The sequence below is a fragment of the Entelurus aequoreus genome, linkage group LG15 (genome assembly GCF_033978785.1).
Source record: "Entelurus aequoreus isolate RoL-2023_Sb linkage group LG15, RoL_Eaeq_v1.1, whole genome shotgun sequence".
In the NCBI taxonomy this organism is placed as follows: Eukaryota; Metazoa; Chordata; class Actinopteri; order Syngnathiformes; family Syngnathidae; genus Entelurus; species Entelurus aequoreus.
In genome coordinates this window covers 54,474,347-54,546,435 of record NC_084745.1, presented here as the reverse complement: position 1 = coordinate 54,546,435, position 72,089 = coordinate 54,474,347, and the positions used below count along the sequence as shown (strand labels likewise).

Sequence of the window (72,089 nt, the reverse complement as noted above, 5' to 3'; positions counted from 1 at the left end):
TTTCTTTGTCCCAGGCGACCAAATCACGGCCTGTGAGACACTTTTGTTCCAAAGTTATATATGTTTTTATTTTTTTAATGTTTTTATTCTTTGTTTATTTTGAACTTTGGCTTACATCTCGACTTTGCAGTTACACAGTTCAACATTTCAGGAAAAAAAGCAGGAAGAGCATAGTTTTATTTATTTACATTTCTAGATGACTTGATATTAGGGATGTATATCAGTAGGGTTTTATCAACACCAAACTGAAACACATTCAAGATTGATAAACGCGGCCGTGAGTAAAGTGTGTTCACTTCAAACTATTGAGGAGGAAATATTATTTAATTGAAAACCTCTTGTACACATTTTGCAAACAACAAAGATAAATGTAGTCAAAATGTTACTATGTTTATTATCTACCTTTTAAAGCAGGGGTGTCCAAACTTTTAAATGTTTTTTTTATGGTGCATTAACTTTAAAAAAAAATAATATCCACAAATTGTGTTATATGTCTGTTGGCATTTTGTGTCGGTTCAATTTTATTTTGTATTTTTTTGCACCATGACTAGGGAAGGTTGTTTGCATTGGGTCATGTAACTAAATGCTGTGCTTGGTTTCGTCCAAAGCATAGTGAGTGGTCATAGACATAAATTACTCATCTTGTCCTCAAGATGGCGACAAAGCAGCATATTCTTAAAAAACAAAAAATTTCATCTCTCTGCGGCCAGATTCCTTAATAAACTCATGACGTCTTAAAGGCTAAATCAGGGGTCACCAACGCGGTGCCCGCGGGCACGAGGTAGCCCGTAAGGACCAGATGAGTAGCCCGCTGGCCTGTTCTAAAAATATCTCAAATAGCAGCACTTACCAGTGAGCTGCCTCTATTTTTTAAATTTTATTTATTTAATAGCAAGCTGGTCTCGCTTTGCCCGACATTTTTAATTCTAAGAGAGACAAAACTCAAATAGAATTTGAAAATCCAAGAAAATATTTTAAAGACTTGGCCTTCACTTGTTTAAATAAATTCAATATTTTTTTTACTTTGCTTCTTATAACTTTCAGAAAGACAATTTTAGAGAAAAAATACAACCTTAAAAATGATTTTAGGATTTTTAAACACATATACCTTTTTACCTTTTAAATTCCTTCCTCTTCTTTCCTGACAATTTAAATCGATGTTCAAGTAAATTTATTTTTTTTATTGTAAAGAATAATAAATACATTTTAATTTAATTCTTCATTTTAGCTTCTGTTTTTTCGACGAAGAATATTTGTGAAATATTTCTTCAAACTTATTATGATTAAAATTCAAAAAAACTATTCTGGCAAATCTAGAAAATCTGTAGAATCAAATTTAAATCTTACTTCAAAGTCTTTTGAATTTCTTTTAAAATTTTTGTTCTGGAAAATCTAGAAGAAATAATAATTTGTCTTTGTTAGAAATATAGCTTGGTCCAATTTGTTATATATTCTAACAAAGTGTAGATTGGATTTTAACCTATTTAAAACATGTCATCAAAATTCTAAAATTACTCTTAATCAGGAAAATCTACTAATGATGTTCCATAAATTCTTTTTTTAAGTTTTTCTCTTCTTTTTTTCGGTTGAATTTTGAATTTTAAAGAGTCGAAATTGAAGATAAACTATGTTTCAAAATGTAATTGTCATTTTTTTCATGTTTTCTCCTCTTTTAAACCGTTCAATTAAGTCTGAATATCATTAATTATTAATAATAACATAGAGTTAAAGGTAAATTGAGCAAATTGGCTATTTCTGGCAATTTATTGAAGTGTGTATCAAACTGGTAGCCCTTCGCATTAATCACTACCCAAGAAGTAGCTCTTGCTTTCAAAAAGGTTGCTGACCCCTGGGCTAAATTGAAGACAATGGCGGCCGGGGTTTGGACCCCCGTGCTTTAAAGCAAGGTGAGGTCTCACACAGTTCCAATTTAGTTACTAAGACAAAAAAAATCTTGTTGTTTACCTCAAGAATGCCAACACTTGATTGGCTTCTTACCTTTCTCCCTCTGCAACCAAATGGCTGTTCATATTTTGAGTGATTGATGACGCGCTTTATTCCGGCTACAGGAAGGTGGTTTCATACGTCACTTCCTGTTTAAATGGCTTACAAAATAAGAAATAACGCGCTGACTAAATGAGGAAACATTTGTGGTTATAAATTGAGAGACTTCTAGCGTTTAAAGGCACAGTGTCCCCTAAATGTGTCCTAACGCTCCTTTGCTGGCTTTCAGACTGTCCTGCTGGGCCCGACATCATCCCCATAGTGGCGGGCGTGGTCGCCGGCATCGTCCTGATTGGTTTAGCCCTGCTGCTCATCTGGAAGCTGCTGACCATCATCCACGATCGCAGAGAGTTTGCTAAATTTGAGAAGGAGAAGATGAACGCCAAATGGGATACGGTGAGATATTAGCAGGAGAGTTTGGATATTTCATAGCCAGTGTTTGGGGATGGCCACTCGGGTGTTTCCTGCAAAGGACCAAACCGGAATTTTTGCTTTTGAGGGCAGGAAAAAAGTAGTAACGTGCAGTACCGGAGTCCACCAGAGAGGCAGCAGCTGCCTAAAGTGGTCTCCTGAAGAAGAAGTGCTTCAGCAGCCTGCTATGAGCTGTAAACATGAATATTAGGAGAATTAACATGAATATTAGGAGAATTAAATGAATATTAGGAGAATTAACATGAATATTAGGAGAATTAAATGAATATTAGGAGAATTAACATGAATTATAGGAGAATTAAATGAATATTAGGAGAATTAACATAAATATAAGGAGAATTAACATGAATATAAGGAGAATTAACATGAATTATAGGAGAATTAAATGAATATTAGGAGAATTAACATGAATATAAGGAGAATTAACATGAATATAAGGAGAATTAAATGAATAGTAGGAGAATTAACATGAATATAAGGAGAATTAACATGAATATAAGGATAATTAAATTAATATTAGGAGAATTAAATTAATATTAGGAGAATTAACATGAATATAAGGAGAATTAAATGAATAGTAGGAGAATTAACTTGAATATTAGGAGAATTAACATGAATATTAGGAGAATTAAATGAATATTAGGAGAATTAACATGAATATTAGGAGAATTAACATGAATATTAGGAGAATTAAAATATTAGGAGAATTAAATGAATATTAGGAGAATTAACATGAATATTAGGAGAATTAAATGAATATTAGGAGAATTAACATGAATATTAGGATAATTAAATGAATATTAGGAGAATTAACATAATTATCAGGATAATTAAAATGAATATTAGGAGAATTAAATTAATACTAGCAGAATTAACATGAATATTAGGAGAATTAGATGAATATTAAGAGAATTAACATGAATATTAGGAGAATTAAATAAATATTAGGAGAATTAACATGAATATGGAGAATTAACATGAATATTAGGATAATTAAATTAATATTAGGAGAATTAACATGAATATTAGGAGAATTAACATGAATATTAGGAGAATTAAATGAATATTAGGAGATTTAACATGAATATTAGGAGAATTAAATGAATATTAGGAGAATTAACATGAATATAAGGTGAATTAACATGAATATAAGGAGAATTAAATTAATATTAGGAGAATTAACATGAATATAAGGAGATTTAAATAAATAGTAGGAGAATTAACATGAATATTAGGAGAATTAACATGAATATTAGGAGAATTAAATGAATATTAGGAGAATTAACATGAATATTAGGATAATTAAATGAATATTAGGAGAATTAACATGAATATTAGGAGAATTAACATGAATATTATGAGAATTAACATGAATATTAGGATAATTAAATGAATATTAGGAGAATTAACATGAATGTTAGGAGAATTAACATGAATATTAGGAGAATTAAATGAATATAAGGAGAATTAACATGAATATAAGGAGAATTAAATTAATATTAGGAGAATTAACATGAATATAAGGAGAATTAACATGAATATTAGGAGAATTAAATGAATATTAGGAGAATTAAATGAATATTAGGAGAATTAACATGAATATTAGGATAATTAACATGAATATTAGGAGAATTAACATGAATATTAGGATAATTAACATTAATATTAGCAGAATTAACATGAATATTAGGAGAATTAACATGAATATTAGGAGAATTAACATGAATATTAGGAGAATTAAATGAATATTAGGAGAATTAACATGAATATTAGGAGAATTAACATGAATATTAGGAGAATTAAATGAATATTAGGAGAATTAACATGAATATAAGGAGAATTAAATTCATATTAGGAGAATTAACATGAATATAAGGAGAATTAACATGAATATTAGGAAAATTAACATGAATATTAGGAGAATTAAATGAATATTAGGAGAATTAAATGAATATTAGGAGAATTAACATGAATATTAGAAGAATTAACATGAATATTAGGAGAATTAACATGAATATTAGGAGAATTAATTGCTGTAATTGTCCTTAACCGTAATGATATCGGTTAAGGACGTTTTTATTGAAGCATATTATTTTATAAATGGAATCCAGTGATTATTCTCTGCTTTAAGGTGGCCGACATTTTAAACACGAGACGCCGTATCATTAAAAACTTTTTTTTTTTTTTTTTTTTGCAAATGCTAAAAAATGTCCATCCCTCACCCTGACTAGATGACATTTCAGATCTTCTTCACACCTACACCGGACCCTGCTCATACCAATGCATGCATCACAATCACAAATACTTTATTAATCCCCCACGGGAAATTAACATTTTCAGCACAATCCCATTCAAGATCAGACAAACATTACAAGGGAGACAGAACAGGATCAAACATTACAGGGAGACAGAACAGGATCAAACATTACAGGGAGACAGAACAGGATCAAACATTACAGGGAGCCAGAACAGGATCAAACATTACAGGGAGCCAGAACAGGATCAAACATTACAGGGAGACAGAACAGGATCAAACATTACAGGGAGACAGAACAGGATCAAACATTACAAGGGAGACAGAACAGGATCAAACATTACAGGGAGCCAGAACAGGATCAAACATTACAGGGAGACAGAACAGGATCAAACATTACAGGGAGCCAGAACAGGATCAAACATTAAAGGGAGACAGAACAGGATCAAACATTACAGGGAAACAGAACAGGATCAAACATTACAGGGAGACAGAACAGGATCAAACATTACAGGGAGACAGAACAGGATCAAACATTACAGGGAGCCAGAACAGGATCAAACATTACAGGGTGACAGAACAGGATCAAACATTACAGGGAGACAGAACAGGATCAAACATTACAGGGAGACAGAACAGGATCAAACATTACAGGGGGACAGAACAGGATCAAACATTACAGGGAGAGAGAACAGGATCAAACATTACAGGGAGACAGAACAGGATCAAACATTACAGGGAGACAGAACAGGATCAAACATTACAAGGGAGCCAGAACAGGATCAAACATTACAGGGAGACAGAACAGGATCAAACATTACAGGGAGACAGAACAGGATCAAACATTACAGGGGAGACAGAACAGGATCAAACATTACAGGGAGCCAGAACAGGATCAAACATTACAGGGAGACAGAACAGGATCAAACATTACAGGGAGACAGAACAGGATCAAACATTACAGGGAGACAGAACAGGATCGCTGAGAGGTGTGCCAACTTCCGGCGCCCCCTTACAAAAAAGGTGAGATACAGGTAAACAATGGGGGTGAGAAAAAATAAATAATAAAAACAGGTGCCGAGTGCAATGGCGAACTTTAAACGTGTGAGGATCGTGTATCGTGTGTCCTAAATGAGATTTGCAGAGGCCTTAATATGAGAGCGCCGTTCCCTATTTTCCTTGTGGGGAGTCACAGCTGAAGAAACAGATCCATGATGTTGCTTTTGAACCGGGCTCAAAATGAAACGGAAAAAGTGGGAGGCCGCATGGACTTTTTAGGTAATGTTATGCACTGTGAGCAGGCGGGGTGTGTCCTCAGCTCCTCTCCTCCTCCTGCTCCTGCTCAGTCCTCAGTAACATGACCACAGTCTGCAGTCTGCCTCCCCCTAGTGGTGGCAACACCTCATTCTTCCTCCATCTAGTGGTGGATATGACTTATTCCCACTCGGCTGATTCCTAACCCCTTTTTTTTGGTTCTGGTTATCTTTTGTCATCTTTATTCTTTCCTCCCTCGCAGACTTGTTTTTGTTCTCTTACCCTTTCTGTCCTTTTCTGTGCTCATTCTCTACCTGTAGCAAGACAACCCCATATACAAGAGTCCTATCAATAAGTTCCAGAATCCAAACTATGGACGTAGACCAGATGCCCTTTAAGTTTGTATTCCTTTTCATCTCCACCAGGTTTTCCCCGCATGGCTTGTTGGTGTGTGTGTGTGTGTGTGTGTGTGTGTGTGTGTGTGTGTGTGTGTGTGTGTGTGAGTGTGTGTGTGTGTGTGTGTGTGTTTGCACACTCGCTTTCTTCTTCTTGCCCTTTACTTGTGTGGGCGATAAGAGGAACACATTATCCCGGTTTTATTGGATGCTTTGTTTGTTTTCCAACAATGCAGCATACATGAAGGTGTAGAGCAGGGGTCACCAACGTGGTGCCCGCGGGCACCAGGTCGCCCGTAAGGACCAGATGAGTCGCCCGCTGGCCTGTTCTAAAAATAGCTCAAATAGCAGCACTTACCAGTGAGCTGCCTCTATTTTTTAAATTGTATTTATGTACTAGCAAGCTGGTCTCGCTTTGCTCGACATTTTTAATTCTAAGAGAGACAAAACTCAAATAGAATTTGAAAATCCAAGAAAATATTTTAAAGACTTGGTCTTCACTTTTTTAAATTCATTAATTTTTTTACTTTGCTTCTTATAACTTTCAGAAAGACAATTTTAGAGAAAAAATACAACCTTAAAAATGATTTTAGGATTTTTAAACACATATACCTTTTTACCTTTTAAATTCCTTCCTCTTCTTTCCTGACAATTCAAATCAATGTTCAAGTGAATTTTATTTTTTTTATTGTAAAGAATAATAAATACATTTTAATTTAATTCTTCATTTTAGCTTCTGTTTTTTCAACGAAGAATATTTGTGAAATATTTCTTCAAACTTATTATGATTAAAATTCAAAAAAATTATTCTGGCAAATCTAGAAAATCTGTAGAATCAAATTTAAATCTTATTTCAAAGTCTTTTGAATTTCTTTTAAAATTTTTGTTCTGGAAATTCTAGAAGAAATAATGATTTGTCTTTGTTAGAAATATAGCTTGGTCCAATTTGTTATATATTCTAACAAAGTGTAGATTGGATTTTAACCTATTTAAAACATGTCATCAAAATTCTAAAATTAATCTTAATCAGGAAAAATTACTAATGATGTTCCATAAATTCTTTTTAAATTTTTTTCCAAAAGATTCGAATTAGCTTGTTTTTCTCTTCTTTTTTTCGGTTGAATTTTGAATTTTAAAGAGTCGAAATTGAAGATAAACTATGTTTCAAAATTTAATTTGCATTTTTTTCGTGTTTTCTCTTCTTTTATAAAGAAGCTAGCTAGTTAAAATGGGATATTGTGATTTCACAAGAAGTGATCATTTGAAAATGTTCAATTTAAAAAATGTGCACTTAGAGAAAATATAAAAATAAAGTGTTGCATATTGATATTTATCTGTTTCTATATATATTTATTGTGAGAAATCATTAAGATGATCAGTGTTTCCACAAAGATAAATATCATTAATTATTAATAATAACATAGCGTTAAAGGTAAATTGAGCAAATTGGCTATTTCTGGCAATTTATTTAAGTGTGTATCAAACTGGTAGCCCTTCGCATTAATCACTACCCAAGAAGTAGCTCTTGCTTTCAAAAAGGTTGGTGACCCCTGATGTAGAGGAATAGTGGAGTAAACGCATGAGTGTGCTGTGATAAAACACAGGATTAGGTTTGTTTCAGACTACTATCACAAAGCTGCTGTCCGGTAAGTCGGTTTTGGATTAAAGATGGCGTCACGTATTTCGACTTCAGTGTTAACATCAAAGGCATGTCGTGATTGTGTGTCATCACTTTGAATGTATCTTTAGATTTACACCGGTAGGTCAAGTTTCCATGTCTCAGTACTTTTTGCACCACTTACAGGAACACTTTGATCCCTAAGTTGACCAATAAATGTCTTGGTTTTCTTCATGGTGCTGTTCACTAGTGACTGGAAACTCAAACTATTTTACTCACTTGAGTTCTATTGAGTTAAGTTCAAGTTAAAGACTGTCACACACACACTAAGTGTGGTGAAATATGTCCTCTGCATTTGACCCATCCCCTTGATCACCCCCTGGGAGGTGAGGGGAGCAGTGAGCAGCAGCAGTGGCCTCCCCCGGGAATCATTTTTGGTAATTTAACCCCCAATTCCAACCCTTGATGCTGAGTGCCAAGCAGGGAGGTAATGGCTCCCATTTTTATAGTCTTTGGTATGACTCGGCCGGGGTTTGAACTCACGACCTACCCATCTCAGGGCGGACACTGAGTAGTTGCTCACTGGAGTAAAAGTCATCGCAAAGCGTATCACTTAGTGCACCTGTGAGTCAGTGAAAGTCAAGTCTTCATTAAAGTACACATGAGTCAGTAAAGTCGAGTCTTCATCAAGTACCCATGAGTCAGTGAAAGTCGAGTCTTCATCAAGTACCCATGAGTCAGTGAAAGTAGAGTCTTCATCAAGTACCCATGAGTCAGTGAAAGTAGAGTCTTCATCAAGTACCCATGAGTCAGTGAAAGTAGAGTCTTCATCAAGTACCCATGAGTCAGTGAAAGTAGAGTCTTCATCAAGTACCCATGAGTCAGTGAAAGTAGAGTCTTCATCAAGTACCCATGAGTCAGTGAAAGTAGAGTCTTCATCAAATACCCATGAGTCAGTGAAAGTAGAGTCTTCATCAAGTACGAATGAGTCAGTGAAAGTAGAGTCCTCATCGAGTACTCATGAGTCAGTGAAATTAGAGTCTTCATCAAGTACCCATGAGTCAGTGAAAGTAGAGTCTTCATCAAGTACCCATGAGTCAGTGAAATTAGAGTCTTCATCAAGTACCCATGAGTCAGTGAAAGTAGAGTCCTCATCGAGTACTCATGAGTCAGTGAAATTAGAGTCTTCATCAAGTACCCATGAGTCAGTGAAATTAGAGTCTTCATCAAGTACCCATGAGTCAGTGAAAGTAGAGTATTCATCAAGTACCCATGAGTCAGTGAAAGCAGAGTCTTCATCAAGTAGCCATGAGTCAGTGAAAGTAGAGTCTTCATCAAGTACCCATGAGTCAGTGAAAGTAGAGTCTTCATCAAGTACCCATGAGTCAGTGAAAGTAGAGTCTTCATCAAGTACCCATGAGTCAGTGAAAGTTGAATCTTCATCGAGCACCCATGATTCAGTGAAAGTAGAGTCTTCATCAAGTAGCCATGAGTCAGTGAAAGTAGAGTCTTCATCAAGTAGCCATGAGTCAGTGAAAGTAGAGTCTTCATCAAGTACCCATGAGTCAGTGAAACTAGAGTCTTCATAGAGTACCTGTGAGTCAGTGAAAGTTGAATCTTAATAGAGTACCCATGAGTTAGTGAAAGTTGAATCTTTAAGTACCCATGAGTCAGTGAAAGTTGAATCTCCATAGAGTACCTATGAGTCAGTGAAAGTTGAATCTTCATAGACTACCTATGAGTCAGTAAAAGTTGAATCTTCATAGACTACCTATGAGTCAGTGAAAGTTGAATCTCCATAGCGTACCTATGAGTCAGTGAAAGTTGAGTTCTCATTGAGTACCCGTGAGTCAGTGAGACTTGAGCCTTCCTGAGTGTCACAGAGCAGTGTGTCCTCCAGGTCTGGTCAGAGAACAGGAAGTACTGAAACAGGAAGTACTGAAACAGGAAGTACTGAAACAGGAAGTACTGAAACATTGAACATGTGTGTACAAAAGTTTGGACAAGTACACATTTGGATCACTTTTAAAGTTTCTAGTGTTTGGTCCTAACTTCCACACCAGAGTCCCTAACTAGTGTGCCAAACTTCATGTTGTTATCTCCTAAGTGTCATGTTATATCTCCTAAGTGTCATGTTATCTCCTAAAGGCCTACTGAAACCCACTACTACCGACCACGCAGTCTGATAGTTTATATATCAATGATGAAATCTTAACATTATAACACATGCCAATACGGCCGGGTTAACTTATAAAGTGACATTTTAAATTTGCCGCTAAACTTCCGGTTCGAAACGCCTCTGAGGATGACGTATGCGCGTGACGTAGCCCGACGAACACGGGTATGCCTTCCACATTGAAGCCGATACGAAAAGGCTCTGTTTTCATTTCATAATTCCACAGTATTCTGGACATCTGTGTTCGTGAATCTGTTTCAATCATGTTCATTGCATTATGGAGAAGGAAGCCAAGCAAGCAAAGAAGAAAGTTGTCGGTGCGAAATGGACGTATTTTTCGAACGTAGTCAGCCACAACAGTACACAGCCGGCGCTTCTTTGTTTACATTCCCGAAAGATGCAGTCAAGATGGAAGAACTCGGATAACAGAGACTCTAACCAGGAGGACTTTTGATTTGGATACACAGACGCCTGTAGAGAACTGGGACAACACAGACTCTTACCAGGATTACTTTGATTTGGATGACAAAGACGCAGACGTGCTACTGTGAGTATGCAGCTTTGGCTTTTTTTTGCGTATGTACGTAACTTTTTTAAAATATATAAGCTTTATGAACCTTGGGTTAGGTGAACGGTCTTTTGGGCTGAGTGATTGTGTGTGTTGATCATGTGTTTGAATTGTATTGGCGTGTTCTATGGAGCTAGGAGCTAGCAGAGGAGCTAGGAGCTAGCATAACACGTACCGTACCGTAAGTGCGCGTCACGTACGTAACTTTTTAAAAATATATAAGCTTTATGAACCTTGGGTTAGGTGAACGGTCTTTTGGGCTGAGTGATTGTGTGTGTTGATCGGGTGTTTGAATTGTATTGGCGTGTTCTATGGAGCTAGGAGCTAGCAGAGGAGCTAGGAGCTAGCATAACAAACACGCAGGTGTTATTATGCAGGATTAATTTGTGGCATATTAAATATAAGCCTGGTTGTGTTGTGGCTAATAGAGTATATATATGTCTTGTGTTTATTTACTGTTGTAGTCATTCCCAGCTGAATACCAGGTACCGTGAGTATGCAGCCTTGGCTGCTAAACATTCGATAACTTGACCGTATGTGCGCGTCACGTACGTAACTTTTTAAAAATATATAAGCTTTATGAACCTTGGGTTAGGTAAACGGTCTTTTGGGCTGAGTGATTGTGTGTGTTGATCAGGTGTTTGAATTGTATTGGCGTGTTCTATGGAGCTAGGAGCTAGCAGAGGAGCTAGGAGCTAGCATAACAAACACGCAGGTGTTTTTATGCAGGATTAATTTGTGGCATATTAAATATAAGCCTGGTTGTGTTGTGGCTAATAGAGTATATATATGTCTTGTGTTTATTTACTGTTGTAGTCATTCCCAGCTGAATATCAGGTCACCCCCGGCTCTCACAGCATCTTCCCTATCTGAATAGCTTCAACTCCCCACTAGTCCTTCACTTGCACTTTACTCATCCACAAATCTTTCATCCTCGCTCAAATTAATGGGGAAATTGTCGCTTTCTCGGTCCGAATCTCTCTCACTTCATGCGGCCATCATTGTAAACAATAGGGAACTTTGCGTATATGTTCAACTGACTACGTCACGCTACTTCCGGTAGGTGCAAGCCTTTTTTTTATCAGATACCAAAAGTTGCAATCTTTATCGTCGTTGTTCTATACTAAATCCTTTCAGCAAAAATATGGCAATATCGCGAAATGATCAAGTATGACACATAGAATAGATCTGCTATCCCCGTTTAAATAAAAAAAATTCATTTCAGTAGGCCTTTAACTAAGTGTCATGTTATCATGTTATCTCCTAAGTGTCATGTTATCTCCTAAGTGTCATGTTATCATGTTATCTCCTAAGTGTTATCTCCTAAGTGTCATGTTATCTCCTAAGTGTCATGTTATCATGTTATCTCCTAAGTGTTATCTCCTAAGTGTCATGTTATCTCCTAAGTGTCATGTTATCTCCTAAGTGTTATCTCCTAAGTGTCATGTTGTATCTCCTAAGTGTCATGTTATCTCCTAAGTGTCATGTTATCATGTTATCTCCTAAGTGTTATCTCCTAAGTGTCATGTTATCTCCTAAGTGTCATGTTATCATGTTATCTCCTAAGTGTTATCTCCTAAGTGTCATGTTATCTCCTAAGTGTCATGTTATCTCCTAAGTGTCATGTTATCATGTTATCTCCTAAGTGTTATCTCCTAAGTGTCATGTTATCTCCTAAGTGTCATGTTATCATGTTATCTCCTAAGTGTCATGTTATCTCCTAAGTGTTATCTCCTAAGTGTCATGTTATCTCCTAAGTGTCATGTTATCTCCTAAGTGTCATGTTATCATGTTATCTCCTAAGTGTTATCTCCTAAGTGTCATGTTATCTCCTAAGTGTCACGTTGTTATCTCCTAGGTGTCATGTTGTTATCTCCTAAGTGTCATGTTATCTCCTAAGTGTCATGTTATCTCCTAAGTGTCATGTTATCTCCTAAGTGTCATGTTATCATGTTATCTCCTAAGTGTTATCTCCTAAGTGTCATGTTATCTCCTAAGTGTCATGTTATCATGTTATCTCCTAAGTGTTATCTCCTAAGTGTCATGTTGTATCTCCTAAGTGTCATGTTATCTCCTAAGTGTCATGTTATCATGTTATCTCCTAAGTGTTATCTCCTAAGTGTCATGTTATCTCCTAAGTGTCATGTTATCATATTATCTCCTAAGTGTTATCTCCTAAGTGTCATGTTATCATGTTATCTCCTAAGTGTTATCTCCTAAGTGTTATGTTGTATCTCCTAAGTGTCATGTTATCTCCTAAGTGTCATGTTATCTCCTAAGTGTCATGTTATCATGTTATCTCCTAAGTGTTATCTCCTAAGTGTCATGTTATCTCCTAAGTGTCATGTTATCTCCTAAGTGTCATGTTATCATGTTATCTCCTAAGTGTTATCTCCTAAGTGTCATGTTATCTCCTAAGTGTCATGTTATCATGTTATCTCCTAAGTGTTATCTCCTAAGTGTCATGTTATCTCCTAAGTGTCATGTTATCATGTTATCTCCTAAGTGTTATCTCCTAAGTGTCATGTTATCTCCTAAGTGTCATGTTATCTCCTAAGTGTCATGTTGTTATCTCCTAAGTGTCATGTTGTTATCTCCTAAGTGTCATGTTATCTCCTAAGTGTCATGTTATCTCCTAAGTGTCATGTTATCTCCTAAGTGTCATGTTGTTATCTCCTAAGTGTCATGTTATCTCCTAAGTGTCATGTTGTTATCTCCTAAGTGTCATGTTATCTCCTAAGTGTCATGTTATCTCCTAAGTGTCATGTTGTTATCTCCTAAGTGTCATGTTATCTCCTAAGTGTCATGTTATCTCCTAAGTGTCATGTTGTTATCTCCTAAGTGTCATGTTATCTCCTAAGTGTCATGTTATCTCCTAAGTGTCATGTTATCTCCTAAGTGTCATGTTATCTCCTAAGTGTCGCTGTGTTTCCTTCAGGGTGAGAATCCCATCTACAAAAGTGCCGTCACCACCGTGGTCAACCCCAAGTATGAAGGCAAATGCTGAGGAGACGGTTGTCACGACAACGCTCCATTTGACCAGCGCTGCCTCCACTAACACGCGTATTTATGTGCTTCTCTCTTATTGTGGATGTACAGTACATGTATATACTTTGAACAGTCACATGTGTGCAAGAAAAGAAGACCCTTTCTCACCACGCTATCACCAACATACACGGGAATATTCAGCTTGGTAAAGGTTTGTCGTGTGCACTTGCTGTCCGTCTACGGTGTGTTGGACCTGAGGAGTGGTCTATGTAGGGTGGTCTATGTAGAGTGGTCTATGTAGAGTGGTCTATGTAGGGTGGTCTATGTAGAGTGGTCTATGTAGAGTGTTCTATGTAGAGTGGTCTATGTAGAGTGGTCTATGTAGAGTGGTCTATGTAGGGTGGTCTATGTAGAGTGGTCTATGTAGGGTGGTCTATGTAGAGTGGTCTATGTAGGGTGGTCTATGTAGAGTGGTCTATGTAGAGTGGTCTATGTAGAGTGGTCTATGTAGAGTGGTCTATGTAGGGTGGTCTATGTAGAGTGGTCTATGTAGAGTGGTCTATGTAGGGTGGTCTATGTAGAGTGGTCTATGTAGAGTGGTCTATGTAGGGTGGTCTATGTAGAGTGGTCTATGTAGAGTGGTCTATGTAGGGTGGTCTATGTAGAGTGGTCTATGTAGAGTGGTCTATGTAGGGTGGTCTATGTAGAGTGGTCTATGTAGAGTGGTCTATGTACATATCTTATCTTGCCTAGACAATGCAATGTTTGTTCAAAAGTAGCTTTTATTGCACTCTTTGTTTTGGAAGGAGTTGAGATGTTCTGAACATTGACACACCATCACCGAGGGACTTTATACCACTCGTCTAATTATAACATGAACAATACAGTCTTTTTTCTTCATACAAATTACTTTTTGGACTTTATTACTCATAATTCTCAGGTCCTTTTCCTGTGTTTTTTTTTTGTTTTGTTGCCCAATTTAAAGTTTACCCAGTTTAGTTAGCATTTAGCATCCTTCACCATGGAGCACGTACACACACGCCTTTACAGTATTGTTTGCTAAGTGCCTTTTATTGCATCACCATGTTCTCTCCCAATGCTGTAATGACTTATTTATTAAATAAACTGCCAAAATGGTGTGCCTGGTCGTGTCTGACGTTTACACCAATATCTCCTGGAATCCATTAAGAGTAACCATTTTACAGTGCATTGTTTTTAAATAATCTACTCGGCCTCCATTTATCATTTTGATCGATCATTATGATCAACAATAAAATGAATTATATTATTATTATTATTATTATTAGGGATGAAAGTCTGACAACTCTCGATTCCATTCCATTTTTTTGGGGTGACAATTCAAATTACAATAGATGAGTCAGTAAAGTCGAGTCTTCATCAAGTACCCATGAGTCAGTAAAGTCGAGTCTTCATCAAGTACCCATGAGTCAGTGAAAGTAGAGTATTCATCAAGTACCCATGAGTCAGTGAAAGTAGAGTCTTCATCAAGTACCCATGAGTCAGTGAAAGTAGTCTTCATCAAGTACCCATGAGTCAGTGAAAGTAGAGTCTTCATCAAGTACCCATGAGTCAGTGAAAGTAGAGTCTTCATCAAGTACCCATGAGTCAGTGAAAGTAGAGTCTTCATCAAGTACCCATGAGTCAGTGAAAGTAGAGTCTTCATCAAGTACCCATGAGTCAGTGAAAGTAGAGTCTTCATCAAGTACCCATGAGTCAGTGAAAATAGTCTTCATTGAGGAACCCATGAGTCAGTAAAGTCGAGTCTTCATCAAGTACCCATGAGTCAGTGAAAGTAGAGTCTTCATCAAGTACCCATGAGTCAGTGAAAGTAGAGTCTTCATCAAGTACCCATGAGTCAGTGAAAGTAGAGTCTTCATCAAGTACCCATGAGTCAGTAAAGTCGAGTCTTCATCAAGTACCCATGAGTCAGTGAAAATAGTCTTCATTGAGGAACCCATGAGTCAGTAAAGTCGAGTCTTCATCAAGTACCCATGAGTCAGTGAAAATAGTCTTCATTGAGGAACCCATGAGTCAGTAAAGTCGAGTCTTCATCAAGTACCCATGAGTCAGTGAAAGTAGAGTCTTCATCAAGTACCCATGAGTCAGTGAAAGTAGAGTCTTCATCAAGTACCCATGAGTCAGTGAAAGTAGTCTTCATCAAGTACCCATGAGTCAGTGAAAGTAGTCTTCATCAAGTACCCATGAGTCAGTGAAAGTAGAGTCTTCTTAAAGTACCCATGAGTCAGTGAAAGTAGAGTCTTCATCAAGTACCCATGAGTCAGTGAAAGTAGTCTTCATCAAGTACCAATGAGTCAGTGAAAGTAGTCTTCATCAAGTACCCATGAGTCAGTGAAAGTAGAGTCTAAATCAAGTACCCATGAGTCAGTGAAAGTAGTCTTCATCAAGTACCCATGAGTCAGTGAAAGTAGTCTTCATCAAGTACCCATGAGTCAGTGAAAGTAGGGTCTTCATCAAGTACCCATGAGTCAGTGAAAGTAGAGTCTTCATCAAGTACCCATGAGTCAGTGAAAGTAGAGTCTTCATCAAGTACCCATGAGTCTATGAAAGTAGAGTCTTCATCAAGTACCCATGAGTCAGTGAAAGTAGAGTATTCATCAAGTACCCATGAGTCAGTGAAAGTAGAGTCTTCATCAAGTACCCATGAGTCAGTGAAAGTAGAGTCTTCATCAAGTACCCATGAGTCAGTGAAAGTAGAGTCTTCATCAAGTACCCGTGAGTCAGTGAAAGTAGAGTCTTCATCAAGTACCCATGAGTCAGTGAAAGTAGAGTCTTCATCAAGTACCCATGAGTCAGTGAAAGTAGAGTCTTCATCAAGTACCCATGAGTCAGTGGAAGTAGAGTCTTCATCAAGTGCCCATGAGTCAGTGAAAGTAGTCTTCATCAAGTACCCATGAGTCAGTGAAAGTAGAGTCTTCATCAAGTACCCATGAGTCAGTGAAAGTAGTCTTCATCAAGTACCAATGAGTCAGTGAAAGTAGTCTTCATCAAGTACCCATGAGTCAGTGAAAGTAGAGTCTTCATCAAGTACCCATGAGTCAGTGAAAGTAGTCTTCATCAAGTACCCATGAGTCAGTGAAAGTAGTCTTCATCAAGTACCCATGAGTCAGTGAAAGTAGGGTCTTCATCAAGTACCCATGAGTCAGTGAAAGTAGAGTCTTCATCAAGTACCCATGAGTCAGTGAAAGTAGAGTCTTTATCAAGTACCCATGAGTCAGTGAAAGTAGAGTCTTCATCAAGTACCCATGAGTCAGTGAAAGTAGAGTCTTCATCAAGTACCCATGAGTCAGTGAAAGTAGTCTTCATCAAGTACCCATGAGTCAGTGAAAGTAGTCTTCATCAAGTACCCATGAGTCAGTGAAAGTAGAGTCTTCTTAAAGTACCCATGAGTCAGTGAAAGTAGAGTCTTCATCAAGTACCCATGAGTCAGTGAAAGTAGTCTTCATCAAGTACCAATGAGTCAGTGAAAGTAGTCTTCATCAAGTACCCATGAGTCAGTGAAAGTAGAGTCTTCATCAAGTACCCATGAGTCAGTGAAAGTAGTCTTCATCAAGTACCCATGAGTCAGTGAAAGTAGTCTTCATCAAGTACCCATGAGTCAGTGAAAGTAGGGTCTTCATCAAGTACCCATGAGTCAGTGAAAGTAGAGTCTTCATCAAGTACCCATGAGTCAGTGAAAGTAGAGTCTTCATCAAGTACCCATGAGTCTATGAAAGTAGAGTCTTCATCAAGTACCCATGAGTCAGTGAAAGTAGAGTATTCATCAAGTACCCATGAGTCAGTGAAAGTAGAGTCTTCATCAAGTACCCATGAGTCAGTGAAAGTAGAGTCTTCATCAAGTACCCATGAGTCAGTGAAAGTAGAGTCTTCATCAAGTACCCATGAGTCAGTGAAAGTAGAGTCTTCATCAAGTACCCATGAGTCAGTGGAAGTAGAGTCTTCATCAAGTACCCATGAGTCAGTGAAAGTAGAGTCTTCATCAAGTACTTATGAGTCAGTGAAAGTAGAGTCTTCATCAAGTACCCATGAGTCAGTGAAAGTAGAGTCTTCATCAAGTACCCATGAGTCAGTGAATGTAGAGTCTTCATCAAGTACTTATGAGTCAGTGAAAGTAGAGTCTTCATCAAGTACCCATGAGTCAGTGAAAGTAGAGTCTTCTTAAAGTACCCATGAGTCAGTGGAAGTAGAGTCTTCATCAAGTGCCCATGAGTCAGTGAATGTAGAGTCTTCATCAAGTAAATTCGGAGTCAGTTCACAATCGGTGTAAATATGAATCGCGATTCGGATGTTAATATATTTTTTCAGCACCCATAATTGTGGTGTTGTATTACTGTTTTTAACAATAAAAATAATACTACTCTTAATAGTTGTAATATCAATAATTGTAAAAATATGAACCTTTGTAGTAGTAAAGAATATAATAAAAGTACAGTAAAATAATATATATTGCAGTGTTATATATCATATAATAAATAAATAAAATTTGAGTAGTAGTAATAATCATAAAAAATAAGAGCCACAGTAGTAGTACAAATAAATGGGCAGAGTCATTCAAATTATTGCTATTGTTGGTTTTATAGCAGTAATATTAAAAAATATAAATCATAAAAAGATCATTAATTAATTTTAATTAAATTGAGCTGGACGAAGTGGCTGGGGAGAGGGAAGTCTGGGCTTCCCTGCTTAAGCTGCTGCCCCCGCGACCCGACCTCGGATAAGCGGAAGAAGATGGATGGATGGATAAACAATTCCCGTATATGTACAACACAGATATGCAAAGAAACCGAAACATTATTACAATCTTTAAGTTTTAAATTATTGCTTCTGTTTTTTGGTGTGGTTTATTATTTGAGGGTAAGAAAATACAGACTTAAATACTTTGGCTTTAGTCGACAAATTACGTCGAAAAAAATTTGAATTATTATATCACTATAACAACAGCCGAGTGTGTGTTGACAAACTATTAGTATTAAATGAAAGTAAATATGTCGTTTTATACTACGAATAGTGCGAAAATATCACACAACCCATCCAAATATGTTCGGAGGTACGAGTCACAAACCGGAAGTTGGACTTCGTTCCACCGGAAACGGTTGGAAACTGGGCTCCTCTCCAGAAAGATGCTAAAGTCTCCCCAGCCAGAGCTGTGAGCAGGAAGGTTATGTGTTAGTTGTCCTACAAGGACACGTCGCCGAGTGGACGCCATGGAAGAAGACATCTTGACCACGCTGAAGATATTAATCATCGGAGAGAGCGGGGTGGGGAAGTCCAGGTAAGAAATGGATGCTAACGCTAGCTGGCAAGTCATGTTGTGTCGTTAAAACATTTAGCGTAATAAAGTACATTTTATACTTGGAGGCAATGTTATACTTATTTATGATATGATATGACATTACTTTGAATTATTGTAATTCAGTACGAAAATGACGCCGTTTATCATGCTAGCTAGCTAAGTGGCTAACTAGCTTAGAGTATCGATGATATCATCGCCGAACAATCGAATAATTCAACGCCTCGTTGGAACATTATTTCAATGTTAGATGAGTCGTACGTAGATAATAGTAACAAAATATGTTTGTTGTTCTGATAGAGCCAAACAGCGACGTATTTCTCCCGAGTAAACATTGGCGCAGAAGACTCTCGATTAGGGACACCTGTATGACAAAAGACTCTCGATTAGGGACACCTGTACGGCAGAAGACTCTTGATTAGGGACACCTGTACGGCAGAAGACTCTTGGTTAGGGACACCTGTATGGCAGACAACACTCGATTAGGGACACCAGTACGGCAGAAGACTCTTGGTTAGGGACACCTGTACGGCAGAAGAATCTTGATTTGGGACACCTGTATGGCGGACAACACTCGATTAGGGACACCTGTACGGCAGAAGACTCTTGATTACGGACACCTGTACGGCAGAAGACTCTTGGTTAGGGACACCTGTACGGCAGAAGACTCTTGGTTAGGGACACCTGTACGGCAGAAGACTCTTGATTAGGGACACCTGTATGGCGGACAACACTCGATTAGGGACACCTGTACAGCAGAAGACTTGATTAGGGACACGTGTACGGCAGAAGACTCTCGATTAGGGACACCTGTACGGCAGAAGACTCTTGATTAGGGACACCTGTACGGCAGAAGACTCTTGGTTAGGGACACCTGTATGGCGGACAACACTCGATTAGGGACACCTGTATGGCGGACAACACTCGATTAGGGACACCTGTACGGCAGAAGACTCTTGGTTAGGGACACCTGTATGGCGGACAACACTCGATTAGGGACACCTGTATGGCAGAAGACTCTTGGTTAGGGACACCTGTACGGCAGAAGACTCTTGATTAGGGACACCTGTACGGCAGAAGACTCTTGATTAGGGACACGTGTACGGCAGAAGACTATTGATTAGGGACACGTGTACGGCAGAAGACTATTGATTAGGGACACGTGTACGACAGAAGACTATTGATTAGGGACACGTGCACGACAAGACTATTGATTAGGGACACCTGTACGGCAGAAGACTATTGATTAGGGACACCTGTACGGCAGAAGACTATTGATTAGGGACAAGTGTAGGGCAGAAGACTCTTGATTAGGGACACCTGTACGGCAGAAAACTCTTGATTATGGACACGTGTACGGCAGAAGACTATTGATTAGGGACACCTGTACAGCAGAAGACTCTCGATTAGGGACACCTGTACGGCAGAAGACTATTGATTAGGGACACCTGTACAGCAGAAGACTCTCGATTAGGGACACCTGTACGGCAGAAGACTATTGATTAAGTACACATGTACGGCAGAAAACTCTTGATTAGGGACACCTGTACAGCAGAAGACTCTCGATTAGGGACACCTGTAGGGCAGAAGACTATTGATTAGGGACACGTGTACGGCAGAAGACTATTGATTAGGGACACGTGTACGGCAGAAGACTATTGATTAGGGACACGTGTTTGACAGAAGACTATTGATTAGGGAAACCTGTACGGCAGAAGACTATTGATTAGGGACACCCGTACCGCAGAATAATATTGATTAGGGACACCTGTACGGCAGAAGACACTCGATTATGGACACATAAACTCAAGAACTAATTTCCTGGACACAGGATGGCTATAAGGGCAAAAACTAAAGGATTTAAATTGGCGCCAAAAGTAAAAAATAATTTCAATATTGATTGATATCGTTACACCCGCATCCTGCATTGGTATGACCAGGTAGCTTCTTGGTATCGGATCGATAGACACATTTGCAGTATCATCCAAAACTAATGTTAAGTATCCAAACAACAGAAGAGTAAGTGCTTATTACATTTCAACGGAAGTGTAGATAGTAACATCGTACAACAGAAAGTAACCAGCTATTAACAGTACATTAGCAAGTTGATGAATAATAGCTTTGAGAAAATAATTCAACCACCACAAATGTGGGTAGGTAACGAGCAGACTCAAGTATAATGTTCAAATACTGTCGATGTTCATTTTAGTCTGTGAGTCAGTGCCAACGAAGAGCTTATTCAGGTGGTGACTGCATGCACGATTCTTGATAGCCAGTCTGAGCCATCAAGCAACATATTGCAGACTGTGTGCCTTCATGAGTCATAGCAAGGTACCGGATGATGACCAAGCAGCAGCTTCCAGGAATGGAATAGTGTAACATAATAATAATAATATGTGGCATGAGTGCATATTGATTGGGTTTCACCTTAGAAAAACAAGGCTTTTCAACACCATCCAGTCTACTTCCATACATTTATGAGGGCGGGTCCTCTAAGTGTTTGAATATTTTATTGTATTTAACCAGGAACAAAACCCATTGAGATTAAAAACTTCTTTTTCAAGGGAGTCCTGGCCAAGAGGCAGCATAAAATGACATTCACATTACACATTAAAATGACCATCAAGTAAAACAGTTACAGATAACTGAGGCTCCTTCAAATGCTCCCAGTTTAGATTTAAAAAGCATTGAAGGATGAAAATTCAGTCTGTTAGTAACATGTTCCAAGCATAAGGAGCTGCATAGACAAAAGCTTTTGCCCCTAGCTCTGTGTGAGCAACAGCTGATTGTTGGATCTCACTGCATAAGAGTTGGTACTTCTCTGTGACATCAATGTACACATGTAATCATGCAATAGTCCCAGAAGTACAAATAGAAGTGTACCAATGACACTGTCTCCTAGTGGACAGAGAAAGCCATCCCACCCGAGTGTACAAGTCCCAGTGGTGTGTAAATAAATAATAAATGATAAATGGGTTATACTTGTATAGCGCTTTTCTACCTTCAAGGTACTCAAAGCGCTTTGACACTATTTCCACATTCACCCATTCACACACACATTCACACACTGATGGAGGGAGCTGCCATGCAAGGCGCTACCAGCACCCATCAGGAGCAAGGGTGAAGTGTCTTGCCCAAGGACACAACGGACGTGACTAGGATGGTAGAAGGTGGTACAGTTTGTGATACACCTCAAAGAAGCATGGTAAATAACAGTGCACCATCTGAAGACAGCAATTCATTTACAAAAGATCACCATCATCTAGCACAGATAAAAATGTGGCAGAGACAAGGCGCTTTTTTGCACCAAAAGAAAAAAAAACATATCTTTTTACGGAAGAAAAACCCCAATTTAAGTTTCTTTCTTCACCATTTGATCAATAAAAAGTTAAAAAGTGAGAGAGTCATCAATTAAAACATCAAGTTATTAATATTCATGCACCGCTTCTATGACATTAAAACAAAAAATGATTGTTATTCTGTATATAAACATTAAAACCTTATTATACCTACATTATAACCTGCTCAGTGGCCTAGTGGTTAGAGTGCCCGCCCTGAGAAGGGTAGGTCGTGAGTTCAAACCCCGGCCGAGTCATACCAAAGACTATAAAAATGGGAGCCATTACCTCCCTGCTTGGCACTCAGCATCAAGGGTTGGAATTGGGGTTTAAATCACCAAAAAGTATTCCCGGGCGCAGCCACCGCTGCTGCCTACTGCTCCCCTCACATCCCAGGGGGTGATCAAGGGTGATGGGTCAAATGCAGAGAATAATTTTGTGTGACAATCATGGGTACTTTAACTTTACTTAGTGCCAAACAGCGCCCTCTGGTGTCCGTTTTCCCCCAAAACGGAATTACGCATTGGCCACAATAAGTTTTATAACCTTGTTTTATTCTATCAACAATTAAACATCAATTTTTATCACTTGTGTTTTAGGCTGTGAAAGCATAAATCGTTTTTTTGACCATCATTTAAATGCAAACATGACCGTGTATTTCTCTTCATTTATTCTCACCCAGTTGCATGGATTAGGGCTGCAATCAATTCAATTGATTCATTTGATTAGGAAAAAAGCTTTGATTTATATTCTGTTGTGTCAATTGTTTATTTAATGTGTGTAACTATCCATCCACCCATCCATTTTGTACCGCTTGTCCCTCTCAGCGTCGTGGGGGAGTGTCACTAATGAACATTTATAAAATCCAGAACACATGATGCAATATCCAGAACTTTGGTGACTGCAATAGAGCGCAGATAGAGCAATGGTGTGATCTGTGTGACGGCAGAGAATTACTCCATTACTGCTAAAATAATGGTTAGCTTTAGCCCTAGCATAGATACAATATGTATCTTTCAACCTCGGTTAAGGTATCTTCCATGTAGATCTTTTAGATCACTCTAAGATAGTCTTAATCAATTTATATTATTAGTACTACTTTTGTCTTACGGTATTCCATTCTCTCTGTGGTAAAATCATTTTCTCCTTTTCAGCGTGGCCTTAACACTCCAGTATAGATATTTTTCATTGCATAAATAATCTCTACTTATGTGGTGAAGTAAGACTAGCATCCTTAAAACGGTGCTTGAACCCTGCATTGTAATCAATGAGCACTTTGTAAATGAATACTATATTTATGTGTTCTAATCTTTGTTCAGCCAATGCCAGCACTAAATGTTCCCATTGCGTTGATAGCAATCCCACTTCTGTTATTCATACCTTTTTTGTTTTTCAATACATTGGCACTGTGTCCGCTGTTTGTACATTCTAACCACCATGTCTTCATTCTGGCATTGCCACTAGTTATCTTGCGGTGATGGCTGGAATTTAAACATCAGTAAATGCCAACATACACCCAGACCCAGGTTTGTTTAGATTTCCCCAAAAAAAGTCATTATCTTGTTGGCCAAATGTAGCTTGCCAAGCCTGTGAGTGCATCATAGAGGCCAGGGGCAGCGTTTCCAAAGAGCAATTTTCTAGTATTATACTAAAGGCTTTTTGGATGGCATATATTGATGTTCTTTAACTGCCCTCTTGAGAAGCTTTTCAAATCATCACAGAGATTTTTTTTACACTGTAATGGCTTCCTTTTACCTGGAGGAAGGAAAACGAGTGAGGCAAAATGCATTTCTAGTTTGGCTCACTACGTCACCATCTTGTTGGAAAAAAGTTAGGTCAAAGTTCAAACAGGAAAATTCCCGAACAAAATGAAAATGGCAAAAGTTGCACCGATTTGTAAGACTGGAGACAAACACCAGTTTCAAAACTACAATCGTGGTCAAAAGTGTACATACACTTGTAAAGAACATCATGTCATGGCTGTCTTGAGTTTACAATCATTTCTACAACTCTTATTTTTTTGTGAGAGTGATTGGAGCACATACCGTATTTTTCGGACTATAAGTCGCAGTTTTTTTCATAGTTTGGCCGGGGGTGCGACTTATACTCAGGAGCGACTTATGTGTGAAATGATTAACACATTAGCGTAAAATATCAAATAATATTATTTATCTCATTCACGTAAGAGACTAGACCAGGGGTCGGCAACCCGCGGCTCCGGAGCCGCATGCGGCTCTTTGACCACTCTGATGCGGCTCAGCTGCATACTTGCCAACCCCCCGATTTTCCCAGGAGACATATGGATCTCAGTGCCTCTCCTAGATAACTCCCAGGGCAAATATAATCCTATTTTCACTCTAATTACTAATAATTAAGGGCGTGCCCTAATTGCACTGCAGTAATTGTCCTCTATAGCATTTACAAACAGCGTGCCAGCCCGGCCACATGTTGTATGTAGCTTTTACTTGCACACGTCGGAGACAGCAAAGCATACTTAGTCATCGGCCACACAGCTTACACTGACGGTAGCCGTATAAAACAACTTTAACACTGTTACGTTACAAATAAACACATTTCTGGAGAACACCCCCCCCCCCCCCCCCTCCGTGCGTCAGCTGAGCGGAAGAGTTAGGGCTGCATGGGATTCTGGGTATTTGTTGTGTTGTGTTTATGTTGTGTTACAGTGCAGATGTTCTCCAGAAATGTGTTTGTCATTCTTTTTTGGTGTGGGTTCAAAGTGTGGCGCATATTTGTAACGTAACAGTGTTAAAGTTGTTTTATACGGCTACCGTCAGTGTAAGCTGTGTGGCTGATGACCTAGTACGCCTTGCTGTCACTTACGTGAGCAAGCTGAAGCAGCATTCTACATGTGGTCGAGCAGGTACACTGTTTGGGCAGGCTGTAGAGGGCGCCAAAAAGCAGTGCCATCACGCCCTGATATTCGGGAGTCTCCCGGAAATAATGAGAGGGATGGTAAGTATGACGCTATCAAGCGCCATTCATCCAAAACTCGTGGGCCGCACTAACATTAAATTTCCATAATAAAGTGCGTGTGTCAGAGACCCCTGGTTAACATAGCACAAAGCAATTTAAGCTTTGTATGCTGTGTTTTTCATTTTAAATTTAAATTTTTTTTTTGTGGCTCCCATTATTTTCTTTAATTTGTGAAACTTGCCAAATTGGCTCTTTGAGTGGTAAAGGTTGCCGACCCCTGGACTAGACGTATACGATTTCATGGGATTTAGCGATTAGGAGTGACAGATTGTTTGGTAAACGTATAGCATGTTCTATATGTTATAGTTATTTGAATGACTCTTACCATAATATGTTACGTTTACATACCAGGCACGTTCTCAGTTGGTTATTTATGCCTCATATAACGTACACTTATTCAGCCTGTTGTTCACTATTCTTTATTTATTTTAAATTGCCTTTCAAATGTCTATTCTTGGTGTTGGCTTTTATCAAATACATTTCCCCAAAAAATGCGACTTATACTACAGTGCGACTTATATATGTTTTTTCCTTCTTTATTATGCCTTTTCAGCAGGTGCGACTTATACTCTGAAAAATACGGTACTTGTTGGTCACAAAAACATTCATGAAGTTTGCTTCTTTTATGAATTTATTATGGGTCTACTGAACATGTGAGGGTCAAAAGTATACATACAGCAATGTTAATATTTGCTTACATGTCCCTTGGCAAGTTTCACTGCAATAAGGCACTTTTGGTAGCCATCCACAAGCTTCTGACTGAAATTTTGACCACTCCTCTTGACAAAATTGGTGCAGTTCAGCTAAATGTGTTGCTTTTCTGACATGGACTTGTTTCTTCAGCGTTGTCCACACCTTTAAGTCAGGACTTTGGGAAGGCCATTCTAAAACCTTCATTTTAGCCTGATTTAGCCATTCCTTTACCACTTTTGAGGTGTGTTTGGGGTCATTGTCCTGTTGGAACACCCATCTGCGCCCAAGACCCAACCTCCGGGCTGATGATTTTAGCTTGTCCTGAAGAATTTGGAGCTAATCCTCCTTTTTCATTGTCCCATTTAAAGCAGCAGTTCCATTGGCAGCAAAAACCGGCCCAGAGCATAATACTACCACCACCATGCTTGACGGTTGGGATGGTGTTCCTGGGATTAAAGGCCTCACCTTTTCTCCTCCAAACATATTGCTGGGTATTGTGGCCAAACAGCTCCATTTTTGTTTCATCCGACCACAGAACTTTCCTCCAGAATGTCTTATCTTTGTCCATGTGATGTCATATGAAACAAAAATTGAGCGGTTTGGCCACAATACCCAGCAATATGTTTGGAGGAAAAGTGAGGCCGTTAACCCGTGATAATTTCGGTCACAATGACCGTGACAAGAAATGATCATACCGTGACATCCCTCGAACAGTAACTGTTTGAATATAGGACAAGAAAACACTGTACTTTAATCAAGTGATTCTTTGGCGTACCAATAGATGGAGCCCACACCACAGTTTGAGAATCACTGGTTTACCAAGTACAAGGCAGAATAATTATTCTATAAACATTGTGGACCTTATTGAAAAATTAGATACTGGTAATCTTATTCATTTCATCATGAGAATCAAAACTGACTCAACTATTTATTTATGAGAAATGTATTTATTGTTTATGTAATTAATATGTATTTACTTACTCATTTATCTATTTATTTAATTCACTGTTAATTCATTGAATAATTTATTCACTGTTATAACTTATTTCATTGAACGCCTATAAGTCCAGATTGAGAGCACTTGAGATAACCTTTTTAAATTTTTTCTAAGTGTGTATGCCATGTCTTTTTATGTAACTGTATCTTTTGCTGCCTCTTGGCCAGTACTCCCTTGAAAAAAAGTTTATTTCCTGATTAAATAAAATAAAATGTGTTACAGATTGAGTACAAACAAATGTGTTAGAAATTGCTTTAAAACGGAAAGGGGTGGAACTAAATAAGATCTGCTTCTTCCTACTCCTTTTCGGACATGGGAAACTGGAAACATGTGACGTGGAATCATATTGTAATTGTATGCATGTTTGATTAACCATAAAGTTGCTTTGACATTGGCAGTAAATACTGTAGAAGTATTTCAGAATTAACTTTGTCTTTTGGCCCACAACCTGACAATGATGTCATCTTGCGATTAGGCAGCCTCTGCACATGGCAGACATTATAGATGTAGGATTAGATAAGTATGTCTGTATCGACTTATTAGCTAGTCCACCTGTTGGTGATTGAAAATGTTTTAAGCCTTCTGTTTTCTCCATCCTCCCCACAGCCTCCTCCTCAGATTCACAGATGACACTTTCGATCCAGAGCAAGCCGCCACAATAGGTGAGTAATCACGCTGAGCTCATTTGGCAAATGGATAAAACAGAAATAGACCAAAATGTAATATAAACCAAATTAATTTAACACAAGGCAAAATCTGACATTTCAACAATAGTATCAAATACATTTACTGTACCTTTAGTTGACCAACATGTGGGGAAATTTAGTGGACCCAAATCAAACTAAAGTATGACTGAAAGTAAAATGTATTTTAGGGGTAAAAAAAGAAACTACGACAAGAACTAAATCAAAAACTGCTGTTGACAGAAGTATTTTATTTGATTATTGACTTGTATTTCACTCTCCTTACTGACTAATGTGTGAGGGACTACAAGTTCACTGTGTTGTTTCCAGGAAAACAAATACAGTCATTCCTCATTTATCATGGCTAATGGTCGCGATAAACACATTCCCGCGTGATTATTATTAATAAATGAAATATGTTCATAGTTGAAGCATAAAAAAACTGTCTACGACCTTTTTTTAAACATTGTTAGAGCCATCTAAACTTGAAATAACACCCATATAGTCACCTTTTACCATAGCTGCCAACTCTTCAGGATTCTGCGGAAGACTTCTGGAAATTGCAAATCCTCTTCGTCATCACGGGGGGGGAAACGGCAGCCGCTGCTGTCTCTGTGTACTGCCATTACAGCTAGCTAGCTACGTGTATTTTATAGCAACGTAGCAAACACAACCATTGATATTAGCTCTGACAAGCACAAAGACAGCGCTAAAGTCAGAGGCGAGACAAAGCCGATCCAGAGTTTCCTCAGGTATGTCACGCAGAAATATTTAACTCTCGCCCGCTATGTCCATGGTTTCCCCTAAACTACTAAGATCCCTGTGGTAGTGGGGGTGTGGTTATGGGCGTGGTCACAATGATGTCATTGAGTAATTTGCATGACTTGCAATATTATTTACTTTAAAAAGGTTCAAAAATGTATACATACATTTAAAACAAGTCTGTTATGAATTAGTAATAACGTGTATATATTTTTTATAATTTGTCACATTTTCAATTGTTGCTGCTTTTTTTCAAGTGTTTAAAGACTTTAAATTATTTTTTCAATTAAAAACAACTAGCAACAAATGTGAAACATGTTTCTGGTGTTATTATAAAATGTAGTCGTGTTAAGAGACTCATAACTTCTTGTCCCTCCTTGTCTCCGACTAAAGAGGCTCGCTGCAGCCAGCATGACGTCACACTAGCTGGGCGCTGTTGCTCCAGTTGGACTTTCTCTTCTTAAAAGCCGCCATTGTCCTGTTAATATTTGCACATTTGTACAATGCCGTCTACGTGGGTATTTCTGCAATATATATATAAAAATTATGTCCACATCACAGACATGCTGACAACGCTTGAGACAGTCTCAATGGCTTGCGTTTTGTTTACATCTGGTTTCAGTAGCGCGGTTTTCGATGATCAAAGCATTTTTCCGGTGGTCAAGATTTCTATACATCACTTGTCAATAGTGCACAAATTATAGTTCTTAGCGATGTTAATCCTTAACTCGGAAACGGACATCCCGCCTGTTGAATATCCTTATCGATCGCCACAACCTACTAATATGAAATATAGGAATGGGAGTTGTTTTTTTCACGATTCCGATGACATTTTCGATCCGGTTCTTTATCGGTTCTCTAATCAATTCTTATTTGGATGAAAGGATAACAAACAAGTTGATTAGCGTTAACTTTTTTTGGTTTAGAAGAAACAATTGGACAAACTCAGCATTAAGGTCTGAAGAGGCTGACAAACTCAAGAGGGGGTTCCCCAGAAAAATTTTTTTTTTTAGAAAATAACTAATATAATAATACAATTAATCGTGCACTGTAAAAAAGAAACAAAATATTACATACAATTATTATTTTTAAAAGAATACAAGCTGACCACCTAAAAATTAAACTACGTAGGCAAATACAAGCAAGTCAAGTCTTCTGCAACCATCAGCTATAAACATTAACCATTATTTTGCAGAAAAATCAGCATATCTGTCTTTTTCCAAGGAGGTTTTGAGATTTTTCGGACTAATTACGATGTCTCCGCTATGGAGAACAATTCTCAGTCAGCGGAGATTCACGTCCGTTTTGGACGGGCTCGAAAAAACTTTTCACCGTCATGATTCTGGTAGTGTTTCCTCTCTTTGATAAAGTATCCAGTTTGCAGGTATTGCAAGTTGGCCTGATGTCATCCATTCTCGTGATTAACTCGCCAGCTTTTGTGCCGTTTCGGCGTTGTGCGTGGTGACGACACACGCTCACAGGAATCTACAGTATAGGGCCTATGTGTCAAAGTCAAAGCCTGCGGGTCAGATCCGGCCCACGAATGAATCATCTATGATATTTGATTAGTATTAGAATCAGCCCGCAAGCCACAGCCGCCTGCTGCTGTTTTGCACGCACCAATACTCCATCGGTGTTGGTGCTAGGAATGTTCTAAATGCAGGGACCCCATCAAGTCGTAAAAATGGGGTCCTTCAGTAAATTTTTGGGGCCCCACTTTTTGGAAGCGTTTTGAAAACAAATGATAAATGTATGCATTATCCTGTTATATCTCACATTCTATATTGTGTTTTGGAAAAAGGTTGTCATAAGCGTTACTTAATTCATTAAAAAAATAATAGAAAAGAAAACAAATGTTTATGCATTTGTAATTGTATTGAGTTATAAACATTCATTCACTTCCTTCTTTCCTTCATGGTACTAAACGTTGCCACTGCCTGTATTTGTTTCTATATTTTCATTGTAATATTTTCAGAATGTGTTTGTTCTATTTTTGGCAAAAGAAAACAATCTGAAGTTGTTTTTAGTTTTTAGTTTTAATGCCAGGATTTTAATAGTCCGGCCCGCGCGTGCACAGATTTTCCTCCATGCGGCCCCTGAGCTAAAATGAGTTTGACACCCCTGGTGTAAGGGAGCCGTTAACAAAACTGGCAAATCATTCCCAGGGATTGAAACACTGGGAGCCGGTTCTAAACAAGAACTAGATTTCCATTCCCATCCCTAATAATAAAACAAGACAAATACTGTAATTAATGTAATACACAATCCATCCATCCATCCATCCATTTTCTACCACTTGTCCCTCTCTGGGCCACGGGGTAATTGGAGCCTTTCCCAGTTGTGCTCCGGTGGAAGGCAGGTTACACCCTCACCGCAGGGCCAACATAGACAGACAACATTCACACTCGAGGGCCACTTTAGTGTTGCTAATCAACATATCCCTAGGCACATGTCTTTAGAGCAGGCCTGGCCCTAACCAATTTGGCGCCCTAAGCAAGATTTTAGGTGGCGCCCCCCCACATCGACAGTGAAGTGTACTCACAAGAAACCGAATAGCTTTGTCTTTGAACTTTTTTTTTACTTAAAGAAAGCAAATTAACATATTATATGAGAATGTTATGTTATGATTATCTTTAACCGAATCACAGCAGTGCTCAAATTAAAAAACAGCATTCCCTCTCATGTGATATTGCTTAATTAACATTAATGATGTGCACTTTAACAACTAGGCTTACAACTATACCTAATATATAAAGGGGTGGAAAAGTGACTATTACCTGCAGGGCAAACATTAGCTAACCAGAAGGCAATAACAATGTAAACAGAAAACACCTGCTTAAAAGATCTAATACAAATGTCCCTGAGGAATGTAAGGTGGGAGTACTGTAATTACCTAACGTTACATTATTATTTTCCAAAACAATTTAGCCCCCTCCACAATATTAACCCGATGTTAAAACAGAACTAGCTATTTATTGATTAGCAATTGCCAATCATGTAACATTAGCTTAATGCTAAAAAGCCAGGTTACTATCACATTCTGTAACAGACAAATAATTTTATGTAGGCTAACGTTACCTACCTGCTACCTCTGTCTTTTTCTCGTTTCTCCTCCTCCTCTTTTCTCTTTTTTCTTCCCTGGGCACCTGACAGTTTTGACCGTTTTGACATCTTGTGTTGATTTTTTGATGTGGTGACGTCCAAAAAGAGTCATGATACGGGAAGGGAGGGGGCGCACCGTGCGGGGGGAGGGAGTGCGTAATGTTGTAACAAATAATATTTCTATTAAATAGGCTTTACTTTGCATTTTAATTAACGTAGGATTCCATCCATCCATTTTCTACCGCTTGTCCCTTTCGGGGTCGCGGGGGATTATTTTTTGTATTTAGAAATAATATTACCAATTTTTTTCTTTTTTTTTTTTCTCCAACATTTGTGGCACTGGCGTGGCGCCCCCTGATGGACGGCGCCCTTAGCATTTGCCTATACGGCCTATGTCACGGGCCGGCCCTGCTTTAGAGGTGGGAAGAAGCTGGAGTACCTGTAGAGCAGTGGTCCCCAACCTTTTTGTAGCTGCGGACCGGTCAACGCTTGAAAATTTGTCCCACGGACATAAATAAATGCAATCATGTGTGCTTACGGACTGTATCCCTGCAGACTGTATTGATCTATATTGATATATATAATGTATATATTGTGTTTTTTATGTTGATTTCATTAAATTAAAAAAAAACATTTTATTTTATTATTTATTTATTTTTTTTAATTTCTTGTGCGGCCCGGTACCAATCTGTCCGCGGCCCGGTACCGGTCCGCGGCCCGGTGGTTGGGGACCACTGCTGTAGAGAACCCAATAAACCTAATTCAACACCGAAATTGGGCCCAAAACATGTAAAATATGCTTAAAAAAACTTTTTTTTAAATATATACATCTACAATGTAGTTGAAGTGCGATGTAGCGAGGCACGGCTGTATTCAAAATATTGTGCAAGGTCAAGGCATGGGTGGCTCCTGTTGAACTTGGCAAACTGGGATTCTCTGACAACCAGATGTCTGCACTGAAGTTAAGCCCCTCTTTGTTTACTTAAGATTCAAACAAAGTCACTTTTAATCTCTCACCGCTCTTTTACACTGAAAGTATTGGTACCATCTGGAGCAATAAGGTCAACTCAGTTTCTGTCATTTGTCACATTAACTTGTTGACACAAATCTCGATTGTGTTATGTTACACAGTCACTCTGCCCTTACTTAACGACCTGTAATGCTAATGACGCATTATTATAGCAGCTGCTCACCAGTCAGTACCAAAAAAAAGGAGGTGGTTTGTATTAAGAAGAGCATTCATGAACTAGCTGAGACGTGTCAAACAGCAGTTACATGTCTGCCGACTGGAAAAAAGAATGCAAGATTTCAATCCAATCCACTTTATTTGTATAGCACATTCAAACAAAAAAAATGTTTCCAAAGTGCTGCACAACAATATTAAAAACAATATTCAAAAATTATCCTTAGCTCCACCAATGACTGAAAAAAACTAAAATAATAATAATAAATAAATAAATATAAAACCATTATAAAAATAAATATGATTACAAATTATTTTAAAGGGTAAAACGAATTAAAACAAAAAAAAATCTAAATTTAAAAACACAGAGGACCACACAACACGACTCACGTAGTGTTAAAAGCCAGAGAATAAAAGTGGGTCTTAAGACGAGACTTAAAACAGTCCACTGTGGGAGCAGTTGGAACATGGAGGGGCAGAGTGTTCCAGAGCTTAGGGCCGACCACAGAGAAGGCCCCTGTCTCCCCTGGTTTTAAGTCTGGTCTTGGGCAACACGAGCTGGAGCTGGCTCTCGGACCTTCAGGAGTGTAAATTTGGATGAGGTCCGAGATATAATGAGGTGCCAGTCCATGCAAAGCTTTAAAAGCAAACAGCAATATTTTAAAATCAATTCTCAAATGAACAGAGTCTCAAGAATTGGGGTTCAAAAGTTATTACAATATTTACTTCACATGGAATCATGTCTATCATCTAATAGAACAAGCTAGCAGTTACAGTATCAATATTTATAATGTTCACACAGTGCATCACACTCACACAATTCTAAATCGGGCTATAAAAATGTACTGAATGGCAAAAGTAAATTCAAAAGCCTTGCCCCCCTCTGAATGTAGCTGGGTACAGTACTGGGACCCCTGCACTTATTTGCATGTTGTCTGCTATTTAGCATGTCCTTTCACATGACTTCAGAGACTCCTTGCAGATCTTGGCAAGTTGGACATGAAGTGTTTTTGTTTTACAATGATGTAGCCGGTAAAGTGTCACAGAGGCTGCTTTTTCGTTGTCTAGGTGTTGACTTCAAAGTGAAGACCATCTCCGTAGACGGTAACAAGGCAAAGCTGGCAATATGGGTAAGTGTGCACAAAGTATTTTAGGAACTGTCAAGTCCACAAAAAACTGGGAGTTCATTCACTGAAGTTCCTGCTAGTGTCCAGAAGATGGCACTCATGCGACACCATTTCCACCCTCACCTACACTGAGATCCTCTTTGCAGCTTTTGTCAAGTCTGCCTTGGTCTTTGCTCTGTTCCAACTCCTATTTTTCCTTTTTTAAGATGGTTTTGTGTTACAGGACACGGCTGGACAGGAGCGCTTCAGGACCCTGACACCCAGTTACTACCGAGGTGCCCAAGGAGTCATCCTAGGTAGGACAGTCATCACAATGCAGCGTAATGGTCCTAACACAAGTTCATCACAGGACCGTCATGTGTGAACTGTGTCACTTCATTCATGTCAGCATATATCTCTTGTGTTTCTGTCCAGTGTACGACGTCACAAGACGAGAAACCTTCACTAAACTGGAGAACTGGCTCAACGAGCTGGAGACATACTGTACGAGGAATGACCTCGTGAAAATGCTTGTTGGAAACAAAATTGATAAGGTGAGTGGAGTTCTGGTTGTTTTTCTTCCGTTATTAACTTATACAAATTCAATTCATAGTCCTGCGCCTGCCACAGAAATCCCAGTTTGATTTGGACCATGTTCAAGTTGTGTGTATTAGGAAGAGTACTTTTATTGAGCTAAATTAGAGCCATACATTTTCTACTTAAAGTCAACTTTTAAACCGAAAAATCAAGTTTTGTTGTTGAATATTGAAAAATACATCAGTGTATGTATTACAAAAATCGCACACATTATTTTCCAGGTTGATTATAGATGTGATACGCTCTATTTAAACTAATTATTTGTTTTTCACTTGAATATATTGTGATATTCGTGCTTTTTGTTTTGTCATATTCAAATCTTAGTTTTTAATGTCATTGTTTACTTGTTTTTTGTGTTCAGTTTTTTAGATTTAGAGTTTTGGCACAAATTTTGCATCAACAGAAAGGGGTGTGGAATCATGACTGACAGCTTAGCAAAAAGAAGAGGGGGCCTACCACGTTGCGTTCAGGGATTGTAGGAAATAAATCAATTCAACTCAACACCTTATGTAGGCTACACCCATGGTCGCAAATATTTTATCGGGAAAATGGAAAGCTCAAAAGTTTTTGTTATGTCATTTTGTTTTATTATGTTTTGCAAATTAGGGCCACACATTTTGTACTTAAAGTAATCTTTAAAACCAAAAAATAAAGTTTTGAGGTTGAATATTGAAAAATACATCATTGTATGTATTGGGGGAAAAAAGGGCACACTTTTTTTTCAGGTTGTAATTATGGTACATTCTGGTAACTCTTTTGATCTTATTTGAATATCATATATTGTGATATTTGAGCTTTTGTTTTGTCATATTAAAATCTTAGTTTTTAATGTCATTGTTTATGTTATATTGTTGTGCTTTCCTCTACCATTGCTGACTTTCTGCTTGTTGTTCTATGAAATCACTTAGTATGAAGCACCTTCTGCCAGGAAAACACTTGTATGGCAAATCTGAAAAACGGCTGTTTTGATGGTTGCTAATATTTTTTCCAATTAGTTTGCAATAAAGTGTCTACTGGTGTATCTAGTTAGTTTTACCATTTGGTTTTCCAACCTGAAAGAGCAGTGAATTAATTCATATACTTACAATTCATTCTGGCTCTCGGGTTTTCCTTTGTCTTTGTACTGTTTTGTCCGTATGGATATGAAATCAAGGTTTCCTCGACATGTAAACAATCACGGCACAACCATGGCGAGATTACTGCCGCCACACTTTCAAAATAACTTTGTTTTCATTTTTCATGTAAAGATTACTCTTTTTTTTTTTTTAACATGAAAACAAATTTAAGTGGTATATTGTATGAATGGATATACTATAATTAGTTGTTTTTTACCTACTGTTGCCTCGAATAAGTTTGAAAAACAGCTCAAATATCTTAAAAAAACTTCCTCATTGATTTTATTTTAAAAAAAACGTGCATCTAAATGGCCTGTCAGAGGCGTGTCAGCAGCTGGTCACGCATCTAAAGGAATTGACACCCGGCAAAAGTGAGGAGAGAAAGTTGACTAGAAAAGTATTTTAATCTGATTAATGCATTTCTTGTTCAATTCGGCGTAATTTACCCTAAATCTTTTGACATTACTACCAACAATAACGTCTATCTTTACGCCTTCCAACCTCTGTTTGGACATCACTGTGTAGACCAGGGGTCGGGAACCTTTTTGACTGAGAGAGCCATGAAAGCCAAATATTTTTAAATATATTTCCGCGAGAGCCATTAAAAATTTTTTAACACTGAATACAACTAAATGCGTGCATTTTTAAGTAAGACCAACATTTTTAGAGTATAAGTCTTGTATTCTTTTTAATAACATTGTTATTCTGAATCTAACCATTAATAAAATAAAATACTTCTTACCATTAATGCGACTTCTTGAACAGGTGCGGTAGAAAACGGATGGATGGATTAAAATGCATGAGAATGTTTTATATTTTGAACGTTATTTTTAACACTGATTACCAGCGGAATTATTCATTACTTATCGTGTTAAGCAATGTCAGCTAAGATTTATCTGAGAGCCAGATGCGGTCATCAAAAGAGCCACATCTGGCTCGAGAGCCATAGGTTCCCTACCCCTGGTGTAGACTGTAGAGCAGGAGTCACCAACCTTTTTGAAAGCAAGAGCTACTTCTTGGGTACTGATTAATGCGAAGGGCTACCAGTTTGATACACACTTAAATAAATTGCCAGAAATAGCCAATTTGCTCAATTTACCTTTAACTCTGTTATTATTAGTAATTAATGATATTTACACTTAATTGAACGGTTTAAAAGAGGAGAAAACAGGAAAAAAATGACAATTGAATTTTGAAACATAGTTCATCTTCAATTTCGACTCTTTAAAATTCAAAATTCAACCGAAAAAAAGAAGAGAAAAACTAGCTAATTCAAATCTTTTGGAAAAAATTTAAAAAATAATTTATGGAACATCATTAGTAATTTTTCCTGATTAAAATTAATTTTATAATTTTGATGACATGTTTTAAATAGGTTAAAATCCAATCTACAATTTTTTTAGAATATATAACAAATTGGACCAAGCTATATTTTTAACAAAGAAGAATCATTATTCTAGATTTTTCAGAACAAAAATTTTAAAAGAAATTCAAAAGACTTTGAAATAAGATTTAAATTTGATTCTACAGATTTTCTAGATTTGCCAGAATAATTTTTTTGAATTTTAATCGTAATAAGTTTGAAGAAATATTTCACAAATATTTTTCGTTGAAAAAACAGAAGCTAAAATGAAGATTTAAATTAAAATATATTTATTATTCTTTACAATAAAAAAAATAAATTTACTTGAACATTGATTTAAATTGTCAGGAAAGAAGAGGAAGGAATTTAAAAGGTAAAAAGGTATATGTGTTTAAAAATCCTAAAATCATTTTTAAGGTTGTATTTTTTCTCTAAAATTGTCTTTCTGAAAGTTATAAGAAGCAAAGTAAAAAAATTAATGCATTTATTTAAACAAGTGAAGACCAAGTCTTTAAAATATTTTCTTGGATTTTCAAATTCTATTTGAGTTTTGTCTCTCTTAGAATTAAAAATGTCGAGCAAAGCGAGACCAGCTTGCCAGTAAATAAATAAAATTTTAAAAAATAGAGGCAGCTCACTGGTAAGTGCTGCTATTTGAGCTATTTTTAGAACAGGCCAGCGGGCTACTCATCTGGTCCTTACGGGCTACCTGGTGCCTGCGGGCACTGCGTTGGTGACCCCTGCTGTAGAGTGTTCACTTGAGTGTGTGGTTTTCTCCGGGCACTCCACTTTCCTCCTACATTCCAAAAATATATTCTTGTTAGCTTCATTGGAGACTGTAAATTGTCCAAAGATATGAATGTTAGTGTGAACGATTGTCGATCTGTGCCCTGCGATTGGCCATGCTAATTTGAGTTAGCTTGTCTATGAGCTAATCCATTGTACGTTAGCATTAAGCTAGCGGCATTAGAGCTCAACCTTCATCCTGCATAATTGTATTGCTTTTTTTGGTTTGTTCCAAATGATATTATTAATTTAACATAATTCCTACATGTGTATATACAATGTACTTTCTTGAGTGTAGTTAATTTTACAGTGACTTTATTGTGAAGAATATCAACAAAACACTAATTTTTTTTTTCTCAAAAATGTAACTCAAAGGACTTTTTTGATTGATTGATTGAAACTTTTATTAGTAGATTGCACAGTACAGTACATATTCCGTACAATTGACCACTAAATGGTAACACTCCAATACGTTTTTCAACTTGTTTAAGTCGGGGTCCATGTAAATCAATTCATAGTACCTACTGTGTACAAATTTGGCAAACTAAATTGCAACAGTCAGGCAGGGCAGAATAAAGTGTAACCTGTTCCCTTTATACCAGTGTTTTTCAACCTTTTTTGAGCCAAAGCACATTTTTTGCGTTGAAAAAATGCAGAAGCACACCACCAGCAGAAATGATTAAAAAACAAAACTCAGTTGACAGTAAAAAGTCGTTGTCTCAATTGTTGGATATGACTTTAAACCATAACCAACCATGCATCACTTTAGTTCTTGTCTTGCGCTCCTATTTTGATGGCTTTTTCTCTTTTTTGGTATTTTCCTGTAGCAGTTTAATGTCTTCCTTTGAGCAATATTTCCCACATGTGCTTTGTTTTAGCAATCAAGAATGTTTCAGTTGTTTTTATCCTTCTTTGTGGGGACATTGTTGATTGTCATGTCATGTTCGGATGTACATTGTCTTTGCTCCACAGTAAGTCTTTGCTGTCGTCCAGCATTCTGTTTTTGTTTACTTTGTAGCCAGTTCGGTTTTAGTTTCGTTCTGCATAGCCTTCCCTAAGCTTCAATGCCTTTTCTTAGGGGCACTCACCTTTTGTTTATTTTTGGTTTAAGCATTAGACACCTTTTTACCTGCACACTGCCTCCCGCTGTTTCCGACATCTACATAGCAATTAGCTACCTGCTGCCACCTACTGATATGGAAGAGTATTACACGGTTACTCTGCCGAGCTCTAGACAGCACTGACACTCAACAACAACACATCATTTGCGGACTATAATTACTGCTTTGCAAAACATATTTTTAATCCAAATAGGGGAAATTAGATAATCTCCCACGGTACACCAGACTGTATCTCACGGCACACCAGTGTGCCGCGGCACAGTGGTTGAAAACCACTGCCTTATACAATAAGCAACAATTGAAAGTGCACAGTCTACCAAGTCTAATTATTTGTGTTAAAGTTGATTGTGATTCTTATATAAGAAAAAAAATTAAATATTAATTATATGATTAACTAGGAGCTTTAGGAGCCAGATGAGGTGGTTCGGACATCTGGTCAGGATGCCACCCGAATGCCTCCCTAGGGAGGTGTTTAGGGCACGTCCGACCGGTAGGAGGCCACGGGGAAGACCCAGGACACTTTGGGAAGACTATGTCTCCCGGCTGGCCTGGGAATGCCTCGGGATCCCCCGGGAAGAGCTGGACGAAGTGGCTGGGGAGAGGGAAGTCTGGGCTTCCCTGCTTAGGCTGCTGCCCCCACGACAAGACCTCAGATAAGCGGAAGAAGATGGATGGATGGATATGATTAACTAATAACACTATTTGTATTTAAATATAGATATAACATTTGTTTAGCCTTTTTTAAAGAAAGTATATGCATCATTGCAATTAAAAATTATCATGTCATACATGTCATACTGACCACACACCACATATATAGTGGCCCTCTAGTGGAAACCCTGGTAATGGTTTTAAATTATGTTCATTATGGTGTTAAAAAAATGTATAGTTGAAACCTGATATACTTCAGGTTTTTTTTTGCTCCAATAGTCGGTGCCTTTTTTAAAGTTTCATTTCTTTAGTATTTTCTTTCGAGGTAAAATGAAAATAGTTAAAGAAATGTCAGGAGGCGTACACATTTTTCTGATATTTTATACTTGGTTTGCTTGGTGGGATACATTGTGGTTGTCTGCAGTAATGCATTTCTGATTCATAATCTTTCTACTGCACACATATGACTCATTTTTTGACCCTTCTTTCTATTTAGACAGTAAAGCAAATCAGAATAGAATATGTCCCAAATAAGTCACAGCCAGTGGACAAATGAGACAAATATATGAGCATGGTAGAGCCACCCACATATTTCTGACAGACTGGCAGTGGACCGCCATTGTGTTCTGTTCTTTACACACAAAAACAACAACTTTCCCCCCTGTGCCCTGAGAGGCTCGCAGCAGTTGACGGCTCCGCCCGCCTACTTTTTTGTTTCAGGAAAACCACGATCTAGACAGGGCAGAAGGGCTGAAGTTTGCAAGAAAACATTCCATGCTGTTTATAGGTAAGCCAGGAGGATTCCCTCCCCTCCTAAGACCCACTGGGCTTGTGTTACTGGACTTTTTTGCAAACTGTTTTATAGGGGAGTCCATTTATTTGGTCTTTTAAAGGGGAACTGCACTTTTTTTTTTTTTTGGAATTGTGCCCGTCGTTCACAATCATTATGAGAGACATGACGATGGATGTGTGTTTTGCATTCTAAATATTAGATAAATGCGATCAAAAGTTTTCTTACAATGGAGCCTGTAAAGCCGTTAAAAACATCCCAACACCTCCATTGAGGTTTTATATACATGATGTAATTTAGTAAGATTTATAATAACATATATATTTACGTATGTTGATCATTTTAAGCATATGCGGTGCATTACTTTAGTTCACTTTTTTTTCTTCATCACTGATTACTCACTGCAGACTGAGTGTCAACAAACATAATAAAACATCACTTACTGTACATTGTCTGCTGTCACTAGGATGTTCATATACAGTGTTCCCTCGTTTAACGCGGGGGTTACGTTCCAAAAAATACCTGCTTTAAGTGAGATCCGTGTAGAAGTTTATCTATTTATTTTTTTCGTTTTTTGTGTTTTCGTTTATTTTATATTTATTTTCTTTACACTATATGTTTTCATTTACAGGATGTTTTTTTTTTTAATTTACTTTCCATGTTTTTTAATTTGTTTTTTCGTCTACAGTACTGGGGCCGTACTTATCAAGCTTCTTATAGTGCCATTTTACACTTAAGTCCTGAGAATTTGCGAAATGTAGTCCTACTCTCAAACTTAAGAATAAAAGCTTTTTATCAACGTTCTTAAGTCTAAGAATCACTCCTACTCTCCACGATATTTAAGAGACCTTCAGAGTTGTCTTAAGTGGTTAGGAGTTGCCAGCAGGGGATGGCACTGAGGCGAGAGAGACGTGCGCGAACGTTCAGGGAATGGAACAATGTTGGGTTTTTTTGATGACGAGCAGCTGATCAAACGGTATCGTTTAGACAGAGCGGATATTATTTTTGTCACAGATTTAATACTTTTCGATTCCTTGTTGATTTCTGCATGTGTCTGCAGTGGGCTAGTATATATAGAGCCACCCACACCAGTTTCAAATTAGTTGCCTAATTAATGAATTGGAAAGAAAATGTTATGACAGTAGCGTATGTGTGTGGCCGTGAGGTGAGTGACGTCAGTGAGTGTGTGGGCGAGAGAAGAGAGGGAGCGGTAGCGTGAGTGCCGACGGGGACTAGTTTGTTTTGTATTATTTTGTAGTTTATTGTCAAAATATACACTCCCATTGTCCACTTAAATATTTCCAAGATATTTATTTATTCTTAGACAACGGATTCCCTTCCGTGATTGGTCATTTCTATGGACACAGAAATGACGTCACCTAAAATTCCGTTTACGGCACATAGTAATGTCGTAATTCAGCTCTGAGTGTGACACTTAAGATTCGGTCCTACACTTCGCTGAAAGTGTGAGTAAGACGCTTGATAACTAACTTTTAAGTGCAGCTTTCAGCGAAGAATTTATTTACTCTTAAGTCAACTCTTAGCAGACTTCTTAGGAGTCATTCTAAGAAGCTTGATAAGTACGGCCCCTGTACTGTATATATATATATATTTTCGTTTCTTATGTTTTAAGTCTGTAAAACCCCTAACCACACACTTAATAAACTTTTCTCAGACAGGCATTAACATTTTCTCACATTTCTCTCGTTTAAACACTCTCAAAGTTCAAACCTTGGTGGATTTAGAAAAAAGAAGTACATAACGGTACACTACTGTATTAAAGAATGAAACCAAAGATCAAAACCTGTTTTTTAGGGCTCTAGGATTTTTTACTATATAAATAAGCCCGGGTTTTATCATAAAGCCTGCAGCATTTCTACACAAAACCCCTTTTGGGCCTTAAATCCTGCGTTTTTGGCTTCGTCCTGCATTATAAAGGTGCATTTCAAAATAAGTTAGTTAAAGTTAAAGTACCAATGATTGTCAAGCCTGTCTCATCCATATTGAACACTTCTTAAGGATTATATCCCCCACCACAGTATGCATTCTGTACTGTACAGGACACATGGCATGAAGAAGATTGATTGACAATGGTCTACAGTCCATTAGCGAATGAAAGGTCAGTGTTCAAAAACAAGAACAAAAAATACAAAAGTTAGGGGCATTTTACTTGAACTAAGCAAAATTATCTGCCAATAGAACAAGAAAATTTGGCTTGTCAAGACTTTCCAAAACAAGTCAAATGAGCTAACCTCAATGAACCCAAAAATACCTTTTTATTAAGTATTTTCTCACTAATAAGAAGTGCACTTTTCTTCACAGAAAAACAAATAAGAGACATTTTCTCTCAATATGTTGAAAAATATTCTTAAATTAAGTAAATGCTAGTGCCATTATCTTGACATAATGATATAACATGACATCATCGTGCCTAGTGCGTGCTCTTTCAGTCAATTAGTGCGCAAGGAATATATATATATATATATATATATATATATATATATATATATATATATATATATATATATATATATATATATATATATATATATATATATATATATATATCTATATCAGTGGTTCTTAACCTGGGTTCGATCGAACACTAGGGGTTCGGTGAGTCGGGCTCAGGGGTTCGGCGGAGGTCAAGACACACCCGACTCATCGTGTAAATAAAAATCGGCGTGATACGGCAACAGCAGAAGTCAGACTGATTTGCAGGTGTGTAATTTGTTGTGAGTTTATGCACTGAGTTGGTTTTGTTCCTTGAACAAGGTGATGTTCATGCACGCTTCATTTTGTGCACCAGTAAAAAAAACTTGGTAACACTTTAGTATGGGGAACATATTCACCATTAATTAGTTGCTTATTAACATGCAAATTAGTAACATATTGGCTCCTAACTAGTCATAAGTACTTATTAATGCCTTATTCGGCATGGCCTTATTATAAGCCTAACCCTGGCCCTAACTCTAACCAAATAACTCTAAATGAAGTCTTTGTTACTTAGAATATGTTCCCCATACTAAAGTGTTACCAAAAACATAAAACTTTGTCTTGAATTTGAAAAAAAAAACATTTTATTTTTCACTGAAGAAGGGTTTGGTGAATGCGCGTATGAAACTGGTGGGGTTAGGTACCTCCAACAAGGTTAAAAACCACTGATACAGCCCGGCCCCCGACCACATTTTTTTTAATTGTAATTTTGAAGAATTTAGCTGAAAGTGCATGAACTATTTCTGTTCAAAATTGTTAGAAATGTCAAATGTTTAAATATTAACTGTCAGTTTACTGTACTGTGCCAACTGTACTACTATATGAGTACCTATTTTCTATTGTTTCATTGAAAATAAAACAGCAAAGTCCATTTGGCTGTCATCTGTTTTAATTATGAGACACAATTGTGTCAAAGTCATGATTTTTTTATTTCATGCCTGAAATAAGAAATGATGACTTTAAAAAAGTAGTTTTATACTTGTGAGTGTTGATGACACAGCTTTGCAAAAGTTTATATTCTAGTTTCAAGCATGTTTTACTCAATATAGCTCATCAAATCTCAGCAACAAGCTGTAATATCTTACTGAGATCATTTAGGTCCAAAACACTTCAAACAAGTAACATAACATCTGCTTGGTGAGAAGAATGATCTTATCAGACTGAAAATAAGCAAATATCACCCTTATTTGAGATATTTCATCTTAGATTTCAGTTTTTGCATTGCACAGCACTGCTTCAAATAGTCCGTCTGCGTTAGCGCTTATAATACCAATATCACTAATACTCAAAGTCACCAAATGTAAAAGAAGTATTGTTGGCAGCTTATCAATTGGATTTTATGGGCCAACTAGAGGAGCTCCCATTGGCTCCGTTGTAAGCAGACTTTTATTTACAAGTTAGAATGCATTAAAGGCCTACTGAAAGCCACTACTAGCGACCACGCAGTCTGATAGTTTATATATCAATGATGAAATCTTAACATTGCAACACATGCCAATACGGCCGGGTTAACTTATAAAGTGACATTTTAAATTTCCCGCCACACTTCCGGTTGAAAACGTCCATGTATGATGACGTATGCGCGTGACGTCAATGGTTGAAACGGAAGTATTCGGACACCATTGTATCCAATACAAAAAGCTCTGTTTTCATCGCAAAATTCCACAGTATTCTGGACATCTGTGTTGGTGAATCTTTTGCAATTTGTTTAATGAACGATGAAGACTGCAAAGAAGAAAGTTGTAGGTGGGATCGGTGTATTAGCGGCTGGTTGCAGCAACACAACCGGGAGGACTTTGACTTGGATAGCAGACGCGCTATCCGACGCTAGCCACCGACCGCACGGATGATCGGGTGAAGTCCTTCGTTGCTCCGTCGATCGCTGGAACGCTTGATGAGCAGAGGGCTGGCTGGCGTAGGTGGCTATCTAATGTTTTTAGCTTAGTTCTGTGAGGTCCCGTTGCTAAGTTAGTTCAATGGCGTCGTTAGCAACAGCATTGTTAAGCTTCGACAGGCTGGAAAGCATTAACCGTGTATTTACAGGTCCATGGTTTAATAGTATTGTTGATTTTCTGTCTATCCTTCCAGTCAGGGGTTTATTTCTTTTGTTTCTATCTGCAGTTAAGCCCGATGCTATCACGTTCGCTCCGTAGCTAAAGTGCTTCGCCGATGTATTGTCGTGGAAATAAAAGTCACTGTGAATGTCCATTTCGCATTCTCGACTCTCATTTTCAAGAGGATATAGTATCCCAGGTGGTTTAAAATACAAATCCGTGATCCACAATAGAAAAAGGAAAGAGTGTGGAATCCAATATGCCAGCTTGTACCTAAGTTACGGTCAGAGCGAAAAAAGATACGTCCTGCACTGCACTCTAGTCCTTCACTCTCACGTTCCTCATTCACGAATCTTTCATCCTCGCTCAAATTAATGGGGTAATCGTCGCTTTCTCGGTCCAAATCTCTCTCGCTGCTGTTGTAAACAATGGGGAAACGTGAGGAGCCTTTCAACTTGTGACGTCACGCTACTTCCGGTACAGGCAAGGCTTTTTTTTATCAGCGACCAAAAGTTGCGAACTTTATCGTCGATGTTCTCTACTAAATCCTTTCAGCAAAAATATGGCAATATCGTGAAATGATCAAGTATGACACATAGAATGGATCTACTATCCCCGTTTAAATAAATACATTTCATTTCAGTAGGCCTTTAAACAAAATATCCATCCGTCATGTCTTTTATAATGTGCAGTTCCCCTTTAAAGAGTTGACTCTCCCGCAACACCTTTTTTTGGTCACCTTCTTCTCACTTTACCCTCCATGTCAACTCGGTCACAGAGGCCAGCGCAAAGACCCGGGACGGTGTCCAGTGTGCCTTTGAAGAGCTGGTGGAAAAGATCATCCAGAGTCCAGGATTGTGGCAGAGCGAGAGTCACGGCAGGGGGGTGCAGCTCACCGATGAAGACGCAGGAGGTGACACCTGCGCTGGATTCTGCTCACTGGTCTAGACAACAGACACACACACAGAACATTTTGCAGCATACAGGTGTGAATACCCCACACACTGCTTCCATCCTCACTTGTCGTCTTGTCCTGAGCCAAGTACCCAGACTGCGGGCTGGACCGTCCACACAGACCTTACTGTATGCACGTCTTCCGATAAAACTGCGCTTCAAATGCAAAAAGCCGCTCAGCCTCGGTCCTGACGACGCGGGAGTGCGCTCGTCTCGCCTCCCGCTTGCTTTGGCGTTGGACAATGGAAGGAACATCAGTTTACACTCTGCAACACATTTTTATCAAAAGGGAGACACGACTGCAACAAAGTCAACCAAAGTGTGGAAGAAAAGATGAATCCTATTGACCGAGGGTAACTTTTTGCTGAATCTCGCTTGAGCTGGCTAACCTGTGCGGAACACTCGCTGTTTGGACAAAAGTATTGGGACAGCCCTTACTCCTAGACCACCTGGCTCTTGGGTCATCTGTGAGGACTGTTTGGAATCAATCCGATACCAAGTAAATGTGAGGCCAGCTATGTTAACACAATACTTTTAAGATCACTTTTAATCGTGATTGTATCCAACAAACATTTTTACAAATGATCTAGTATTGTGTTGCAAAGAAACTACACAAAAGCAAAAACTACCATTGGCTCTCTTTCAAATCCTTCGGCTTTTAGCTTCCAAAGCACTCCTGTGTCCAATATATGTTTGTAAACAACATAAATAGCACTGCAGAAATGTTATTCATAGAAGAGAAATGAAAATACAGCTACTTATTAACACTATCGATATCTGGATCGATCTGCCCAGCCCTACTGGAGACCGGGCCTGATGGACCTTGCATTGTGCATGGAGGTACAGCTGCACCTTGGCACAGGACAGAACACAGAACTTGTCCAAACAAAAACATGTAGCTGGATGTAAGGGCATTGCCTGGTTTGTGTCCCAAAACTTTTGTCCATTGTTTATGTATAGGACATGCTGCTGTGGGGAGGTTCTTCAATGCCAAACCATCCTGAAGTCCCTCTCAACACTCCGCTAAACGGCTTGGGCTATGTTCTCACAATATCATGACTTAACAACAAGGACATTTGGCCACTTCTGTTGACTTCAAAGAACGTCAGTGTTTTGTTTTGAAAAAACCAAAGGGATCGGGACCAGCGAAACACTTTTCCACCCAACATCAATGAAAAGGGGAAGGCTTTGAATCTCCGTGGCGCTGGACTGGAGTCATTCATAGAGATGGTATCAGTGATATCGCTCACAGCGCCGCGGTCTGTCACACTTAAAGGGAAAGTCTTTAATATTGCACAGGGTAACATTCCCCCACATTCGGAGAGTCGAAAAAGGCTCTGATTTGCTAATGGGTTTAACAGTTCGGAACCTGGGAAATGTCCAGTTATTCTGCGCCTCTGATCTGGTTGTTAAAACAACATGAATACTACAATGTCAAATTTGGGATCACTTGCATGAGGAACTATCCGTGCCATTCTTTGCCTGGTCTGTCCACTTAAGTTTAGCTGAAAGTAAAACAGCATTCGGCTTTTAGCTTTTAACTTGAAATTGTTTTTTTGTCTGTTCAGAGATATGAGCCATTAATATTTGTGCACATTTGTTGTATTTTAGCAATTAGATGGGATCCTCCTTGAGATGTAAAACTGAATGTACACATACAAACTGCCCTATGTATTAAAATTGTCTTCTTTCCCCCCCCCTTGCAGTCCTACAAACGTCAGGCTTGGTTGATGCAATAAAGTATGAAAAGGAAGACGTTATGTGGGTGATGTTTGTGAGCTCCTCTGGAGAAGACCAGTAACAGGTTTGTCATGGTTGCCGTGTTGGAAATGTCGCTGTTAGGTGAGGGCTTTTTCACATTCCGCTGCCCTCAGAATAAAGACGTGTGTTTGAACAGTGTCCGAGGAAGCCTCAAACCCCAGACGTGTGATCCAGCTAAATCATCTCTCTCTGACAGACTTCTCGGGGAAACCCGACCGCAGCCGTAAGTCATGCTACCAACGCTTTGACTTGGATGTGCACAATTCCTGGGCGATTATGAAAGGCTTAGGGCTGGCAGCGCGGGCGAGGATTGCTTCCCATGTAGCGTGTTCCTCCTCGTCTGGAAATATGTCTCAGTCAAACATCAACAGAGGCCTTCATGTGGTGCGACGAGCTGTAAGCGCTTGCCATTTCCTCATGCCTACATCGGCAAAACGGCTAGTGATGTTTACTCTATTTCTAGATGTTTCTATTTGCAAATTGTGTCATTTTCTGTGGCCTAACTGGCTGCGGTACTTTACAACGTGAAGGACTGTTTCCTAGGGTGTGATGATTTGTCTTAACGATTAGATTCAGAATCGGAATAACATACAAACATAACAAAAGTTGTCAGTTTGCCTTTTCTGTATTTCCATGACTATTTACATTGCAGATTGTCACATCAAAACTATGAACACATGTGGAGTTATGTACTTAACAAAAAAAAGGTAAAATAACTGAAAACATGTTTTATATTCTAGTTTCTTCAAAATAGCCACCCTTTGCACTGATTACTTTTTTTTTTAAGCTCATCAAGAGAATGCCAAGAGTGTGCAAAGCCGTAATCAGAGCAAAGGGTGGCTATTTTTCTTTTTTTTTTCATTTATTTATTTCAGGCAATGACATAAAAAAGTACAAAGTTGACAACACATAATATAAATTAATATAGTGCAAAAGGTAGTGTATAGTATGTAATGCATGATTGTCCAGTTTTGCCTGAAAGGGAGTGGCAAGAAGATAATTTATTTAATCCCACCCCCAGTTCTCCATTCAGTGATTATTCACATGAGTTCACTGTTACTTTGTTCAAGGATTATAATACACATGTTGTATCATAGTGGCATTATCACAGGTAACAATAATTATTACACTGTAACAATAATTTGTAACAACAATGTAAGAATAATGAATATACCAACAATGGTAATAGCAGTTTTTCCCATAAACTGCCAAGATGCCTGTGGCGGTGGGGGCGTGGCCATGGGCGAGGCCACCCTGACATCATCGAGTAATTTGCATAATTTACTACAATGATATGATTTTCTCTAAAAAAGCTCAAAAAATGTATACTTACTAATTAATAATAACAGTTTTGTTTTAAACGTCCATCCATCCATCCATTTTACAATATAATTACAACACTTTATGTACATATTTATATACAGATTTGAACAATAAGTTATTCACTGAAATATATTTATTAATTGTGGTTCTTACAAAAAATATATCTTATAAAATATAAAAGCTAAAATGTCTCTTAAAGCTCTGCCCCTTTAATTAGTGCAAACTAAATAATTTAACTTTAGCCTACTACTACAACCATATTATTTACCAGCAACATAAAGTGAAACAGAGGCAGAGGTGTCCTGCCACAGTCAGTAACAAATAAACAGAAAACAGTAGTGGTCAAATACAAATAAGGCAACAAGAGAAGTATCCTACACTTCTCTTTTGTAAAGTGAATCTGAACAGCCTATATGGGCATCTACATCAACTATATGATTTGCCTGAGAAGCTGGACAGGACCACAAAAAAAAAAAAAAAAAAATTTTTTATTTATTTGTGGCGGACGTAATTCTTTCGTGGCGGGCCGCCACAAATAAATGAATGTGTGGGAAACACTGAATAGACAAAATGCCAACAATGGTAAATTTTGAAAACTTTTTCCCACCAAAAGCAGCATACTGAATAATCAAAGCATGCGGGCTCGTTTTAATACTTTTTTGTTGTTTTATAAAACAAAAAAAGGAAGCTTAAAACATATTTAAACACAAAATGTGTCAGTTTTGTTTTTATAGGCAAAAAAGCATATTATTATCAATTAGTGTGAAAAGTCTGCTTTTTCTTCATGCATCCCCTGCTGTCAAATGACATTTGTTTTAAATCAGATTAACCACACCTGAATTGTGATTAATGGTGATTAGTTACAGTAAATTACTTTAAGTATAAGTATCTTCACACAAATGCAACTTGACTGTCAGACTGTCACACACAAAGGGCTTGATCTACTAAAATACTTAACAAAACAGGTGAAATAACTGAAAACATGTTTTATACTATAGTTTCTTCAAAATAGCCACACTTTGCTCTGATTACTGCTTTGCACACTCTTGGCATTCTCTCGATGAGCTTTAAGAGGTAGTCACCTGAAAGGGTTTTCACTTCACAGGTGTGCTTGAAGCTCATGGAGAGAATGCCAAGAGTGTGCAAAGCAGTAATCGGAGCAAAGGGTGGCTATTTTGAAAACTTTTTCCCACCAAAGGCCGCATACTGAATAATCAAAGCATGCGGGCTCATTTTAATACATTTTTGTTGTTTTATAAACCAAAAAAAGGAAGCTTAAAACATATTTAAACACAACATTTGTCAGTTTTGTTTTTATAGACAAAAAAAGCATATTATCAATTAGTGTCAAAAGTCTGCGGGGTACACCCTGGACAAGTCACCACCTCATCACAGGGCCAACACAGATAGACAACATTCACACACTAGGGACCATTTAGTGTTGCCAATCAACCTGTGCATGTCTTTGGCGGTGGGAGGGGCCTATCCCCAGGTGCATGTCTTTGGAGGTGGGAGGGGCCTATCCCCAGGTGCATGTCTTTGGAGGTGGGAGGGGCCTATCCCCAGGTGCATGTCTTTGGAGGTGGTAGGGGCCTATCCCCAGGTGCATGTCTTTGGAGGTGGGAGGGGCCTATCCCCAGGTGCATGTCTTTGGAGGTGGGAGGGGCCTATCCCCAGGTGCATGTCTTTGGAGGTGGGAGGAAGCCGCAGTAGAACCCACGCAGTCACGGAGAGAACATGCAAACTCAGGACCTTCGTATTGTGAGGCACATGCACTAACCCCTGTTCCACCGTGCTGCCCACCAACTATGAAAGGATATATCAAATATACACGTTGCTACAACATTATTGTATTAAAAGTGCTGAACTTCCTATACATTTTTAAATTCTTAAATCCAATGTTTTCTTTCGATTCCCTTTTAAAATGGTCTTGGATCAATACCTATCTTCCAGAGGGAAAACTTGCCCAGCACAGATTGATAAACTTGAAATTCAGGAATATAGATTGATCTATCGATATATAGTCCAATCGTTACTGTTTACTATAAACTAGCGCTGTCAAATAATTATTTTTCAAAAATCAGATTAGTCACACTTTTAAATTTGGATTAATCACCGGTTATAATCGTTTATATAATTTAAATTAACTTTTAAAAAATGTCTATTAATTTTTGGACACATATTTTACTTGAATGCACGTCAAGACTTGGCAACAGTTTAATCTTCAATCAATCAATCAATCAATGTTTATTTATATAGCCCTAAATCACAAGTGTCTCAAAGGGCTGTACAAGCCACAACGACATCCTCGGTACAGAGCCCACATACGGGCAAGGAAAAACTCACCCCAGTGGGACGTCGGTGAATGACTATGAGAAACCTTGTAGAGGACCGCATATGTGGGTAACCCCCCCCCTCTAGGGGAGACCGAAAGCAACGGATGTCGAGTGGGTCTGACATAACATTGTGAAAGTCCAGTCCACAGTGGATCCAACACATCAGCGGGAGTCCAGTCCACAGCGGGGCCAACAGGAAACCATCCCGAGCGGAGACGGGTCAGCAGCGCAGAGATGTCCCCAACCGATGCACAGGCTAGTGGTCCACCCGGGGTCCCGGCTCTGGACAGCCAGCACTTCATCCATGGCCACCGGACCTATGCAACTCCCCCTCGCAAGGGACAGGGGAGAAGAGGAGAGAAGAAAAGAAACGGCAGATCAACTGGTCTAAAAAAGGGGGGGTCTATTTAAAGGCTAGATTATACAAATGAGTTTTAAGATGGGGCTTAAATGCTTCTACTGAGGTAGCATCTCTAACTGTTACCGGGAGGGCATTCCAGAGTACTGGAGCCCCAATAGAAAACGCTCTATAGCCCGCAGACTTTTTTTGGGCTCTGGGAATCACTAATAAGCCGGAGTTCTTTGAACGCAGATTTCTTGTCGGGACATATGGTACAATACAATCGGCGAGATAGGCTGGAGCTAAACCGTGTAACACTTTATACGTAAGTAGTAAAACCTTAAAGTCGCATCTTAAGTGCACAGGAAGCCAGTGCAAGTGAGCCAGTATAGGCGTAATATGATCAAACTTTCTTGTTTTTGTCAAAAGCCTTGCAGCCGCATTTTGTACCAACTGTAATCTTTTAATGCTAGACATAGGGAGACCCGAAAATAATACGTTACAGTAATCGAGACGAGACGTAACGAACGCATGAATAATGATCTCAGCGTCGCTAGTGGACAAGATGGAACGAATTTTAGCGATATTACGGAGATGAAAGAAGGCCGTTTTAGTAACACTCTTAATGTGTGACTCAAACGAGAGAGTTGGGTGGAAGATAATACCCAGATTCTTTACCGAGTCTCCTTGTTTAATTGTTTGGTTGTCAAATGTTAAGGTGGTATTATTAAATAGATGTTGGTGTCTAGCAGGACCGATAATCAGCATTTCCGTTTTCTTAGCGTTGAGTTGCAAAAAGTTAGCGGACATCCATTGTTTAATTTCATTAAGACACGCCTCCAGCTGACTACAGTCCGGCGTGTTGGTCAGCTTTAGGGGCATGTAGAGTTGGGTGTCATCAGCATAACAGTGAAAGCTAACACCGTATTTGCGTATGATGTCACCCAGCGGCAGCATGTAAATACTAAAGAGTGCAGGGCCAAGAACTGAACCCTGGGGAACTCCGCACGTTACCTTGACATAGTCCGAGGTCACATTGTTATGGGAGACGCACTGCATCCTGTCAGTAAGATAAGAGTTAAACCAAGACAAGGCTAAGTCTGACATCCCAATACGTGTTTTGATACGCTCTAATAAAATATTATGATCGACGGTATCGAAAGCGGCGCTAAGATCAAGAAGCAGCAACATAGATGACGCATCAGAATCCATCGTTAGCAATAGATCATTAGTCATTTTTGCGAGGGCTGTCTCCGTAGAGTGATTTGCCCTGAAACCGGATTGAAAAGGTTCACAGAGATTGTTAGTCACTAAGTGTTCATTTAGCTGCTGTGCAACAGTTTTTTCGAGAATTTTGGAAATAAACGGAAGGTGGGAGACCGGTCGGTAGTTTACCATGAGGTCAGGATCGAGGTTAGGTCTTTTGAGCAGAGTATGAATAACCGCTTTTTTGAATGCTAGGGGAACAGTGCCGGAGGAAAGTGATAAGTTTATAATATTTAACACTGATGGACCTAATAATACAAACAGTTCCTTGATAAGTTTCCCAGGAAGTGGGTCAAGTAAACATGTTGTTTGTTTTATCCCACTTACACGCTGTAATAATTCCTCTAATGTTATTTCATCAAAAATAGAGAGACTATTTTGGAGGGCAGTGTCCGTCGTATATACAGTCGTAATCTTAAATCCAGTCAAGGTTTATTTTGGAGTGAGATTTGCCAGCGAGTACGCCAGTTGGAGCCGCCTCATTATTTCATAGCGTATAACAAGCCATGCTACCTCTCAGGTAACCATCCCCGCTTAAGGTAAAGAGGCGTGTCCATTCAAAATAGTGTGATTAATATGTGTATAAACATGATGTACATGTTGTTTGATTTTGTAGAAAAATCAAATAACAGACATGACACAAAACTAAAGTCATTTCAAATGTCAACTTTGTATTTAAGAAACACAAAGAAATCAAGAATATAAATTGTGTTAGTAACAGTTTCATTTTTAGAGTGAATCAATTATGGAATCGCTCAATTCTGAGGAAGTTATGGAATGTTGACAATCAGAATCTTCATCAATCTTGCTCCAACTTTCTGTGATTGCCGCCAGGCCCGGCCCTAACCAATCTGGCGCCCTAGGCAAGATTTTTGGTGGCGCCCCCCCCACATCGGCAGTGAAGTGTATATACTCACAAGAAACCGAATAGCTTTGTCTTTGACCTTTTTTTTTTTACTTAAAGAAAGCAAATTAACAATCAGAATAGTTAACAAGATAAAAAAAAAAAGGATAAATAAATGAATACAAAAAATGAATATATGAAATACAATATTTTTTACATACATAAACACAAAATAAAACGTGTCAACAAGTTGCATAAAATAAATTAAAAATACAATATAAATATGGCACTGCACAAAACAAGATATCAAACCAGTATGACTTTAACAACTATATTACAAAAAAAGGGGATCCTACAGAGTTCTCTATTTGTGCTTTTTAATATTGCATTAACTAGAATGACTTACAAATTACTGTACACCAGGGAGTACTGTAATTACCTAACGTTACATTATTATTTTCCATAACAATTTAGCCCCCTCCACAATATTAACCCGACGTTAAAACAGAACTAGCTATTTATTGTTTAGCAATTGCCGAATCATGTAACATTAGCTTAATGCTAAAAAGCCAGGTTACTATCACATTCTGTAACAGACAAATAATTTCATGTAGGCTAACGTTACCTACCTGCTACCTCTGTCTTTTTCTCGTTCCTCCTCTTCTTTTCTCTTTTTTCTTCCCTGGGCACCTGACAGTTTTGGCCGTTTTGACATCTTGTGTTGATTTTTTTATGTGGGACGTCCAAAAAGAGTCATGATACGGGAAGGGAGGGGGCGCACCGTGCCGGGGGAGGGGGGGCGTAATGTTGTAACAAATAATATTTCTATTAAATAGGCTTTACTTTGCATTTTAATTAACGTGGGATTATTTTATGTATTTAGAAATAATAGTACCAACTTTTTTTATTTTTTTTCCTCCAACATTTGTGGCGCCCCCTGATGGACGGCGCCCTTAGCATTTGCCTATACGGCCTATGCCACGGGCCGGCCCTGATTGCTGTTGTCAAATCAGCTTTTGCAGGTTGGAGTCTTTCCATCCATTATTTTCTTTCATTTCTTCCACAAAGTTTAAATTATATTGATATCCGGACTATTTGCAGGCCAAGGAAAGTTTTTACTCCTCCGCAAGATCCAGTATCATCCTGAAAAATAATATCCCCAAACATCCTTTAGACTGATGGACTAAGAAACGTGTATAGAATGTAAATGTAAACGTGTATTGAATATGTAATGACAGCCATCATTACCTGCTCATATCATCAATGACTGGAAATGTGCACGTTTTCTTCAGGCAGTCGTCTTCTAAAACCTCATTGGAACGGCACCAAACAAAAGTTCCAGCATCATCAGCTTGCCCAAGTGCAGATTAATGATTCATCACTGAATATGACTTTCATCCAGTCACCCACTTAGTCCGTTCTAACCTCGTTCCTTTCTGTGTAGGTGTTAATGACGGCTTTTGTTTAGCCCTTTAGCCTTAGCGGTTTCTTACAGTTCCGCCACAAACGGTGACTCCAGTTTCCCCCATTTGTTTTCCATTTTCTATTTTCCAGACATAGTCCTTAATCTGTCCTGACGCTTTGATGTTGCCCTCGGTCTACCAGTATGCTAGCCTTTTAGAACCGTCCCGTGTTGTTTGTACTTAGTCCGAACTTCACACACCGTGACCGTGAACGATCAACATCTTTAGCAACATTGCGCGATGATTTATCCTTCTTGAAGAAGTTTGATAATCCTCAACTTGGTTCCAATTGACATCTCTCACGTTGGAGCCATGATTCATGTCAATCCACCTGGCGCAACAGCTCTCCAAGGTGTGAACGCAGACTATTTGATGCAGGTGGTGGCTTTGGAAATGTACATTTCCAGGGTGATTTAAATGATTACTTCCTCGGAATGGAGTGATTCCCTAATTTGCATCAAGTCTGCTTGATCTAATAATGAAAGTTGCCATTTGAAATGACTACAGTGTTGTGTCACGACTACGAAATCCTCCAAGTCTGATTCACTTTTTTCAGGGGTTGTGTAAACTACAATTTTATAAAGTCGTAAAGCTATTAGCCGAAGCTGTTAAATCCCAGTTTGAAAAGACGCCAAGGTTAGAAGGTCTCTCAGAAGAACAACAGCTCTCTGCCAAGGCTTAACTGTTACCAAAAGTGAGAACAAGGGAGTGCATTATTTTGCTTGCCTGTCTCTCTGTCTTGGGCAATGTTTACACTGCAGGTCAATTACCTTTTTTTTGCACATAAGTGACATGTATCTGATTTTTTTTCCATGTCAGTGTAAACGGAACAATTCCCATTTTTTTCAAATCCGACCCAGGCCTTTTTTTGTATGTGGATATAAATCAGGGGCCGTACTTATCAAGCTTCTCAGAATTACTCCTAATAAGTCTGCTAAGAGTTGACTTAAGAGTAAATAAATTCTTCGCTGAAAGCTGCACTTAAAAGTTAGTTATCAAGCGTCTTACTCACACTTTCAGCGAAGTGTAGGACTGAATCTTAAGTGTCACACTCAGAGCTGAATTACGACGTTACTATGTGCCGTAAACGCAATTTTAGGTGACGTCGTTTCTGTGTCCATAGAAATGACCAATCACGGAAGGGAATCCGTTGTCTAGCCCACTGCAGACACATGCAGAAATCAACAAGGAATCGAAAAGTATTAAATCTGTGACAAAAATAATATCACGGAAGGGAATCCCTTGTCTAAGAATAAAGAAATATCTTGGAAATATTTAAGTGGACAATGGGAGTGTATATTTTGACAATAAACTACAAAATAATACAAAACAAACTAGTCCCCGCCGGCACTCACGCTACCGCTCCCTCTCTTCTATCGCCCACACACTCACTGACGTCACTCACCTCACGGCCACGCACATACGCTACTGTCATAACATTTTCTTTCCAATTCATTAATTAGGCAACTCATTTGAAACTGGTGTGGGTGGCTCTATATATACTAGCCCACTGCAGCCACATGCAGAAATCAACATGGAATCGAAAAGTATTAAATCTGTGACAAAAATAATACCCGCTCTGTCTAAACGATACCGTTTCATCAGCTGCTCGTCATCAAAAAAAAACAAAAAACATTGTTCCCTTCCCTGAGCGTTCGCGCACGTCTCTCTCGCCTCAGTGCCATCCCCTGCTGGCAACTCCTAACCACTTAAGACACCTCTGAAGGTCTCTTAAATATCGTGTAGAGTAGGAGTGATTCTTAGACTTAAGAACGTTGATAAAAAGCTTTTATTCTTAAGTTTGAGAGTAGGACTAAATTTCGCAAATTCTCAGGACTTAAGTGTAAAATGGCACTCTAAGAAGCTTGATAAGTACGGCCCCAGATGTGTATCTGCAGTATGAACCTTGGGGTCGTATACTCCTGTAAACACCTCACTTCCATTCCCTTCTGGCACACATAAGTCACTTCTGTTCCTGTTACGCAGGGGTGTCCAAAGTGCGGCCCGCAGGTCATTTTTTAACGGCCCCACGGCACATTTTAAAAACACGATTGAAAAAAATATAAAACATTAAAAGTGGTATTTAAAGAGCAAACAGGTGAAATGTAACAAGAAAATGTAGCAATTAAGGATGTCCGATAATGGCTTTTTGCCGATATCCGATATTCCGATATTGTCCAACTCTTTAATTACCGATATCAACCGATATATACAGTCGTGGAATTAACACATTATTATGTCTAATTTGGACAACCAGGTATGGTGAAGATAAGGTACTTTTAAAAAAAAATTATAAAATAAAATAAGATAAATAAATTAAAAACATTTTCTTGAATAAAAAAGAAAGTAAAACAATATAAAAACAGTTACATAGAAACTAGTAATTAATGAAAATGAGTAACATTAACTGTTGAAGGTTAGTACTATTAGTGGAGCAGCATGTGTGCTTACGGACTGTATCCCTTGCAGACTGTATTGATATATATTGATATATAATGTAGGAAGCAAAATATTAATAACAGAAAGAAACAACCCTTTTGTGTGAATGAGGAGGGAGGTTTTTTGGGTTGGTGCATTAATTGTAAGTGTATCTTGTGTTTTTTATGTTGATTTAATTAAAAAAAAACAAAAAAAAAACGATACCGATAATAAAAAACCGATACCGATAATTTCCGATATTACATTTTAACGCATTTATCGGCCGATAATATCGGCAGGCCGATATTATCGGACATCCCTAGTAGCAATGTTTACTCTAATCACACAAAGCTGCCATGCAGGCTGTTTCTTTCTTTACAAAATAATAATGAATCAAAATCAATGTCATTATGATTTATTGACCTATTCAAGGCTCCAATTACGTCACATTAAATATTTTTGAGATATTTTTTGGGGAAAATGTTGCATATTTTGTGTTTGCCATGTAAAAAAATGAGCTGTTTTTTTTTAAAGAAGGGCCTAAAACGAACAAACAAAACATAAACAACAATAAAACTTATACTTGACGGATAGATCTGAAGTTGATCTCGAGATTATTGTGTTAAAAGTAAACAGTAAAAAATAAAAACAAATATTTATTTTTTAACACTTTAATGAGTAGGACCCTTTTGGATCCCCTACAATTTTAGTGTGATTAGTTTTTAAGTGTCATTGCTCAAAATATAATAATGAATTAAAATCAATGTTATGAGTTATTGACCTTTTTAAGGCTCCAATTATTATATAATCTCAAATATCCCACTTAAAAATTTTATTGGGTGAAAATATTGCATATTTTGTTTTTTTCATTAAAAAAAAAGGGTTTTCTTTGACAAAAAGTGCATACAATTTAAATCTTTAAATTTTTTTATATTGACAGATAGACCTAATGTTGATCTAGAGATTTAAAAACTTGAATAAAAACACAAATAATAATACTGAAGAATGACACATTTTTTATATTTTTTGGACCAAAACCCTTTGCGGTCCCCGGGATCAAGCCTGAGTGGAGGCCTAAATGTATATTTTTATACATACACAACCGTTCAAAAGTTTGGGGTCACATTGAAATGTTTAAGGAAAAGCACTGTACTTTTCAATGAAGATAACTTTAAACTAGTCTTAACTTTAAAGAAATACACTCTATACATTGCTAATGTGGTAAATGACTATTCTAGCTGCAAATGTCTGCTTTTTGGTGCAAAATCTACATAGGTGTATAGAGGCCCATTTCCAGCAACTATCACTCCAGTGTTCTAATGGTACAATGTGTTTGCTCATTGGCTCAGAAGGCTAATTGATGATTAGAAAACCCTTGTGCAATCATGTTCACACATCTGAAAACACTTTAGCTGGTTACAGAAGCTACAAAACTGACCTTCCTTTGAGCAGATTGAGTTTCTGGAGCATCACATTTGTGGGGTCAATTAAACGCTCAAAATGGCCAGAAAAAGAGAACTTTCATCTGAAACTCGACAGTCTATTTTTGTTCTTAGAAATGAAGGCTATTCCACTAAATTGTTTGGGTGACCCCAAACTTTTGAACGGTAGTGTATATTGTATTGGTTTTTAAAATAAAAAATATCAAAATGGCCCCTGCTAGCTTTGATTTTTCAATGTACGGCCCTCAGTGGAAAAAGTTTGGACACCCCTTCTGTAACGTGAAGGACTTCGTACAAAGTTTGGATTCAACAAAAAATTCTGAATTCCGTAATCAAAAACAGATTGGCAGAGGCGTATTTAGTCTGGATTTGAATCTTACCATGAATTGATGAACGTGGACCCTGACTTAAACAAGTTGAAAAACGTATTGGGGTGTTACCATTTAGTGGTCAATTGTACGGAATATGTACTGTACTGTGCAATCTACTAATACAAGTTTCAATCAATCAAAAACCACAACTAATGTTTCCGTTCCGATTCTTTGGTTGACAATTCAACCTTGAATCGATTCTCCCAATATGTTATTTGTTTGCGTGGTAGAATTAACAACCAAAAATATGCTTCGCACTTCTGCAGTTCAGCTGTCTGTCATTTCCGGGTCGTCCTTCCAGGACTCCAATCAGGGTCCACACAACTCAACTGATGAAGAGAAATGTTTTTGCAGTGCCAGCTAAAAACCACAGGCTGTCAACTCTTAAAGCCCCCGGAAAGTGCGTTTTACTTACTAAAAGCATGAATCTAGAGCAGTGTTTTTCAACCTTTTTTGAGCCAAGGCATATTTTTTGCGTTGGAAAAATGCGGAGGCACACCACCAGCAGAAATCATTAAAAAACGAAACTCAGTTGACAGTAAAAAGTCGGTGTTGGATATGACTTTAAAGCATAACCAAGCATGCATCACTACAGCTCTTGTCTCAAAGTAGGTGTACTGTCACCACCTGTCACATCACACTCTTACTTATTTGGACTTGTTTGGCTGTTTTCCTGTGTGTAGTGTTTTACTTCTTGTCTTGCCCTCCTATTTTGGTGTCTTTTTCTCTTTTTTTGGTATTTTCTTGTAGCACTTTCGTGTTTTCCTTTGAGCGATATTTCCCCGCATCTACTTTGTTTTAGCAATCAAGAATATTTCAGTTGTTTTTAATCCTTCTTTGTGGGGACATTGTTGATTGTCATGTCATGTTCGGATGTACATTGTGGACGCCGTCTTTGCTCCGCAGTAAGTTTTTGCTGTCGTCCAGCATTTTGTTTTTGTTTACTTTGTAGCCAGTTCAGTTTTAGTTTCGATCTGTTTAGCCTTCCCTAAGCTTCAATGCCTTTTCTTAGGGGCACTCACCTTTTGTTTATCTTTGGTTTAAGCATAAGACACCTTTTTACCTGCACGCTGCCTCCCGCTGTTTCCGACATCTACAAAGCAATTAGCTACCGGCTGCCACCTACTGATATGGAAGAGTATTACACGGTTACTCTGCCGAGCTCTAGACAGCACCGACACTCAACAACACATCATTTGCAGACTATAATTACTGCTTTGCAAAAAAATATTTTTAACCCAAATAGGTGGAATTAGATAATCTCCCACGACACACCAGACTGTATCTCACGACACTAGCACAGTGGTTGAAAAACACTCAACTAGAGGAGTGAAGAAGTCCAATCCTGATGGAATGTCTGTCCCTCCATCAACCAGAGTGACAAAAACAAATCCGTCCAGCGCGAATACAGCCTTGTCTCTTTGGTTTGACACGCCTGGACCATCTCAGAGCTGCCATGTGTTCAGAAGTGACTCCACATCGGCCATCATTTCGTAGGGTATCCCATTTCCAGACGTCACGCTCCTTGTCTTGACTGGTTTGAGTGTTGGCTTTTAAAAGCATGGATGATGGTTGGAAAGATCCTCCTTTGCCATGATATGTTTACCATAAGGTTGGCTCTTTTTAGATATTCTGGAAACAAGAACGTGATGGCCTTGTGCCGCAGATGACCTGTCATGGTTTGGGCGGGGGGGTAGGGGGGGACTCCTTCCATCGAAAGGTCTGCTGATTGTATCACCGTTTATATTCTGGGATGAGTGCCCCCTTTTTCCTTCCTGTGTAAACCTGCCTCTCGTCTCTCTCTCTGTTACCCTTTGGAGCAGCAGACCACTGTGAGCTAATGACCGGCGGATGTAGCGTCGCTACAGGTGGAAACTCTTGAATTATGCAGAAGCATTGATTGATTGATTGAGACTTGTATTAGTAGATTGCACAGTACAGTACATATTCCCTACAATTGACCACTAAATGGTAACACCCCAATAATATATATATATATATATACACTACCGTTCAAAAGTTTGGGGTCACCCAAACAATTTTGTGTTTGAGCCTTCATTTCTAAGAACAAGAATAGACTGTCGAGTTTCAGATGAAAGTTCTCTTTTTCTGGCCATTTTGAGCGTTTAATTGACCCCACAAATGTGATGCTCCAGAAACTCAATCTGCTCAAAGGAAGGTCAGTTTTGTAGCTTCTGTAACGAGCTAAAGTGTTTTCAGATGTGTGAACATGATTGCACAAGGGTTTTCTAATCATCAATTAGCCTTCTGAGCCAATGAGCAAACACATTGTACCATTAGAACACCGGAGTGATAGTTGCTGGAAATGGGCCTCTATACACCTATGTAGATATTGCACCAACAAGCAGACATTTGCAGCTAGAATAGTCATTTACCACATTAGCAATGTATAGAGTGTATTTCTTTAAAGTTAAGACTAGTTTAAAGTTATCTTCATTGAAAAGTACAGTGCTTTTCCTTCAAAAATAAGGACATTTCAATGTGACCCCAAACTTTTGAACGGTAGTATATATATATATATATATATATATATATATATATATATATATATTGCATTCTATTTTAGTTATTTTATTGATATATATATATATTTTTTTATTTTTTTATTGATATATATGTATATATATATATATATATATATATATATATATCTATATCAATAAAATAACTAAAATAGAATGCAATATATATATATATATATATATATATATATATATATATATATATATATATATATATATATATATATATATATATAATATGTATATATGTATTGCATTCTATTTTAGTTATTTTATTGAGTTTACAACCCCTTGGCGTTGTTTTTGTACTGTTTTTGTACTTATTTTGATTATTATTATTTGGCAATTGTTTGTACACGTTGCAATTTCTAAATAAAGGTTTATAAAATTCAAAAAAAAAAATAAATAAATAAAAATGTTTATTTTGTAACCGTCACTTATGTTACGCGTCATCATTAATCGCCAAGCGGCTTGTCGCTCTTTGATGACGTCCTGGGCGGGTGAGTTCGACTGGACACTACCTGGTTAATTTATGTCCACATATAAATGGATGTGGAAAACAAAAACATCTAAATTGCACTGCTTAGAATATGTGAAGAAGGCCGACAGGATCGTGGATATACGGAAGAGTTTTAGAAAAGTATGTTTTTACAGCTGCCGTATGTAATAATTAGCTGCAGCTGAGCTAACGGCTAACAGTGCATGTAATTAATGAAGCAGGTGGACTTCCGTTTGATTATTAGCAGAAATGATGACAGACTAACACCAATTAACAAACTAAGAAGATGCTTTGACAAAAACAGACTATCTTTCAATCTCAGTCAAACTAAAATAATGCTATTTATATTTATATATAGTAGAAGAGAAATCCAGCCATCCATTTACTACCGCTTGTCCCTTTCGGGGTCGCGGGGGTTGCTGGAGCCTATGGGAGAGTGGCCGTGCCAGCAACCTGAGGGTTCCTGGTTCAATCCCCACCTTCCACCCACCCTAAAAAAATATACAACATAAAGTAGCAAGAAACACGTCAATAATGAATTAAGCAAAACATGTTCTAGACCAAAAATCACTTCATATTCTCTACTGCTCAGTAGTGTTACATATCTGAGTTATTGTGTAGAAATAACTACAAAAGTACACTTCATTCATTAACGGTGTTATAAAAAATATGAATTATAATAATACATAATGTTGGATATAGAGAACATACAAACATTTTATTCATTGAATCAAAAATACTGAAATTCCACCACATAGTGGATTTACAAACAGCTAAAATGATACACAAAGCAAACTATAACCTGCTACCCATGAATATACAACAATTATTCTCAACTAAAGAGGATAAATATAATCTTGGAGAAAAATGTAATTTAATGTAACTTAAGACCTTCAGTATATCAGTAAGTGGAATTAAATGATGGAATGGATTAAGCCGAGCAATCAGACAATGTACTAATATGATCCACTTCAAGAAACTCTTCAAACTTAAAGTGTTTACAAAGTACAAAGAATAAGATAAACATTCTCAATTTATTACACCCATCCATTCATTTTCTAGATAATCTTACTCATCTCACCATATGAAATATAACTTACTTCACCGACTATTATTTATTTATTTTTATTAATACTTATGGAGTATATTGTGAATACATTGAGAACAGGAAGTGAACAAAAGTGTTTAACGTAAAGGAAAAGGGGGTAGGATTAAATAAACTCCGCTTTTTCCTACTCCTTTTCCAACATGTTGAATAGAGAAACTGGAAATTGTGATGTATCATGTTGTATGCATGCATGTGTGATGTATCATGTTGTATGCATGCATGTGTGATGTATCATGTTGTATGCATGCATGTGTGATGTATCTTGTTTACATGCATGTGTGATGTATCATGTTGTATGCATGCATGTGTGATGTATCTTGTTTACATGCATGTGTGATGTATCATGTTGTATGCATGCATGTGTGATGTATCATGTTGTATGCATGCATGTGTGATGTATCATGTTGTATGCATGCATGTGTGATGTATCTTGTTTACATGCATGTGTGATGTATCATGTTGTATGCATGCATGTGTGATGTATCATGTTGTATGCATGCATGTGTGATGTATCATGTTGTATGCATGCATGTGTGATATATCATGTTGTATGCATGCATGTGTGATGTATCATGTTGTATGCATGCATGAGTGATGCATCATGTTGTATGCATGCATGTGTGATGCATCATGTTGTATGCATGCATGTGTGATGTATCATGTTGTATGCACGCATGTGTGATGTATCATGTTGCATGCATGCATGTGTGATGTATCATGTTGTATGCATGCATGTGTGATGTATCATGTTGTATGCATGCATGTGTGATGTATCATGTATGCATGCATGTGTGATGTATCATGTATGCATGCATGTGTGATGTATCATGTTGTATGCACGCATGTGTGATGCATCATGTTGTATGCATGCATGTTCCAAATAACCTCCAACTCAACTCAACTAATCACTCCATCAGGGCAGAGAGGGCGGAGCCACAGGGATTGGAGGACGGACCTCGACTGGAGAGGTGAGTCCGGAACATTTTTTACAGGATGGAGTTGTGATGCAGACAGTCTGACTAGAGTTTTATGGAACTAAATGGGATTTTACTTTTTATTCAAGAGAGCCGTGACGATAAAGCGGACAGAGCCAAGAGTTGTATATGAGCCAAATTTATAACAAGCACATTCTGAAAATGTACATACGGCCATGGCCAAAAATATTGGGGCACCCCTGCAGTTCTGTCGGATAAATCAAATCAAATCGAGCTTTATTTCTAAAGCGCTTTTCGTACACAAAAAGAAATGCAACGCAAAGTGCTTTACAAAGTTAAAAACAACCCATACGTACGCACGGACACAAACACACATATGCAACTATATGGACACATGATTGCATGGCTGAGTACAGAGGAGACATGTGAGTAAACACTATCATGTCTGCACCAGGAGGTCATCAGACCATGGCCACCAGGACGCTGACACAAAGGCGCCCCCACAAGCACGCCCGATAACCCCTGAGGCAGATGGCTCACCTGAGGAACGTTGGAAAATAAAAATAATAAAACTTGTAAAATAGTAAGAACCATGTGTAGAGCTAAAGAATAAAATAAGAGTAATACATATGAAAAAAAAATAAAAAATAAAAAAAATATATATATATATATATATATATATATATATGTCTTAATTAGATTATCCAAAAAATAGTGCTCGATACCGTGGTAGAGCGTAATATGTATGTGTGGGAAAAAATCACAAGACTATTTCATCTCTACAGGCCTTTTTCATGAGGGGTTTCCTCAATCCTCAGGAGATTTTTTATTTTTATTTTTTTTTCATGAAACAGGCCTGTAGAGATGAAATAGTCTTGTGATTTTTTCCCACACATACATATATATATATATATATATATATATATATATATATATATATATATATATATATATATATATATATATATATATATATATATATATATATATATATATATATACAGTAAATAAATAAATATAACTAAATAAAATATTCCATAACTAATAGGATAAAAAATTAAATACAACGTAAAGTTTATTGTCATTTTTATTCATTTTATGGGTAGTTTGCTGTAAAGTTAAGTGTTTTTATTTAGACAAAAACATGTTTGGAAAGTCTGCTAATACACTGTAATATTTGTTGCAATATTGCATACTATAAAAGTGTAAACGGTATGCTATTTCAAGCAGTACATATGTTTTTTTCTGTCAAAAATCAATGACATTTAGTGAGAAAATATGCAGTACTTTATTGACACTTATCATTTCCGGTTGTTTGCGGGCCAGATAAAATGATGTGGCGGGGCCAGATCTGGCCCCCCGGGGCCTTGAGTTTGACACCTGTGATGGAGAATATAAACTTGCAGGGAGTAAGGAAGCGAGGAAGCAGCAGACTGCTCCATGAATTACAAAATGTCTGCACAACTATTGTACCTCCGGGTCCCGTTAAAGAAACATTGACCTTGATGAAACATAAGGACACAGGAAGTGTTGCCGCTATAAATAGTTAGTCCGCGTTAGCACTTATAATAACAATATCACTAACACTTGTTAATATTTAAGCCACAAATTTTAAACAGAGTATTGTTGGCTCTTTTTGAATGATTGTTTATTGGATTTTATGGGCGAAAACAAAGCGCTCCTGCTGGTTTATGCTTATTTAATAGTTAAAATGCATTAAAAAAAAAAATTAATCAATCGTCATGATTGTGAACGATAGGCAAAATTCCCCCCAAAAAAGTGTAGACAATAAACAACATTTTTTTTTCTAATTCTTGTCAAAAACAGCTAACCACATTGACCAGGATTTAATTTATGCAAGTACTAACATCAGAATTATCCTGCAAGGCACTTCTGGTGTTGCTGTTTTTTGATTGATTGATTGAAACTTTTATTAGTAGATTGTACAGTACAGTACATATTACGCACAATTGACCTGTCTCTGCTCGGGATGGTCTCCTGCTGGCCCCACAATGGACTGGACTCTCACTATTATGTTAGATCCACTATGGACTGGACTCTCACACTATTATGTTAGATCCACTATGGACTGGACTCTCACACTATTATGTTAGATCCACTATGGACTGGACTCTCACTATTATGTTAGATCCACTATGGACTGGACTCTCACACTATTATGTTAGATCCACTATGGACTGGACTCTCACACTATTATGTTAGATCCACTATGGACTGGACTCTCACTATTATGTTAGATCCACTATGGACTGGACTCTCACTATTATTATGTTAGATCCACTATGGACTGGACTCTCACTATTATGTTAGATCCACTATGGACTGGACTCTCACTATTATTATGTTAGATCCACAATGGACTGGACTCTCACAATATTATGCTAGATCCACTATGGACTGGACTCTCACAATATTATGTTAGATTCACTATGGACTGAACTCTCACTATTATGTTAGATCCACTATGGACTGGACTCTCACACTATTATGTTAGATCCACTATGGACTGGACTCTCACACTATTATGTTAGATCCACTATGGACTGGACTCTCACTATTATGTTAGATCCACTATAGACTGGACTCTCACTATTATGTTAGATCCACTATGGACTGGACTCTCACACTATTATGTTAGATCCACTATGGACTGGACTCTCACTATTATGCTAGATCCACTATGGACTGGACTCTCACAATATTATGTTACAACCACTATGGACTGGACTCTCACACTATTATGTTAGATCCACTATGGACTGGACTCTCACAATATTATGTTAGATCCACTATGGACTGGACTCTCACTATTATGTTAGATCCACTATGGACTGGACTCTCACAATATTATGTTACAACCACTATGGACTGGACTCTCACACTATTATGTTAGATCCACTCTGGACTGGACTCTCACACTATTATGATAGATCCACTATGGGCTGGACTCTCACACTATTATGTTAGATCCACTATGGACTGGACTCTCACTATTATGTTAGATCCACTATGGACTGGACTCTCACACTATTATGTTAGATCCACTATGGACTGAACTCTCACTATTATGTTAGATCCACTATGGACTGGACTCTCACACTATTATGTTAGATCCACTATGGACTGGACTCTCACACTATTATGTTAGATCCACTATGGACTGGACTCACACACTATTATGTTAGATCCACTATGAACTGGACTCTCACAATATTATGCTAGATCCACTCTACGTCCATTGCATTGGTCGCCCTAGAGGGGGTGGGTCCCCACATCTGCGGTCCTCTCCAAGGTTTCTCATTGTCCCATTTGGTTGAGTTTTTCCTTGCCCTGATGTGGGATCTGAACCGAGGATGTCGTTGTGGCTTGTGCAGCCCTTTGAGACACTGGTGATTTAAGGCTACATAAATAAACATTGATTGATTCATTGTTTGACCACTAAATGGTAACACCCGAATAAGTTTTTCAACTTGTTTAAGTCCAGGTCCACGTTGATCAACCCACTGTGCAGTCACGCGGTGCTGCGTCCCGTAACAAAGTCTGGGCTTCTCTTCTACAATTTCCTGTTAAAGTCTCCTGAGATCATGTTGAGAGAGTGAAAAACATTCGGGAGAAGAGGTCTCCTCACAGATCCTGTCAACACGTCCAGCCTTGGAGTTCCACGTCTGCCCGTCAAACTGCTTTAACTTAATAACTTGGAAGTCAATTCGGCGACAACATATCAGGCCGTAATCGAGTTTTGTCGTGTTTTCAGAGTTGCTCAATCGAATTTGAAGCGAAATGGCTGTTTTGACTTTGTGAAAGGGTTCCCTGGAAAGGCTCGACAAGAAGTGAAGGCCGAGGACTTCTCACCCCTCTGAGAGAAAACCGCTCTCACACTAGGGGACGCTTTCATTCTGGCCTCGGGTTACTTTGCCAATAAACGTCGGAGCTGAAAACAGCGGCAGACGGCCGGTGTTTTTGTGCTTCCTGGTGGCAAAATGTCGGGATGAGTACGTTCATTCATCATCATCATAGCCTGGTGCTCTCGTGCCATCTGGCGAGGCGCAGATGCCCCGGGAATGCCGTCATCCCGCGTGTCACGGTGCCCGTCCGGACCCCCGCGACATGGAAACGGCTTCAGCTGCGACAATAAACCAATCACTTTGTGTCAACACGGCCCGGGTGTTGGTTTTCCACGACATTGTCACCGACTTGACGCCCGGAGGAGGAGCACAGGAACACGCCGCCTCCTGGCTGAAATGATTGGCACGTACAGAAATAAATTCGTTATTTTGTGTAAATAAATCCGCCCGCTGTGTCGTAATTGCGCCGCTTATTTTTCTAAGCCGGGGATTCTGAGGTCGGACCGGAGAAACGCTGCCGCAAACCGCTAAAGAAGCTTAAGGACTTTGAAGGTCTGGAAGGAAGGAGAAGATCGGATGGTGTTTCAGAAAGGCCGTGATAGAATTACAGGGACACATTTAGTACAAACTAGAGGTGGCTACCTCACCATTCCATTTCAATTCCATTGATGCAGCTTTCATTTACAATTTTTTTCCCGTTGAATTAAATAAGCGTTTATCACTTGCAACTTTAAAGGCCTACTAAAATGATTTTTTTTAAATTTAAACCAGAACAGCAGATCCATTCTATGTGTCATACTTGATCATTTCGCGATATTGCCATATTTTTGCTGAAAGGATTTAGTAGAGAAAATCGACGATAAAGTTCGCAACTTTTGCTCGCTGATAAAAAAAAAAGCCTTGCCTGTAGCGGAAGTAGCGTGACGTCACAGGAGCTAGTATTCCTCACAATTCCCCGTTGTTTACAATGGAGCGAGAGAGATTCGGACCGAGAAAGTGACGATTACCCCATTAATTTGAGCGAGGATGAAAGATTCGTGGATGAGGAACGTTACAGTGAAGGACTAGAGTGCAGTGCAGGACGTATCTTTTTTCGCTCTGACCGTAACTTAGGTACAAGCTGGCTCATTGGATTCCACACTCTCCTTTTTCTATTGTAGATCACAGATTTGTATTTTAAACCACCTGGGATACTATATCCTCTTGAAAATGAGAGTCGAGAACGCGAAATGGACATTCAGTGCCTTTTATCTCCACGACAATACATCGGCGAAATGCTTTAGCTACGAGCTAACGTGATAGCATCTTGCTTTAACTGCATATAGAAACAAAAGAAATAAACCCCTGACTGGAAGGATAGATAGAAAATCAACAATACTATTAAACCGTGGACATGTAAATACACGGTTAATGCTTTCCAGGCTGGCGAAGGTTAACAATGCTGTGCTAACGACGCCATTGAAGCTAACTTAGCAACCGGACTGCACAGAGCTATGCTAAAAACATTAGCTCTCCACCTACGCCAGCCAGCCCTCATTTGCTCATCAACACCCGTGCTCACCTGCGTTCCAGCGATCGGCAGAAGGACGAAGGACTTCACCCGATGCGTTTGGCGGCCCGGAGACGTAGGAAGTCAAGGTGAAGTCGGCGGCTAGCGCGGCTAGCGCGGCTAGCGCGGCTCGCGCTCCAACAAAGTCCTCCTGGTTGTGTTGCTGTAGTCCGCTGCTAATACACCGATCCCACCTACAACTGTCTTCTTTGCAGCCTTCATTGTTCATTAAAAAAATTGCAAAAGATGTCCAGAATACTGTGGAATTATGAAATGAAAACAGAGCTTTTTGTATAGGATTCTACGGGGTACCATAACTTCCGTTACTCGGACTTCGTCACGCGCATACGTCATCATACCGCGATGTTTCAGCCGGATATTTCCCGGGAATTTTAAAATGTCACTTTATAAGTTAACCCGGCCGTATTGGCATGTGTTGCAATGTTAAGATTTCATCATTGATATATAAACTATCAGACTGCGTGGTCGCTAGTAGTGGCTTTCAGTAGGCCTTTAAAAAACAGTGCATTTGTCATAAAAAAACCAGTTCAATTCATTCAAAACTGGAACATAAGTGCCCTGATTAAAGCGGCTGTTCGGATCTGGTCCGTGTACCTTCCGTTCATTCTATTTCCAAATCTTAAATGCAAATCAAAAAACACATTTCGGGGCCTTTTTTTACTATTTCATTTCTGAAACAAAAGTTGGACAACTATTTTACCATGAATTGATTAACGTGGACCCCGACTTAAACAAGTTGAAAAACGTATTGGTAGGGATGATGTTTGATAAGAAATTATCAAGTTCCAGCCCATTATCGAATCCTCTTATCGAACCGATTCCTTATCGATTCTCTTATCGAATCCAGATAGGTTGTTGTATATGGAAAAAAACACAATATTTGGTTTAACAAAAGCTCACTTTAATTTTATAAGAAAAAAATAAAATAAAATAAATAAATAAATATTGACTGTACCTCCCTAAAAAAATAAAATAAATAAATATTAAGTATATTAAGTGGGATTTTTCAGAAAAACAAATATATACAGTAACACAAAAACAACCTGTCTCTATGATCACTATAGGTGTATAAATAATAATGTAGTGTTAAATAAAACCAGTCCCTTGGGCACAAAACTGAAAATAATACAGCTCTCCAAAAAGTGCACTTCTGCTGCTATTGGAACATACTAACTACACACACAGGCAGACAGCTAACAAACAATCCAAGACGTCTAATAAAGTTCCAAAGCAGATTAACCTATTTAGGCTCTTTATTGTTGTTGATCTTGCTTTGTCTTTTCCTATCTTTACTTTTGTCTTGCACTGTTATTTTTTTTTTTTAAACTGAAATACACACAATGACAAATGTATAAGCTACGTGATTCAATTAACATACTGAAATGTAATACACAATATGTAAATATTAGCTTCACACAAATATACAGTACTATCATCAAACAAATACTTCTGAGTGTTGAAACTATTTCGATGGTGGAAATACACCACTGGCAGCCATTTTAAGTCCTCAAAACATCCATTGAAACAGTGCACAAAAATCGTTTTTCAATAAACATCTTAGTATCAAATTGAAACACTTTCCACCTTAATATTGAGTTACATAAACAAGTTAAACAGTTTACTTACAGACTTATCTTTTCCAACGATTGTAAGAGCTAACACAACTTGTCTACTTCTCAATTGTCTCATGAACTGAACTGACTCGCCAAACTATTGACGCGTAGTATTTTCATATCGCCACAAGGTGTCAGTAAGAGTCTACAATCAAATGGGCATTTGGGATTCGTTCCCAGGGATTCGAATAAAGAACCAACTCTTTTTCTTTACTATAGTGGCCTCGATAACGGGAACCGGTTCTCAAAAAGAGATTCCAGTCCGTGGAATCGGTTCTTTTCTTATCGAACAACCGGGAGAATCGGTTTCGAACATCATCCCTAACGGTTACTCTGCCGAGCTCTAGACAGCACCGACACTCAACAACACATCATTTGCAGACTATAATTACTGCTTTGCAAGAAATATTTGAAATTAGATCATCCCCCACGGCACACCAGACTGTATCTCACAGTGGTTGAAAAACACTGGTCTAGAGAACATTTGTTGTGTTCACATTTTTGCACGTTACTGTAATAGGATTGACATGAAAACTGAAGCTTCTCCAGTTTTGGTCTGAATTGCGTGTTGCTTTTCTAAAAAACATA

The 72,089-nt window shown here is 38.2% G+C and overlaps 2 protein-coding genes across 2 annotated transcripts in view; both read left to right on the top strand.

Annotated features, from left to right (window-relative positions):
• The window catches only part of LOC133630266 (integrin beta-1-like), a 134,453-nt gene extending 119,627 nt beyond the window's left edge, over positions 1-14,826 (top strand). The window contains exons 15-16 of the mRNA XM_062021748.1: positions 2,234-2,400; positions 13,640-14,826. Of these exons, the coding sequence (XP_061877732.1) occupies positions 2,234-2,400; positions 13,640-13,708 (236 nt within the window). The 3' untranslated portion in view covers positions 13,709-14,826. The remainder of the gene's footprint in view (positions 1-2,233; positions 2,401-13,639) is intronic.
• A 3,948-nt stretch (positions 14,827-18,774) lies between these two features.
• LOC133630513 (ras-related protein Rab-18-like) lies at positions 18,775-47,568 on the top strand. Its single transcript, XM_062022126.1, has 7 exons — positions 18,775-19,000; positions 27,647-27,702; positions 33,839-33,900; positions 34,121-34,193; positions 34,312-34,430; positions 40,230-40,296; positions 45,628-47,568. Exons 1-7 carry the CDS (start codon positions 18,933-18,935, stop codon positions 45,795-45,797), a joined length of 615 nt encoding a protein of 204 aa, XP_061878110.1. The 5' UTR covers positions 18,775-18,932; the 3' UTR covers positions 45,798-47,568.
• The last annotated feature ends 24,521 nt before the right edge of the window (positions 47,569-72,089 follow it).

Excerpts from the sequence above, each read along its gene's own strand:
- LOC133630513 (XM_062022126.1), top strand. The coding sequence starts at position 18,933 with ATGGAAGAAGACATCTTGACCACGCTGAAGATATTAATCATCGGAGAG. Across the intron at positions 34,194-34,311 it reads TGCCCAAGGAGTCATCCTAG|TGTACGACGTCACAAGACGA; the intron begins GTAGGACAGTCA and ends GTTTCTGTCCAG. Across the intron at positions 40,297-45,627 it reads ACATTCCATGCTGTTTATAG|AGGCCAGCGCAAAGACCCGG; the intron begins GTAAGCCAGGAG and ends ACTCGGTCACAG.